This window comes from Monodon monoceros, unplaced genomic scaffold (assembly GCF_005190385.1).
Source record: "Monodon monoceros isolate NGI ecotype Baffin Bay Population unplaced genomic scaffold, NGI_Narwhal_1 Super_Scaffold_10, whole genome shotgun sequence".
NCBI classification, from domain to species: Eukaryota; Metazoa; Chordata; class Mammalia; order Artiodactyla; family Monodontidae; genus Monodon; species Monodon monoceros.
This window is the reverse complement of record NW_021703766.1, coordinates 2,025,693-2,096,501: the sequence shown is the minus strand read 5'-3', so window position 1 is coordinate 2,096,501 and position 70,809 is coordinate 2,025,693. Positions and strand designations below refer to the sequence as shown.

Here is a 70,809-nt window from a genome sequence, read left to right as displayed (position 1 = left end):
CCAGTGATCCACCAAGAAGGGGTCCCAGTGATTTGGCCTGGAAACCCCCTGGAAGGGGTCCATGGCCAGCTCAGAATGCAAGTTGTGTTCTCCTTTCAAAAAGCCTCTGGGTCTTAATTCTGGGGGCAGTATGCTACTTGATGACAGAAAACCAGCAGCTGGAATGTGGGTGAAGGCAGAAGGAAGCCTCTAACTCCAGAAAAGCTTGCTCAGAAAGCAAGGGAGAGAAGTGGCCCTGGAGCTGAGTTGGGCTGGACCTGGCTGACCATCTCCCACCACAGTTGCTGGCCTGGAACCCAGAGCTGTGGAGGTACCAGACAGAGCCAAAGAGCAAGGACAGACACTCGAGCAGTGGTCCTTCCCCAGCACCCTCCCTCCAGGCCTGCCAGGCTGCGGCTACAAGTGCAGAATGCTCGGACAGGTGGAGAGAGCTGAGGGGGAGAGGAGGCAAGGAGAGGGAGGAGGGGTGGGAAGGAAGAGGGAGGGAGGTGAGGGAGGTGGAGAAGAAGAGGGAAGAGGGAGGAGAAGGCAGGAGAGGAGAAGGGGACAGAAGACATGGCCGGAAAGGTGACAGCGGCAGTGGGCACCCTCATCAGAAAGCAGTGCACCCCACCCTTCCCAACACCACCAGGACACCTGGCCTGGGCCTGCCCTGAGTACCACTTGCCTCCTGCGTTCTGCTGCCCTAGGCCACGGCTTCCAGAGGGCCCCCAGACATCAACGGAGACCACTGTGGGGAAAGAACCCAGCACCCTTTCCCTCATCTCTGGCTCCCTCCTTAGCCCGCCTCTCACTTTCAGGCCTCGCTGCCATGCGAGCCTCCCTCTTACCTTCTTGTGAGACCTCAGGACCTGGGGCACCCAGTAGGGCATCACAGCCTCATCCCTAGGCATCGGGAGGCGGCCCCCAAAGTGGTGGCATGGGCAGGGGCATGCCTTGGTGGTTTGGGGGACATAAAACCAGACCATCTTTTGGATCTAACAGAGGAAGGGAAGAGAAGGTCCAAAGCGGGGTAGAGCCACGCCCCAGACAACCTCAGCCTCGCGGACAGGGCCCTGGAGAGCGCCTCTCCTATGCCCCGCCCACAGCACACCCCGACAGCCCAGCTGAGGGAGCAGGTCCCCATTCCATGATATTCCCAGGAGTGGCTGGCACCCTCACGACCCACCACCTGCACCTCTGCCGTGGGGCATCTGTGTGGTACTGTGGCGGGACACATGGGTGGGAGTTGGGAGGCCTGGCTCTGTCCTGAGGCTGGCAGCCTCCAGGAACAACCCTTGGGCACAACGTTTAGCCTCTCTGAGCCTCAGCATTCTCGGCTAGAGAGAGGGCTCTGCCAGAATCTTGACAACATTGGTCAGAGTCTAAAATGGATAGTCTTTGGTCCAGCAATTGCACTCCTGGGACTGTATCCCAGGAGGACACATGAGCATTTGCTCAAGAACACTCAGTACAGCACTGGCTGTAGTGACCAAATAGCCTGAATGCCTATAATAAGGGACAATAAATAATGGACATGGGAACAGACGGAATGGGTGGCCTTTGGAAAGAATGAGGCAGACCTGTCTGCCCTGACACAGAATGAGCATAGAGACACGATATTAAGTGGGAAATGCAGCACCGTATGCTACCATTTACATTTTTTTAAAAAGGTGGGGGGGGGGCTTCCCTGGTGGCGCAGTGGTTGAGAATCTGCCTGCCAATGCAGGGGATACGGGTTTGAGCCCCGGTCTGGGAAGATCCCACATGCCGTGAAGCAACTAAGCCCGTGCGCCACAACTACTGAGCCTGCGCTCTAGAGCCCACGAGCCACAACTACTGAAGCCCACGTGCCACAACTACTGAAGCCCACGTGCCACAACTACTGAAGCCGGCGCGCCTAGAGCCCGTGCTCCACAACAAGAGAAGCCACCGCAATGAGAAGCCCGTGCACCGCAAGAAAGAGTAGCCCCTGCTCGCCGCAACTAGAGAAAGCACGTGTGCAGCAACAAAGACCCAATGCAGCCAAAAATAAATGAATAAAATATAAATAAATTAAAAAGAAACCAATTTTGCTCATGGGGCAAAGCGGCCAGGCCCCAGGGATCAGCGAGTCCCACTTTGCCAGCAAAGAGTCTTGGTTGTGGGGTTGGGGGGGAGTCAACCGGGGCTTCTGAGAATGTTTTATACCTGAGAAGAAAGAGAGAGTGGGAGAGTAAGCCTTTGGAAGACTCCGAAAGACTCAATTTCTGCCATGTGTAACACAGTGTAAAACAGACCCGTGGCCACCATCTAAAAACACTAGAAATGACAGCACAAACACTCTGAGTGGAAGGATGAAGAGAATCTGGGTCCCTGAAGACATCATAAAGCCAAAAAACCAATCCTAGAAGAATCCTCTCTCTACCAAAGACCCTGGTTGAACCCACTGTGGGTCAGTTTTCTGTTTCTTGCACCTAACACTTCCCTGCTGATGGAACAGGAGCCTGAGGAGCAAGCGGAAAGGGGACTGGATATCCAGGCAGGGGCAAGGTCAAGAAGGACCCCAAGAGTTGTGTCAGGGAGTTTGGTCCATATTCTGAGGGAAATGGGTCTCCACGGGGGAGTGACAGGACCAGATATATGGTTTTAAAAGCTCACCAGCTACAGATCAGAAAATGGACAGTCAGAGTTAGAAAGGATGTAGGCAAGGAGACCAGCTGGGAGGCTGGGCAGTCACCCTGGTGAGATGTGCTGGGCACCTTGACTTCTATATTCCTTCCACCCTTACCCCTGACACCCAGCAACAAAACTCAGTGGGGAGAGTGCTGGAATCTGAGCCAGAGACCTAGATTCTAATCCCTGATCTGCTATGGACTGAGTGGGTGATCTTGGACAAGCCCCCGTCCCTCTCTGGACCTCAGTTTGCCCATCTGCTAAAGGGAGATGATAATACTTATTCTGCCCAACTTTCAAATGATACAATGACCAACAGGAGGGACTGAGGCTATCACCTCTGCCTAGAACAATATGACTTAGTCATCTTGATACACTGACCCCTTTGAGAGTCTATTAAAAAAACAAGAAACAAGAGATTCCACATTCTACAATCACTACAGAGCCTACTGATGTTAAAAGGGCAATAAGGAAATATTATGAACAATAAATTCAACAACACTGATATAAAGGACAAAGTCCTTGAAAGGTATAAACTACTAAAGCTCACTCATGAAGAAACAGATAAACTAAATAGCTCTGTATCTATGACAGAAATTACATTTGTAGTTGAAAACCTCCCCACAAAGGAAGCTATAGGCCCACGTGGCTTCACCAGCAAATTCTACCAAACACACAATGAAGAAATAATACCAATTCTACAGAAAGTCTTCCTGAAAATGAAAGAATACTTCCCAACTGATTCTACGATGCCAGGATTAATACATCATAATTAAATGGGTTTGAAAGGTTGGTTTAACTTTTGAAAACCGATCAATATAATTCATCACATTAACAAACCCTTAAAGGAAAACTATAAAATGACTTCAGTAGACACAGGCAAAATCCAACGCTCATTTCTGTAAAAGCTCTCAGCAAACTAGCAATAGAAGGGAACTTCCTCAGCCTGATAAAGGGCATCCAAACTTACAGCTAACATCATACTTAATGGTGAAAACTCAAACATATCCTCTAAGATCAGGGGAAAAAAAGGATGTCTGTCTTCCCCACTCCACTTCAATAGTTTACTAGAAGTTCTATCGTGTATCAGACAAGAAAAATAAATAAAAGGCATACAGATTGGAAAGGAAGAAATAAAACCATCTCAATCTGGAAATAACATAATCATCCCTGCAGAAATTCTGATGGAATCTACAAAAACAGCTACCAGAATGAGTTTAACAATATTGTGGGATACAAGATCAAAATACAAAAATAAATGGTATTTCTAAATATTAGCAATGAGCAAACATAAACTGACTTTTAAGAACAATGTCATCAAAAATATGAAATACTTATAAATAAAACTGACAAAAGGTGTGCAAGACCTGTACACTAAGAACTGCAGAATACTGCTGAGAAATATTAAAGAAACCTAAATAAATATAGAAATTACCATGTTCATGGATCAGAAGACTCAGTATGGCTAAGAAGACAATTTCTTCAAATTGATCTACAGACAATCCCAATCAAAATCCCAGTAGGACATTTTTGTAAAAAATTGACAAACTGATTCTAAAATTCAAGTGGAAATGCCAAGAGCCTACAATAACCAACTGTGAAAAAGAAAAACAATGTTGGAGAGCTAACACTACCTGATTTCCAGACTTTTTATAATTATAAAGCCACAGTAATCAAGTTAGTGTAGTACTGGTATGAGGATAGACAATCAGATCAGCAAACAGAATACCGCAACAGAAACAGACCCACGTGTATATGGACAATTGGTTTTTGACAAAGGTGTAAAGGCAAGTCAGTGGAGAAAGGATGAGCTTTATGATATGTGGTATTAGAACAACTGGACATCCACGTACAAAAAATGAACTTCAGTCCATACCTCATGCCATATACAAAAACTGACTTAAAATGGACCACAGACCTAAATATAAACAGTAAACTATAAAAATTCGAGAAGAAGGCGTAGAAGAAACCTTTCTGACCTTGGGTTGGCAAAGCTTTCTTAGAAATGCATAGAAAGCATGATCCATTGTTGTGCTGGGGACAGGCATGCCTAAACAAGATCCAGGAAAGATTAAATTGATAAATTGGACTTCATCAAAATTTAAAACTTCTGCCCTTTGAAAGATAGTGATAAGAGGATTAAAAGACAAGCCAAAGACGTGGAAAAAACACTTGCATATTAAATATCTGGTAAAGAACTTGTATTCAGATATATAAAAAACTCTCAAAACTCACTAATCTAAAAAAAGCAACCCAAGTTTTTTAAAGGGTCAAAAAAGACATATCAAGTAAGATATGCAGATGGCAAAAATATATGACGAGATGCTCAACATCATGAGCCATTGTGGAAATACAAGTTAAAACCTCAATGAGAGGGATTCCCTGGTGGTCCAGTGGTGGGGACTCCACGTTTTCACTGCCAAGGGTATGGGTTCAATCCCTGCTCGGGGAACTGAGACCCCGCAAGCTGTGCGGCCAAAAAAAAAAAAAACAACACACACACACAATAAGATACACACCTATTAAGATGGCCAAAATTTAACACTGACCAAACCAAGCGTTAGTGAAGATGTGAAGGAACCGGAACTTTATACATTGTTGGAGAGACTGTGAAATGGTACAACCACTTTGGAAAACAGTTGACAGTTTCTTAAAAAGTTAAACAGATACCTACCATATGATGCAGCAATGCCTTTCCTAGGTACTTGCCCAAGAAAAATGAAGGCATGTTCACACAAAGACTTGTACACAAATGTTCACAGCAGTTTTATTTGTTGGACAAAACAGAAAAGGCTGGGAATGATCCACACACCCTTCACTGGATGAACGGATAAACTGTGGTCTATCCGTATAACGATACTACTCAGCAGTAAAAAGTAATGACCTACCAATGCACAACCACGTGGATGAATCTGAAAAACAACTATGCTGAGTAAAAGAAGCCAGACAAAAAGAGTACATACTAGATGATTCCATTTATATAGTGTGAGTTGGTGGACAGTGGTGAGCATAGCTGCCTTCCATTTATATAACATTCAAGGAAATGCAAATGAATCTCTAGTGACAGAAACAGACCCACGGTAGCCTGAGGACCGCGGGGCAGAGAGGGTTGAGTGGAATTTCAAAAGGGCACAAGGAAACCTTTTAGGGTTGCGTACATGTACCGCACTACTCCATTTTATACAAGCGACTTGAGCACCCTGGATTTTGATATCCACAGGGGTCCTGTAACCAATCCCCTTTGAATGCCTAGAGATGACTGTACATCGTCACAATTGTAGTGGTGGTTTCACAGATGTGTGCATATGTCACGATTTATCAAACACTACATTTTACGTATGTGCCATTTATCATATGCCAACCGTATCTCCATAAATCTGAACCCCTGATTCAAGTCACCTACCTGCTTTCGGGGTCTCAAGGACAGAGGGACCCAGTAAGGCAGCACCGCCTCAGCCCTGCGCACCGGCAGGCGGCCCCCAAATTTGGCCTGGCACTCACAGCAGATGGGCTCTCGGTGAACAGAGCTGGGGACAGGGCACATCTGAACAAGAGGCAGAAAAAAGAGAATTGAATGTGATGCTGCATTAGTGATGTGAGTCAAGGTACTCTCTGAAATAGTAAATCCATGCTCAGAGGGAGCAAGGTTAAGACAGGGCATCCAGGGGCAGGCGCAGGGACAGGAGCCTCAGCTCCCGAAGCTCACAAAGAGGCAGGCTATCTCGGCCTGCCCTGAGGCCCTCCAAAGTCACTTAGAGGAGGACCACCAGAGCCGGCAGACCAGGTATGCTGGGATGTGCGACCACTTACAGCCACATTACCATGAGCAAGTCTTGGATTTCCCCCCTAAAAACGGGGAAGTACAACCAACCCTAGCAGGGGTTGGGGGGGAATGATTGCTCTTTTTGTGGTAATCCATGTCAATCTGCACACAGTGCTTTATGTTTGTAAAGGCTTCCACAGCCATCCCATGTGACCCCACCACACCCACAGGCAGGAGCAGAGGAAAAGTCATCCTCTCCAGGGGCAGATGGAGCTGATGCCCAGAGCAGACACTTTAAGGGGCAACATTGGTTCTCCCAGGCCTCCTGAATCCCTGTCATGAAGAATTGAGCGGTGGGGGAGGCAGTGGGTGACCCTACATAGAGATTTGGGGGCTTGCATGGTCCCTGAAACCACGGACTCCCCTGTCTGACACACCCTCTCATGAGATGCTGCTTCTGGACCCACATTCTCTGCTCTCCCCACCCCACAGGGGCGTGTCAGAGTTGGGGCAAAGTAGTTGAGATTTGCTTTCCTTACCGAATGATCTATGGGACACACTTCTTCCCCAAAAGTTTGAAATGTGCTTCTTTCCCTAGAAAAGAACAGGAAGGCTTAGAAAGTTCTGGGCTTTGTGTAAATTGGGAGCAGGAGTACTAGGGTGAGGGCCTGGGCCAGCTTGGCTCATACCATTAAACCCCAAGAGTGGAAGGGGTTATCATTCTGAGCCCACGAGGGTGCAGGGGGTGATAACAGAAGCAGGTATGTGCACAGTCACATGCTAAGGTCTGGGGGTTCCCAGATGTCAAGCTATTGTGGAATCCTGCATTCCCAAACCTATGTGCTTCAGGCACACTAGAGCTAAACCCGTGCTAGGCCCTTTGGGAAAGACAGGAACATTCCAACCTGGTGAGAATTTTCCAGGACGTGGAGCTGCCAACCACAACACATGTGATGCTTTAACAGACACCCTGAGCATGCTTGGAATACTGAAGGAAAATATCGTCAAAGCTCTACATCTAAGGAAATTCCTTGCAGTATAAAAACCTGGGTGCTTTGTCTCTGGATGACAAAGCATTTGGGGCTGCATAGACTCTGTTACTCTTCCCATTCTCCCCAAAACAAGTTGCTAGAATGTCGGCCACTGTATGGAGAGTGTCCAGTGGGCATAAAACCAACACGAAGCAAAGACCAGCTTCCCTGAGAGCGAGGTATGACATAGAAATGGTAAAAGTGAGCTCATCATCATAGTCACCACTACCGCTATCTCACTACAGCAACAGCTTCAGGTCATTAAGCTCAACTGCCCCAGCTGATCCCTGACAACACGGGATGTGGGATGCTGCCCTGCACAGCACCCAAGCCCCCAAACGCTCATGACAGCATTGCTGTTTCCTTGTGGGGGCCACAACCCCAGCCAAGAAGGTGAAGCCAGCTAGTTTCAGAGGCTGGCTCAGAATTGTATTATATCCCAAGTCAACCCAATGAAACCCATTCTGGAACTTTGTTAAAATTACTGGGAAAGGGAATGTCCTTTTCTGTTGAGGCCGTAAGCCTCCGGACGTCTTGGTGGTCATTTTGCCTCTAGGAGGGGAAGAAAGCAAAGCCGAAGATGGAGACAAACAGTCCTTGACCACCGTCCTTGAGCATCTGGACACATCCATTCCTGACGACTTGCTCCTGACATCCTCAGGTGAAACATTGACTTGCCCTTCTGGGCTTACATGATGTAGGTATGGCGTCTGTCCTGCCTACCTGGTACAAGCTTCTATGGGACAGGGTGATTTGGGGGTGCTGGGCTTCCCCGGGTGACTCGGGGTCCGGCTACCCTCAGGTGACTCGGGGTCCGGCTACCCTCAGGTGACTCGGGGTCTGGCTTCCCTCAGGTGACTCGGGGCCCGGCTTCCCCGGGTGACTCGGGGTCCGGGGTCCCCAGGTGACTCGGGGTCCGGCTTCCCTCACGTGACTCGGGGTCCGGCTTCCCCAGGTGACTCGGGGTCCGGCTTCCCTCAGGTGACTCGGGGTCCGGCTTTCCCAGGTGACTCGGGGTCCGGGTTCCCCAGGTGACTCGGGGGTCCGGGTTCCCCAGGTGACTCGGGGTCCAGGTTCCCTCAGGTGACTCGGGGGTCCGGGTTCCCTCAGGTGACTCGGGGGTCCGGGTTCCCTCAGGTGACTCGGGGGTCCGGGTTCCCCAGGTGACTCGGAGTCCGGCTTTCCCAGGTGACTCGGGGTCCGGGTTCCCTCAGGTGACTCGGGGTTCGGCTTCCCCAGGTGACTCGGGGTCCGGGTTCCCTCAGGTGACTCGGGTGCCTGGCCCCCAGGTGTGGAGTGGTGGCCCAGAGTTTAGGACTGAGGGGGCACTTGCCTGTCATGACGCGCTCGGGGTGAGTGCGCGCTGACAGACCGAACGGACACCCGAGGGCTCCCGGAAGTGCCCGCCGCGACTCTAAGTCTTGGTGAGGGGGGTGACGAAGCTCATGATGACGGCGGTGACGAAAGAAGGGACTGGCCCAGGCGTGTCACTCCTCCCTCAAACCGTCCTCCTCTCTGCGCCCTGTCCCTCCCCGGGGCCTCCTCCGACCCCCAAGGCTCCTCCTCTTCCGCCCCCCCGCCCCTCAGAGGCCAGGCTCTTCCGGCGACGGCCCTCTGCGCACGCCGCTGACTGGCCCTCGTTCAGCCAATCAGACGCTACCTTCTAGGCACTTACCTGGCAGCTGATTGGGCCCTGGCGCCACGGGCCTCGGGGTCAGCAGGGCGGGGTCGGCGGGGCGGGGCGGGGTCGGCGGGGCGGGGCGGGGTCGGCGGGGCGGGGCGGGGGTCGGCGGGGCGGGGCGGGGCTCCGCTCGGGGACGGAGCGGAGGTCGGGCAGGCGCGGTTGACCGCGTGTCGGTTGTGGCCCCGGCCTGGCCTGGATGGGCGTCGGCCCCGGAAGAACCACTCCCTCACTCCCGGGAATGCCCACTCACCATTTCCGAAGGACGGGCCTGCGGGGCCGCGGGGCACACTAGCCGGGGTCTCTGTCCCCTGGAAGGAGAGAAAGAGGTGGGACCCCCCCCCCCCGAGGCCGCAGGGGCGCGGTGCCGGCCCAGGGCTTATTCCGGATACCGGGGAGCATCTCGGTAGGAGTGTGTCCCACGCAGGACCCGGGACGTACTTGTAGTTGAAGTCGTTGTTTTTCTGACATTCAGATTTAACCGGGCGCCCCGCAAGTCACTGGCTGAATCGGGCTCAAATTGTGGCTTTAGAGAATATGTGTTTCTTAAGCAACCTGGGGGTTCGAAGGCCGTGGAATTCAAAACAACTGACATCCAGAGATGCCGTGCGGTTCTGAACGCTCGGCCCGTTTCTCTACCCGTTGATCTCTCCTTCCTCCCCCTCGCACGTGTGCGCTCTGGGCAGTTTCTGAAATGAAGACACGATGCTTGTCTTCACATTTTAGTAAAATTGAATGTTTTCTGCCTCTCTGTGATCTTTATCACAAGATCAGATTTGTATTTCTTGGAAGCATGGGAGTTCCCTGCTGACCTAGTGGTTAGGATTCCGAGCTTTCAATGCCTTGGCCCGGCTTCAATCCCTGATCGGGGAACTGAGATCCAGCGAGCCACACCGTGGGGCAAAAAAAAAAAAAAGTATTTCTTGGAAACAGACTTCTCAGTGTTTGTTTTTCTTTTTTTCTTTTTTTTTTCGGGGGGGGGCACATCTCCACGTGCTGCGTTCTAGCCATGGACAAACAGGAGTTCCCAGGCACTGCTCAGGATTCTTGGCTCCTTTATTAAACTGGTAAGTTCATGAAGTGTAAACAGGGCTGAGCTTCCAGCCAGTACCCCCACGCAGGCTCTCCGGGCCAACACCGATGCTGACAGGGCAGCACCCCACCATTAGCTGCTAATTATTTCAGACACCCCCCCCCCACCGCATGTGTGTCTATAAATAATGTCACCACTGGTCTCTTAATAGCTAATGACAAAATTATCCAGGAATCTCACCATTAGCCTAGCATTTTATTTATGGCTGTCTTGTCTCTGCCAGCCTTGGAGGGCCCTTGGCTTCCTTGCATTCTCCTCCTAAGCCCACTGGAACATTGTGGTAGCATAGAAGACAGGTTTGTGCCCCCCTAGAAACTCTGGCCCTCACCCCTGGGACTTGCCATCTCATGTCAAGAGTGACTCATCACCGTCCCCATCCCCACCAAAAATAGTTAAAAGGACTTACGGTACCAAGTTTGTAGAGGATGTGGCAGCTGGAACCCTCATACATTACTCACAAAATGGATATAACCATATAGGCAAACTGTTGGGCAGTATTTACAAAGCCTAAACGTGTGAATACCCTATGGCCAAGCAGTTCCCCGCGCCCCCCACCCCGCGTATACACCCAAGAGAGTGAGAGCTTATGTCCACTAGAGGACACAGACAAAAACACACACACACAGTGCTGGCTCGTCCAGCAGCTGGAGGACAGCCACTTCCCACTCTCACTCGTGTCTATATCTGTGTCTTCGAGAACGTTCCTTAAAAAGTATGTATTGGGGCTTCCCTGGTGGCGCAGTGGTTGAGAGTCCGCCTGCCAATGCAGGGGACACGGGTTTGTGCCCCGGTCCCGGGAGGATCCCACATGCCACGGAGCGGCTGGGCCCGTGAGCCATGACCACTGAGCCTGCACGTCCGGAGCCTGTGCTCTGCAACGGGAGAGGCCACGACAGTGAGAGGCCCACAAACCGCAAAAAAAAAAGCACGTATTACTGGTAACCCAGAAAAGAACCAAAAAGTTGTGCTTTTGTTTTGAGGTTGGCTTATTTCAAGATAGCCTTGCCTAACTGACCTGTGACAGGCATAGGAGTTCCACAAACCTAAATCCTACAGATTAACTGAAATCATGATTTTCAAATAAAATCTAAATAGGAACTGTAATTCTTAAGTTCTCACGTCTCATGACTTTTTGGGTCTCTCTGACGTTGAGCACTCAAGTGTCTTCCCAGCCCAAGCCGCACAGCGGTTTTGGTCAAGATCACACCAGGTGCCATTGTCGTCATGGCCCTGGACACAGGACTCACTTTTTACCCGGATGGGGGCCCTGCATGATGTGACAGGTTCCCACCGGTGGACAGCATGATGTCAACTCTAATGCCCCAAACCTTACCCTTTCCTCGTAGGACCATAGGCTTCATCGTCACCCTCACTGACCGAGACACCTAGACTTCTCTCTTCGGTGGCTGTGACATCAGCGTCTCGGCTTCCCTTCCCTTCTTCACTGCAAGCTCCTGCAATCTGCTGGGGGACACAGGACCACTGTCATCCTCCTCCTCACTGTTGTCAGAGCGCTATGAAACGGCACAGCCGAGCCAGGCCACCAGGCTAGGAGAGCCTGTTCGTTTTCAAGTGCCTCTGTCACTGTCTCACCCCCACCTCCGAGGTACCAAGGGCCCCGTCCTAGTGCCTTCCCCGAGATCACTGAAGTGTCCTCTAGGAGAGGCCTCGGCACCATGTTTCCTGCACCCATGGCGCCCCATGGGAGCTTGCCTTCCAATAGAACTGTGGAACGCTGGGAACAGGAGAGACATTCTATGGCAGTGGGGCCATCCACCTGGGCTCACACACGCACACAGACCCACACAAATGCATACAGTACATATAAACTGTATCTGTGGCGTTAAATTGTCATGGGGAGTATTAGGGGAAAAAAATGTCTAAAAAGGCTCCTTGGAGGGAGATGATAATGAATAAAAGGCTGAGAAACTGCTGATGAAAGAAACCAGACTAAAAAAGCTACATACTATGCAATTCAGTTTGACATTCTAAAAAAGGCAAAACTAGGGATGGAGAAGAGATGAGTGGTTTCGGAGTGGGGCACTGGCTATGAAAGGGCAGCACCAGGGATTCTGAGGAAGATGGAACATTCTGGATCTCGACTGTGGTGCCTGTTCACAGCTCTATGTGTTGGTCAACTTAAAGAAATTTACTTACGCTTAAAATTGACATAATTTATATCTTAAAAAACCTAACCACGAAATAAAAAAGGACAGTCCAGTGATTCCCACTACAGTGCCAAGAACAGCTATGTGTTTAAAATCATGTTCCTTGAGGTATTTTCTCTGGAATCCTCTTCCCAAAAGATTTTGGAAAAGGAGATATTTGTGCAACATCAGAATCCTTTGGGGCGTTTGCAAAACTCGACTGCTCAACCCCTCTCCCCAGAGATCACAGTTCAGCATGCCAGGGCTGGGCAGGCATCTCCCTCCTGCTGAGGACCTGGTGGCGCTGAGCTTCACGCCTACCCACCCTTCGGGAAGCCAAGCCACCAGCTCGAGTGGCAGGCAGTGTTGGTGTTGACACAACAGCCGTTGCCCACTCCTGCCCACCAGGAGCCGGGGAAATGTGCCGAGGACGGGGCCGGTACCAAGGAGGAGCCCACGGCGCTGGAGCTTTGCAGACACCCCGTTCCTGGGCCCCTGCTGAGGTTCTGGGAGTGACGTCCTCCTGGGTAGAGAGGGAGATAGGTGAGGACACAGCACCTCGCCCACCATCTGGGCCCTGCAGGCCAGGTACCACATGACCACCTGCACCAGCTTCCATCTCAGCCTTGACCCCTCATTGCACTGGAGACAGATCATCACCTGATACAGCACCCAAGAGTCAAGGGGAGGCTACCTGAGCCCATTTGGGGGATGTTCTGTGACCTGTGCAGGACTGAGACCCTGCCACCCGTTCACTGCTGTGTCCCCAACACTTGGCACCCTGTTTGGGGCATGGAGGTGCAGGTACATACCCAGTGGTTCTCCACGAGGTGACAGTCCCCAGGGGACTATGGCCGCATCTGGAGACATTTTTGGTTGTCATAGTGGGGGAGGCCAGGGATGCAGCTCAGCCACTACAGCAAGCAGGGTGGCCCAGCACAGAATCACCTGGCCCCAAACGTGGAGACCTCATGACTGGTGGAGAAGCCCCGCCCCAAGCAAGCCGCCGGGCTTGGGGACTGAGAAGCTCTAGGGGCCTAGGCAGCAGCGGGGCTGGTTTTCCCTAAAAGATCTTGTGTCTGGGGCTCGGCCTAGGCTGAGGGTGCGTGTGCGTGCCACGAGAGCAGGACCGTCGGGTGGACCTCAGGTCTGCTTCTCAGGTCCGCCTCTAGGGCCCCTCGTGGGTGTCCTGGGTGACCGGCTGCCTCCTTCCGAGTCCGCTCCCGGAGAAGCACCTGTTCATCCCAGGGCGGGGCAGAGCTGCCAGCCCTCCCCTCCCCAAGTTTCCTGAAAGGCGGCCTTCCATCACGCATGGATTTTCAAGTCAAAGTGGGGGGAAAGGTCTGAAAACTTTTCCCAAGTGGCGTATCTTTCTTTGTTTTCACCTTGCTGGCTGGGGTCACACAGCGTGCAGCGACTCTACGTGCCCACTAGAGGGCGGGCTACAAAGGGACCCGGTCACAGGGACGCCGGGCCGGAGGGGAGCACACTCCCCAGGGCCATCAATGCAGCCTCCCGCCTCGGGGAAGGGCGAGCACGGTGCCTGCAGGGATGGGGGTGATGCGACGCCCCGGATGGGGCAGGGGACCTAGCCCCAACCCTTCTCAGGGCTCCAGGCCCAGCTGGATGGGAACATGAGGTACTTTTACTTCCTACATAAAACATTTGAATTTTTCACAAGAATATTACTTTTGTAAACAGGTTAAAATAATACATAAATGAGCTCCTCAGCTGTATGCCCAGCCGCTGAGCACATGCCCTGCCCTATCTATCCTGCCCTTCTGTTCTCAGACACAGCAACTTCCTTAGACTTCAGACTAAGAAAACCCACTTCGGCCCTGCCCTCAGGGCTGCCTTGCTGGGGAGGGGGACACATGTCCGCTGGGTCAAAGGGAGGGATCCAGGGACCCACGGTTGTCTGGGTTCCCCGGGGGTCACTCACCACTCCGTTCCATAACTGGGAAAATCAAAATTTTGTCAAAATCAAGTGTGAAAAGCGCAGGCCCCTGGGGAGGCCCCCACCCGTGCCCCAGTCCCCTCCCTCGACCCGCAGCCCCCTCCCACGATCGTCCCCTGTCCACATCCATAGGCCATGTTGCTTAGGGCTCCAGCCTCCATCTGAACCACATCCCGAAAGGAACAAATTACAAAGCACACAAGATTTCAGAAGCTGCTTTATGGAGAAACAACCCCGCGTGGTTGTCGTGTCCGGGTCACAAGCCGGGTCCCGGCCCTGCCCCAGCCGCACCTGGCAAGCCCAAGCGGATGCCTGAGAGCGACCACAACTCTTTCCATCTCCACTGTTGTCTTTCTCACTCACAGGGGGGGGTTTCAAGATTACACAGGATGAAAGTTTTTCTTCTCCAAGCGGACTGTATGATCTCAAACAACAACCAAAAGTACTGAATTAAGCTAAAAAAGCAAAATGTTCTGATCCCTTCACGTGCTCTGGCTGGTCTCCCGGCGAGCACAGAAAGGACCCAGAAGAGAGGCTGCCTTTCTGTCCGAGCCTCAGGTGCCACTGCTGGTCACCTTGGCCCCATGGAAGGCTGGCCTGCAGGCCACCCAGCTGTAAACAACACCGCTCCGTATGGTTCCCATGCACAGCATCAGGCAAACTGATGGCATTGTGGCTTTCTTCTGTCTCTAAATTGTTCTGAGAACATACAAATTACACTTCAGATCTTCTCCCAAAAGTAAAGACAGAGAAGTTGGCCTACGTTAACACTGGGATGGACCACGAATTGGGTCATCTTATCCTCAAGGCAGGTGAGGGTTGTATGAGAACATTCCCGTAGGCATTCTTGAAAGTATCCAAAAGAACATGGCTAGAGTCAGTCAGGTGCTCCCAGTCTACACTCGAGACACCGTGGTCACAAGGAACTTAGGAAATTCCCCGGATGACAAAGGGCTGAGCAGGTTTCTGATCCTCTTCAGCTCAGCTCACAAGCACTGAAGTGTCCTCACAGCAGCAGCTGTGCAACCTGGGCAACCCGCACACTGCAACCAGCCCTGAAGGTGTCAGGCCGAGAGGGCAGCTGGCTAAGGGAGGGGTCTGGCCATCTGGAAACAACTCAGTTAGAAAGTCTGGCAGGACAACCGCACCCCTGCGCTCGTTCTGCAGGAAGCGGGAATGTAGCTAGTTAGACCGCTGTGCACTCTCCCGCCCTCCGCGTTGGCCAGGGATGCAGGCACCTGGCACTGAGCAGCCTGGTGTCGGGGCAGGAGGGGGCAAGGGGCAGAGCAGGGCGGCTGTGGCTGTGAGCACCAGCCACAGTGAGCTGGACTGTATTGGAGGAGGGGCCAGGCCCACGTCCCACGGCCAAAAAATAAGGTCATTTCCCACAGCCTCACACCAAAAAACGCTCAGCCCCAACAGAGAAAATCGCCAGTGACCCGTGTCTGAAATCTCCAATCACATCATTTCCGATCGACTAGCAGAGCGTGGAGCCCGCCCAGGTACACAGAGGTGCACCTGAGCTTCCTTCCCCAACCTCACGGCAGCAAAGTGGCAGTGAAGGCGGTGCCAACCATGGGAAACATCTAAAGACCCTGCCCCACGTGGACGCTGCCAGCCCCTAACCTGGGTCGAGTGCACCATTGGAACCTGCTTTTTCAAAAGCCCGGTTGCCTTTAGGCCTCGGACAACGACGTCAGCCTTTTTGAATCCTCGCCAACAACTTAACTGGTTGGAAGTTCCCCTCCTGAGCTGGTTGACCGTCTGCCAGGAAGGGGAGCGGCCAGTGCCGGCTTTGTGCACAGAAACGCCACTGTCCCTACACCTCACCTACTGACATCAAGAGCTGGCTGAGCACGGGTCAGACTGGGAGACCTCTGCACGACCGGCTGTGCGGATGACAAGCCCTCACCCTTCATTGCTGCTGACCTGCCTGGCGTCACCCTGGCCACTGCCAGCTAGACAGACCCCACCCACAGGCCCAGGGGCCCCGCCTGACACCAGACACAGAGGCCAACGTGAACGCGGCCAAGAGACCAGGGTTATTTTAGTCACTGTTAGTGGAAACCATGCGTAGGCCAGACACTAGAGGCAGAACAGCATTTGGTTTGAGACTGGTTTTTAATCAGAAGTGCTCATCTTCGATCTGTGTGCGCTTTGCAACGCTGGGGGCCTCAGAGGGAGACGGTCCCTTGGCTCTGGGTAAAATACGCATTTTCTTGATTTTATTTAAACAATGATGAAACCTACAGAGGAACAGCCTAGCCCAGCTGTCCTCCGTTTTCACGGTCCTCAAGGCTTTGCGGCCAGTCGTCACCGTTGGGGACGGCCATGCTTGGCACGAGAGAACAGCCACGTTGTGAGAGGGAGGGAGCGGCCTCAGGCCCTGAGGCTCAGTCCTTCCAGAGACGCGGGAGCTGGGACCACGTTCCCACCCAACCCCGGGTCCTGCTGGGAGGGGGGCCTACGTGCCTCGGAAGAGACGGCCGACAGTGCCCAGCATGCCCAGGGCAGCCCCACGGAGCCTCCGGGGAGGCCCAGCCTGCGTTTCAAGGCCATGCACAGAGCTTGCTGCTTCTGTGATTCTGGGAGCAAAGGAAGGCCAGAGTCGCCAAATGTGCTGAAGCGGGGGTGGTGGGGGGTTGTTATTTTAGAAAAGGGCTGGTCAGGGAGAACGCTATCACGAGACACAGGCCACGTTTCATGGGACACCTCAGGTTGGTCTCTACATGAAGGCACCACAAAGCTGCCCCTTCCCTGAGGCCCCCGCCCCGAGTGTGAGGGCTCAGCGCAGTCCAGCCGACAAGGACGAGCAACTGGGAAGGAACAGAGTCCGTCCACCCCGGGAAGCCACATGCCCTGGTAGGCAGGTGCAGCCTGGAGGGAGGGCTGAACAGAACTCCAGCAGGTCTGTGCACAGGCACGCGGGGCTCCGCTCTTCAGGAGACAGCAAGATCAGAGCAAGCTCACAGGGGTCCCCAAATGAAGGGGTCAACATGACACAGGGACAATGCCAGCGGAAGGGTCAGCGCCGAGGGTCTGCATGCTGGAGGCTCCCTGAGGGTCCTGGTCTCCAAAGTGCGCTCCCTACGTGCAGCGTCCAGAAAGCCTCCCCACCCCCCGCAAAGGGACGTCACGCTCACCTGGCACAACCCCTTCTGCTGCTTCGCCCCTCTCAAGAGCGGCACCTGTGTAAACCAAGCAGGAGGAACAGACGCAGGTCATCTCAGAGGGTGCCCTGTCCTGGTTCTGAGACCAGTGGCTGCAGCTCAGGGTCTGACACCAGTGAGTGCGGGGCAGGGGCAGGGCGTGAACTAAGTGAATGCCTGTCTGAACTGCTGCAGTGAAGGTCTAGGTTCTAGAGCCTGAGAGAGGCCAGGCAGGCACACCGCACCGCAGGGACCGGGGTCGGGTGATGCTTGCAGGGCCTCCGAGCTGCTGGGAGGCCTGCAGTGGCGTTCCCTAGTGACCCGTATCATTGGCCCCATTCCACTGATTTGGAAACTGAGATCAGGGTGAAATGCCTTTGTCCAAAATCCAAGCAAGTCGGTAGAGAAGTGGGTCCCAAGCCCGACTCCCTGGAGCCCTTATTCCACACACAGTGCCCCACCTGCCCAGGCTGTGTTGAAGGCACCAAGGCCCTCTGGCTCACTTCCTGCAGAGGGGATGGTGGAGCCCGCACACCTCACCCATGACCCCTTCCATCGGCTGGAGGCAACAGACTCTGTTGCGCTGTGAACCTCCCTGGAGCAGGATTTTGTTTTCCCTAGAAAATGGCCAATTTCTCCAGTTCAGTCACCTACATGCCCTGCAGCCCGTCCTCTAAGGCGGTTTGTTCTGGTTCTGTTGTTTGTTTCAGACATGCTCAGCTTTCCCATTGCTACTGGCAGATATGTGGGCGTCCACGGAAAGCGTCTGGGGAGGCCGCGCAGAGGCTCCTACGAGGAGGTGGGTGTTCCGGTCAGAGGCCGCGTCTCCTGAGCGCACATTGCTGCCCTCCCAGCCCGGGCCGCCCGCCGCAGGGCGGTGGGCCATCAGGAGGCGAGGGACTGGATGTTCTTGAGCATTTCCTCGAAGGCCTGTGGGGACGGCGCGTCCGCATTCCGGAAGGCGGCCTGGACCCTGCTGTACAGGCTGAAGGACTTCAACTCCAGCCAGATGAACCCAAAGCGATCCTCGTCGAACAGGACGAAGACCCCGGGGGTGCGCTCGGGGCTGGTGAAGCCGTGGCCGGCGATGAGGCCCGTGCCGTAGAAACTGAACAAGGACAAGAGGGAAAGCGCGGGGAGAGGGGATAAGCGGGGCCTCGAAGGCGCGTGCTGGCCCAAGCCCATCACCCGTGGTCCTGGACGTTCTGGAACATTCTCCATTCCACCTCCAGGCCACTTCCACCATCTGCCAGCAACTCTGCACAGAGGTGGGGCCCTGCGCCTTCGGGGAGGCCGGCGTTCACCCCACACAGTCGGGCTCACCCCGCCGACCACTGCTCTCTCTCTACCAGCTCACCCAACGAAAGGACGAGGGTCCCAGGCAGCCCCACCTCGTATTCTCTATCCCAAAGTACATGTCTTTATGATGCAGACCCAGGTAACAGAAATCTCAATCCCCGGGACAGTTAGGTCCACGTATGAACAACTCAAATGTAATCGATAATGATTTATTGGCATGCAACTGACATTAACCAGAAGCAGAACTTTCAAATACCCATTACAGCCAAGTTTTGAGACTCAGGCTGTAATATGTTTATTTCTTTCTTGCAAAGAACAGGTGACGAGGAGTTAGGGGCTGGCCTGAACCTCCCAATGCGTGGAATGGTGCCTGGGACGCCCACCTCTGCCCACCATGCTGAGGCTCTGCCTGGAGGGAGGGGGACAGCAGCCCTGCGCCTGAGGGCCCATGGCTCAGAGAGTTTCGGGGGGGGTGCACCAAGCTTAGATACACAGAGACGTGTGTTGCGCAGGCACTGTGGCAGTGCCAGAGAACGCATGCGCCCCTCCTGGCCGAGCCCCTGATGTTTCGCACCGGGTGGAGGACATCCCATGACACAGCCGGGGGCTGGGCCAGAGCTTCCAGGCCGGCGCTGCCAGAGGGCTCTGAGCTGGCCCTGAGATGCTGCAAGTCATCAAGTTTCCCCGGGATAACAAAGCCTTTTCCTTTATGACCTTTCAAAAATTCACACATTCACTATGTGTACATCTCCCTCCAGAAAACCCAAATTCAGCCTCTTTTATCACAACTGTATTAGCATGAAGAAAATGTAATGAATTTTTTCCATCAAGACCACGCAGACGCCTAAATTCCCTTTGAGGAGCTCGGCGTGCGCCCGCCTGCGTGCGGAAAGCCTAGGAGACCACTGCGGGCACACGAGAGGCAGCAGATGCCCAGAGGTAAGAAAGAAACCTTCACACGCGACGTGACAAAGGCAGAGAAAAGTCGGCTGTAATAATCTGCCAGGAGACCGACAGGTTCCTCCCTCAATGAACCCCCGAGGTGACTGTCCGTGAGAACTCTCTATGGCGATGCAATGTTCTAGACCTGCGCTGTCCGACACACGAACTGCTGCTGAGCACCTGGAATGTGGCCAGTGGGCCCGAGGGCCTGAATTTTCATTGTATTCTCTGTAGTTAAACTAAACAGCCCTGGAGTGCAGGGGACCGGGGCAGGGCGTGCATCTCTAAGACAGGACCGTGCAAACAGCACGCCAAGTGAGCAGCTAGCAGCAGCGGGCAGGCCCTGTCCCAGACCGGGGCCCACGGCCTCTGTGGGGAGGCTGTTAGAGCCGGGGAGAAACCACACGAAGAAATGAGGAGGCGGTGAGACCCCAGGACAGGCCTTCCCTGCAAGGCCGTCCAGGACGCCGCGAGCAGGCTTTCCAGGGGAGGCGCGGGGAGGGACGCCACGGCCTGCTTTCAGTGCTACCCGACGTCTCACCTGTCTGCCTGTCTACCTTTGACCTCAGCAGCTGTGCAGTGAGAGACGTTGGGGAGGAGGCCCCCTGCCTGGCAGCTGAGCCCCCCAGAGGGGTGAGGGGACAGGAGCCTCACAGTCTGCTCGGCCCGAGCTGGGACCCGGCCCAAGTAGGCAGAGCTTCCCCACCAGTGCAGGGCCCCCAGCGCGGGGTCGGCCCCACCCCAGGCCACCTCCCTGCCGGCCGGGCAGAGCCCCCTCCGGGAAGCCCCGTCTTGCCCGCCCCGCGGCATCCTTACCACATCCTGCAGGTCCGGGGATAGTCCTCGTTCCTCGAGCTCACGCCCACCGGCAGCACAAACGGCTGCCCCTGCCCCGACTGGGCGGGCGGCTCAGCCGCAGCCTCGGCCCCTCCATCCCCGGGCCCCTTGGCCTGCTCGGCGGGTGGCTCCGCGCAGGGCTGGGGGCTTTGCCGGCCGAGGCCCGCGGCGTCCTCGGGCCCACCTTCCTGCTGCTGCTCCTGGCGCACCTGCTCGCGCACCTCCAGGACGATGCGCGAGAGCTCGTTAAAGTCGCGGAGGCTCTCAATGTCGGGCAGGTGGATGCGGTGCCTGAGGTTGATCTCTACTGTCTGCTGACCGGCAGGGATGTTGGGGTCACCCTGCGGAGCCAGCGGGCGGCGGTCAGCAGGCTCAGAGACCGCGGCCTCCAGCCCCGGTCACACCTCCGGCCGAGGGCGCTCGCTCAGCCTTCCTACTGATTTGGCGGCAACCCCTTACAAGTCAGAAGATCCTAGAAGCCCTTACAAAGCAGCACCCAGCGCAGGCAGCCTTCCGTGAAGGACCTCTGAGGACAGGGAACAACAGCACCCACGAGTGACCCTGGGAGAGCCCGCAGGCACATCTGCACCCAAAGACCTCAGGTGGGAGCCAGCCTGCGTGACAGCTGAAGAAATGCGCGGCCTAGAGAGGTCCACGGACCCTCCCCGGTCAGACGGGGGTCAGGCCGGAAACACCAGCCCAGACTGTCTGCCTGGAACACGAAAGCTCCCCAGCATGAACCTGGGAGAACGCCCAGGCCCTCATCCACAGGGAGCCCGGCCAACGGAGCTGAGAGCAGTGCCCTGTGAGGACCAGGAAGAGGCCTGCTCTGCGCCTCCACAGAGACTCCCCCCCCACACCTGCACAGCAACAGGCGAGCACGTGGATAGCAGCCCCTAGAGCGGGTGACAGAGGGCCCGTCATCCGGGACGCCCACTCAGCTCAGAAATCCTCCCACTGCGTTCCCGAGCTGCTGAGGCCAGGACGGGCCACGGGGGCCGGAGTGCTAATGCAGAGGGTGTCCACCATGGCCACACCTCAGGGTCACCCAGGGAGCTCCTGGAGCCCCTCACCCGGCCCACCCCCATTAAATCAGAATCTCTGGGATGGGGCCCCAGCATCAGTGTCTCCTCCACCTCCCCAGGGATCCAGGGTGTGGCCAGGGCTGAGAGCCGTGTGGTAAGGCTGCCTTGGAAACATTCAGAATCGCCGGGGGACCCTGTGGAAGGCAGGCCCTGGATCAGCAGGTCTGGGTGGGGCCTGCGTTCCCAGCAAGCTCCCCGGGAAGCAGTGCCACGGTCCGGGGCCCACACTGAGCAGCCAGGGTGCAGCCCGAGTCACACTACACCACGCCGATGTGATGGAGTCCGCACAGTGCTGGGCCTGCCAGGGCAGCCCCTGGACTCACCGTGATCTTCGTGCCCCTGGCGTGCTTCCCGTGGAAGCTGAGCATGACGATCTCCAGGCCGTGGCTGCCATAGGTGCCCTTGAAGAGGCCAGGCCTGATCAGGTCGTCCGGGTGGCTGGGCGGGAGGTAGATGCGGCGGTAGGTCAGGCAGTTGCTACAGGGGGAGCGGGCAGCATGAGAGCTCGGCCACAGAGCCGCACGGGAGCAGGGGCAGGAGTACGGAGCTCATGCGCCTCCGGCCATGCTGCATAGGGCGGGCTGGGCAGGGTGGCCCAGGGCAGCCAGGGTGAGCTCCCCACTAGGGGCACCCCTCGTTCCTGAGCTATGCCCCCCCACATGTGCACAGCACACCTCACACCTTCTCCATCACCCTGGGGCAGGGACCCCTGAGACTGCAAAGGGGCTAAACAGGGGCCATGCGACAGGGTCCGGGGGCAGAGGGCACGGCAGCAGGGAGGCTAAGAGGCCCCCCAGGTGGACACGGGAAAGCAACTATGAGGCTCTAACACACAGGCCAGGCCCGTGACAGCACACAGCTGGTGGGTGATGATAGTCCAACAGACAGAAAACAGACACCGAGGTGGGCCAGGAGACAGGGAGTGTGCTCACAGTACCCTGAGAAAAAGACCATGTTCACAGTACGCAGAGAGAGGGACTGTGCACACAGCACCCACCAGGAGACCGTGTTCACAGTACCCAGAGAGGGACTGTGCACACAGCACCCACTGGGAGACCGTGTTCACAGTACCCAGAGAGGGACTGTGCACACACAGCACCCACCGGGAGACCTGTTCACAGTACCCAGAGAGGGACTGTGCACACAGCACCCACCGGGAGAGAGCCTGTGTTCACAGTACCTGAGACAGAGGCCGCTCACACCCAGCGAGGGGCTGCACTTACTCATACTGACTGGTGTAGATGAACTTCATCAGGATGAGCTCCTGCATGTGCTCGTGGAAAATATCCTCCAGCGTCCGCCCCCATTCTTCCCTCAGCCACGTGCGGAATTCCTTCGAGAGAACACAGGTCACGAAAACCGCCACAACACTAGGGCTCGGAGAGGCTGTGATGCTGAGTGCACGGGATGAAGACAGAGGCCGGGCAGGAGGGAGGGGGGCTGCTGTGTGTTTGGTCTCCCAGCTCCTGGCCTCCCTTCCTGTTGAGGCGTGGCGCCAGGGGCTCTGGTCCCCACTTCCCCCGCCCGACTTCAACAGGAAGGAAGCGCAGGGACCGTGGGGGTCCATTGGGGAGGATGGGGCCGCAGCCCATGTCGAGAGCGCCCAGGAGGCAGCTGGGCAAGCCTCACTTCTGTGCCACCCACACAGGTGGCGTCTACACTGAGCCTGGTTCTCAGGTTTCTGGGGGAGTGGGCACAGCAGACCCCCGTGCCGGCCAAGTCAGCAGAATTGCCTTCTGCAGCCACCAATGAGGAACAGGACAGGGACAGGCGGGCCAGAGAGTGTGAGCGGATTTTCCTTTTTAAAATGTGCCTTCAGGGCTTCCCTAGTGGCGCAGTGGTTGAGAGTCCACCTGCCGATGCAGGGGACGCGGGTTTGTGCCCCGGTTCGGGAGGATCCCACGTGCGGCTGGGCCGGTGAGCCATGGCCACTGAGCCTGCGCGTCCAGAGCCTGTGCTCTGCAACAGGAGAGGCCACAACAGTGAGAGGCCCGCGTACCGCAAAAAAAAAAAAAAAATGTGCCTTCACTGGGATTGACATATACACACTGCTATATATGAAATAGATAAGTAATAAGGACCTACTTGTATAGCACAGTGAACTCTACTCAATACTCTGTAATGATCTATATGGGAAAAGAATTTTAAAAAGTGTGGATATATGCATATGTATAACCGATTCACTTTGTACAGCAGGAAATAACACCACATTGTAAATCAACTATACTTCAATAAAATTTTTTTTAATAAAGTAAAATAAAATGTGCCTTCACAGTTATGTTCAGTAAGTATATTTGTAAAAAGAAAACTCTTATGAATACCTCATCCGCAAAGTCCAATAATTCATTATGGAATCGAACAATGAAGGATATTTAGTGCTTAACAGCTTCATTCTGCACGCCTGACGTAACTAATCCACAGCTCTGGGATCCTAACTCAACAGTGTTTCTAATGAATATCTAGAATTAGCTCTACAAACAGAAGCAAAAGCAATTTACAAAAAGAAAAAAAAAAGCTACAATCTGTCAATTGCTTTAATACGTTACTGCCCAAACCCTGGCAAAGAAGAGAAATTACTAGTGACGGAAATAAACAATTATTAGAACTACAAGGTCAATATATAAAATTAACTAAATTTTTGTATACTAGCAGCACAAAACTGGAAAGTAAAAAAAAACTTAAAAATCCTACTTACAACCGCCTCAAAAGCCATAGGACTTAGGAATAAACATTACAAAACGTGTGATACCTCTACTCCGAAAACCACTAGATGCTGCTGAAAGGCGGGGGAAGAGGCCTACAGAGCAGAGGCACCTGCGAACCGGGAGACTTGGTATTAGGTCAGCAACTGTCTCCAAACTGATCTACAGACTCAACATCAGGCCAATCGTAATCCCACCATGCTTTCTGTAGAAACTGACAAGCTGATTCTGGAATTCGTTCGGAACATCCACAGCAATCTTGCAAAAGAACAAGGTTGGAGGATGTACACTAGCGTGCGCTGTGACCCACTACAAGATGACAGTAACCGAGACGGTACCTGAGCAAGAGGGCAGAACTAAAGACAGAGCCTGGAGGGAGGCTAACCTAGTGGTTACGATTCCGGGCTTTGGCTGCCATGGCCTGGTTGGGGAACTGAGATGCCGCAAGCTGTGCAGCCAAAAAAAAAGAGAGAGGGAGAGAGCTTGGAAACACCAACGTGTGTCTCAGGAGCGGACTTTCGATCACAGCATCCAAGCCACCTCCCAGGGAAAGAAAGCCTTTTACACAAATGGTGCTTGAACAACTGCACAACCACAGGGAGCAAAGGAGCCCCGATCCCCACCTCACACCACACACAGGAGCCATTCAAGATGGGTCACAGACCGAAAAGTAAAGTGAAGCTACCAAACTTCTAAAAAGAAGAGAGAGAGAGAGAGAGACACTCTCTTTGCAACTGGAGGGTAAGCAAAGTTTTTTAAGACAGAAAACAATAACCACTAAGGAAAAAACTTGACAAATTAGACTTCACCCAAATCAAAATCTTCCACTTAAATGGCTTAACTCATGAAGGGTAGGCCCTTAAAAAAAAAATCAAATAGAGAAATAACAGATAAAAATGGAAGTAAAAGAATGTAGTGATTTCAGTGTTGCCATGGTACATAATCAGACTTGAGCTAAATACCATGAAGCTGGCCTGTGAACAACCATAATCTTATTTACTTTGCATGAGAAGGTCAGTCATTAAGAATACCAAGCAGACCCAATTACTCAGAACAAATATGCTTACTATGAAATTATCTTACCAGATATGTATCCACAAGGAAAAACACAGGGGCCTAGAACATATCAGACAAGACTAAGTCCACTATGGACCCAGGGCTCGTCCACCACGGCCAACACCGCCCCATCACTGCTTCACTCTGCACAGCGGCCTAGGAGCTGGGTGCTAACATCTTCCCTGTTCTACAGAGGTTTGGGGCTTGGAAAAGTCAACAGACCTTTCCAGAGCCACCCAGCTAGCAGATGGCAGAATTAAACCTAACCAAAGACCCCGCGCTAACCGGTCTCATCTCTGCCAGGGCCAATGCCAAGGCTGGCAGGAACGTGGTGAGGCAGGGGGCTCACGTGCCCTGGTGGGCTGTAAACGGGGACCAGCAAACTGACAGCACGTAAAGAGAATCTGGAATATCTTCAGGGCCTTTTACACAATTCCATTGCTGTACAATCCAAAACCACAACGTTTTTGCAGAGTTCAGGCAGTGGGTCACAGTAATAATGCCCGGCATCTCTCCTGGGCGGCTCCGACCAGCTCTGGCACTAAGTCATTCAGCGTCTTACTCAACCCTCCAGAATCACTCGGCACCGCAGGTAATCTCATGGCTCCATTTTACAGACAAGGGTTGAGGCTCCCAGAGGCTAAGTCACTGAGTCACATGGTCAGGAGGGTAACAGGGGAATATCTGACCACAAACCCCAAGTCCAACTGCAGGATGGTCACACACCTACAGTCATTACAGCGCAGCAGATGACAGATGGAATGCTGCAGTAAAAATAAAGTTTGTAGGGACTTTCCTGGTGGTCCAGTGGTTAAGATTCCACACTTCCAACGCAGGGGGCATGGGTTCAATCCCTGGTCAGGGAACTAAGATCCTGCAGGCTGCGCAGCATGGCCAAAAAAAAAAAAGTTCGTAAAGAATTCTAATGAGACTGGGAAATGTTTCTGGAATAACGGTTAAGCTAAAAAAAAACAGAAAAACTATCCAAATTAAATAGTTAGACTGCAATGACATCATGAAGGCTGAAGGAAACTTGAAGGGATGATGGAGGACAGGCACGGAGGCCGCTCCTCGTGGGGCTGTGTCAGCACTCTTTTCCCTCCCGATTCTGAGGATTTCGGATCTGATGATGACGAGGTATCATTTTAGGAATGTGGCGAGAAAGTACATAAGACAAAGGAAAGCAAAATAAAAGCCACTTGTGTGCAACTGAGGGGAGTCCAGCGCCAGAGCCTTCTGCAGGGCCGAGCAACCGCAGGTAGGGCCAGGCCACACGCCCTTCCCTACCTCTGCTCCCCCTCACAGCGCCCCCCCCACCCCCGATTTCCAGAAGCCTCAGGCTGCAGGGCCTGGACGGGCGCGGGCAGGGAGGGAAGGGCCAGGAAGAAGAGCAGGCAGCGCCTGCAGCGGGAGCCAGAGAGCAGACGCACTGCTGGGGTCTGGACGGGCGAAGGCCTGAGCTGCTCTCAAAGGCCCAGGAGATGAAGCTGCAGTTTGAGCAGCACAGGGAGGGCCCCCAGGAGGGGCACGTAAGGAGCAAGCAGGACACCCCAGTCCTGAGGGGCCAGATCCCGCCGCAGGACGTGGCCTTGGAAGGTGCACAAAGTTGGCAGAAGTCCCAGAACTGGGGACCGGGATAGGGAATGCGGTGGTTGGCAAGCCTCAGGACGCAGCTTATGCAGGGCTGGCCTTGGGTGTTGACGAAGGGATCACAGCCAGCACGGCCTGCAGGGGCTGGGGCGGGCATCTCCACAACCCTCCACGGTACCAAGGACAGCCTTCTGCCTGGAGACAGTGATAAGCAAGGCCCGTTCACCTTCCTACCCTCCTAGGCCACCAGGAGTCCTCCATTCCCTTGGGAAGCACCCTTGTGGCCCAGAATTTTAAGTGACTATCAACCATCAGAGCACAGAGCAGCCCGGAATCCAGGGCCAAGACTTTCACCTCTTCTTCAGAGCTGTCAGGACACACGGCAGTGCCCACCTCACGGCTCCTCCTCTCTCCCTGGAGCCTGAAGCCACGCTCTGGGTCTGAAAGACTCAGCTACAGAGTGAAGATGTTTCAGGCTGACACAGGAATCCATGGGAGAACCCGTCCCCCAGTCCCCCAGCTCCCCCCTTGGAGGGCAAGAGGGAGGGAGACAGGAGACAGCACAAGGAGCCAGCAAAGTGGCCCCGGGCAACTGAGATGGACAGAGTGACTGTGCCTCACACAGCAAGCCCCCCTGCCCCCATGACTCTAGGATGGATCCCTCGGCACCTCAGGCAGCCCAGCCCCTGCTCTGCCTGCAGACGTGCGGCATCTCCCCACCCCAGACCGGCAGGAGTTCCAAGTCCACTATTAAATGATTCCGAGGCCTAGAGAGAAAAGAAAGGCTCCCCAGTTCTAGAAGCCAGCAAAAGACTGCTCCTAAAGCCAAAGACAGCACAAAAAATGTTAGACCACGCCCGTTCATCAATGCAGAAGTCCTAAATAAAACAGGATCAAAGAGCATCCAGGAGCAGAGAGAACTGTACCCCACGATCAAACAAGCTCTCTTTTCACGACTTCAAAGTGGTTAGAAATCTATTAACGTAAGTCATCACATTACTAGATTAAGGGGAAAAAAAAATCACCTGATGGTTTCCACAGATGCTAAAAAAAACTGGTCAATTCAACATCATTTCTCAATTAAAACAAAGCCCTCTTAATAAAACACGAATAAACAGCTCCATCCCTAGCATAATAATGTATATCTTGACCCCAAGGCCACCTTGCTGCCTCGTGACAGGACCATGTGAACCACACCCACCACTAGACAAGGGTGCTATCCTCACCACAAGGGGTCAAGGAAGAAGGAAATGTCATTATTTGCAGATAATCAGTATTATCCTGGAAAACTCAAGGTAATCAACTCAAAGATGCTCATAAATGAAAGAGAAGGCAGTAAGATGGGTGGGTACAAAATTAATATGCAACAGCTTTTATATATAAAATCACCAGCTGAAAGATACGAGAGCCAAGAGTCCATTTACAACAGCAACAAAAGACCAGACACCTAACAACAAACGTGCACGATCTACCTGAAGAAAATCAAATTCAAATGGCAGCACAGGACAAAGATGGCATTTTGAATCGTAGAGAAAACCTGCATCACTCAGCACCAGTGCTGGGGTGACTGAGGGGTACCTGCACTACAGCCAAGGTGGGCTGAAGCTCACTCTACAGAATAAACCCACAGAACCAGCGATAAATGTGGGAAACAAACGCGTGAAAATGAAAACACGAGCGCGTCTGTAAGTATAATTTCAAAGTGGGGAAAGGATTTTAAGATGACATCAAACTAAGAAGCTATTCACGGGCTTCCCTGGTGGCGCAGTGGTTGAGAGTCCGCCTGCCGATGCAGGGGACACGGGTTCGAGCCCCGGTCCGGGAAGATCCCACATGCCGTGGAGCGGCTGGGCCCGTGAGCCATGGCTGCTGAGCCTGCACGTCCGGAGCCTGTGCTCTGCAACGGGAGAAGCCGCAACAGTGAGAGGCCCGCGTACCGCAAAAAAAAAAACAACTAAGAAGCTATTCAGGAAGGGGAACTCCCTGGCGGTCCAGTGGTTAGGAGTCTGCGCTTTCACTGCCCAGAGCCCAGGTTTGATCCCTGGTCGGGGAGCTAAGATCCCGCAAGCCACACAGTGTGGCCAAAAAAAAAGGAAAAGACAGATACAACTGCAAATATAAAAATTAAAAACTAAATTCTACAAGTGAAAACATACCTCATTTCAAACCAAAAGACAAAAGAATGAAGGAGGAAAAAATATTTGCATCTCGTATCTTGAAGGGTTCACTTCCTCACAGGATGAAAGCTCCTACAAATCAATTAGAAACATAACAACAGCAAACAGAACCAGGCAAAGGATATGAACGCAGATTTCACAGAGGAGGAACCACAGGACACTAATCTTCGCCTCAGACATAAGAGAAACGCAGAGTAACCACCGAAGTCAGGATGCCAACAAAGCATTTTATTCTCACCTTAACTTCCAGGTGTTTTTCTAGTTTCCACAAGGAGCATGTTATTACCTTCATAATGAGAAAAAATACCATTCCGTCTCCAAATTGGTGAGGCCACACACGGTAGTTGGCTCACAGGAACTTTCTCTGATCCCAGAGTGTGTATTTCCAGAAATCCATTACATGGCCCTTTTAAGGTCTCAACAGCTGAGGAGGTTCTATTCTTGGAAAATATGCTGTTGACGTGTTTCACTTAAAAGTGGACTTGGAACATCCACTGATGTGTATGTGGTTGTATGTGAGACTGTGAATGACAGTGTTATTAGGGAAGGAAGCACGTCATTACCGTCACCTTCACGTACCATGCGTTCGGGAAAACAAGGGCCTCGTTTACCCTCAACAGATTCCAAGCAGCACGTGTGTACTCTCCATCTGCGCTGTCTCCCCGCAGACCCCTGGCTACCAGGGACCCAGCAGACTCAGAAACGCTAAGAGATGCACCCGACAAATAAATGCAAGCTGCAACGAGCATCCTGTATTTAAAGGTCTGAGGTTTTCCTAAGAATGTTTCGAGATGGTGGTGTAACTAAAACTCAAAGGCGATGTGAGATTACTCGTGCAGAAAGAAAACCCGAAGACACTCACGCAGGCTCATCCACCGCATGGCTGTGAACTGGGAACCTCCACCACAGGGTTCACACCAAATAAAGCCCTCTGGTCTCCCTGCAATTCACATCCAGGAAGAGACCCCACCGCCCACGGGCCTGTTGTCAAAGGGGCGACGGAGAACCAGGTAGAGAACTATTTCTACTCGGCCCGTTCATCCTGGGGGTGGTGGGGACTCAGAACCTGGGCCCAGCACACACGCCCACAGCGCCAGCATGATCCCGGGAGGCGGCCCTCCCTTCAAACCACCCACCCTCTCAGCTGCCCCGCAGGACAGGAGGGTCCGGCCTCACCTCCTGCCTCCCACCAGACATCCTGTGGTGGTCCGTCTGGTTGCACTTGGTGGAGAACTCGTCCTTCTTCACGATCTTGAGTGTCCACAACAAGGAGAAAGGGTAACGAGTCAGCCCCTAACCCCCACCAGAGCAGGCGTGCACCAGTCCCTCCCGCACCCACGCATCCCACTCATCTACAGGACCCCAAGAGGCCACCAGATCGCGGCTGCTCTAAGAAGGAAGGTTGGAACCCCCCTGAGCGCACGCTTCCCTCCCAGGGGGCCAGGCGTCGCTGTCCCCCGGGGCGTCCGAGAGCAGCACAGAGGGGCTGGCGCTCTCCTACTGAGATAGAGAACAGGCTTGCTCCCGGGCTGGCCACCTGCCAGGCCCACATCCGAGAGCAGAACGTCTGGTTCCAAGTTGATGCCCTTGCGAAGAGGAGAAAAAGGAACAGTGAGGAATCTTGCTTGGAAGGACAATTGGCTCTAACCAGAGGCAGAATCAGGGGAGGCTCCGGCAAGTGAATCTCTGAGGAGCGACAGCGGCATAGCGCACAGAAGGGCCGGGCCAGGGCCCGCTTCCCGGTCCTGCTGGCCGGCATGGGCGTGGTGCACAGCTGGGAAGACCCTGGCAAACAGCTGGCAGCAGGCCCGGGACGAAGTGAGGAGACCCAGCCCCTTACCTGCACACGCTGCCCCGCGTGCTCACCTGGACGTGGCCATTGTGGGGCCCCCTGTGGCCGTACATGCACTCCACTGTGGCCGACTTCCTCTCCATCAGGTGGATTCGGAACAAGGGCTTGAACCGCATCGGGTCGTCCACATGAGGGTCGTGGGGAGGCAGGTACATCCAGCCAATGATGAACAAGCCATCCACCTGTGCAGAGGTCCACACACGGCTGAGGGGGAGGCGGAGGCTCAGCATCCACACCCCCCAGATCACCACGAGGACCATTCCTGTCTTCACACTCCGGTCCCGCGGGGACCCTGGGGCCCCATCTAGCGCAGCAGGACGAGCACGGCCCCGCCCACCAGTGTGTGTTAATCGAAAAGTGGTTTATGAAACATGGTGACTAAAGTTGATAACGCTGCTCTATCACTGAAATCTACTAAGAAATAGAACTCAGTGCTCTCCCCACCCCTCAAAAAAAAAATAAAAATGTGAGGTGATGGGTACGTTAATTAACTAGACGGGAGAATCCTTCCACGGTGTACTTGTACATCAAATCAGATCACCACAATGTACGTTTTATATATCTTACAGTTTTGTCAATTATACCTAAATAAAGCTGAAAAAGTAACTAAATGTTTTAATAGAAAATATAGTGGTTAGCCCCAAATCCGAGCAAACCTTTTAGAGAGAACTTCCAGCTATGAAGTGGGGGTGGGTAGGTGCCGGGAGCACAAGCTAAAAGACATAAGAAAGAAGCAGGAATGATCCAGAAAGTGCGACACCCAGTAGGGCAACTGACCAGAGGAAAACGGGAGTGCTGCTTTCCACAGAAGAGACTCAGGAGGCAAAACAAAGCAGGCAGCACGAGGGCCTGCTTAGATCCTCGTTGTGAACAAGCCAGCTGTCGAAGGCGGTTCTGAGACCGTCAGGGAGCCTCGAGCGTGGACTGGGCCTCAGGTAATCCAGGAACTACTGCCACTGCTGTGAGGCGTGGTCAGGACCTCACATGTGTGGGAACGTGCGAAACACCCACATGGTTAGAGATCCACAATGAAGTACAGACATGAACTGACACGGGCCTGGGATCTGCTTTAAAATACGGAAAAGAAAAGGCAAAGTGGCAGAGACAGACACCGTGAACCTGGCGCACTATGGCCAACCTCTGAGTCCAGGAGGTGGGCGTCTGTGGGCGTTCACCCAGCCATTCCCACTACCCTTGTATGTGTTCAAAATGGCAAATGATAAAAGTGGTGATCAGGTCAAAGGAGGGGGCAGTCTCCAGGCACGTTCTCAGTGGAGGGGAGGGGGTGGCCTCTGTAGCCCACTGGGGATGCCCCAGCAGTCGCTCCTGCCTTCCTGGCGGAGCCTGGGTCCACAGCTTCCGGCTCTAGCGACAGAGGAGAGAACTTAATCGCCAACCGTCTGAGACAAGAGCCAATTGGCGGTGTTCTGTCATAGGCTCCATTTTCCCCTAATTATCCCCAGCTTTCAGAAGCCTTTTTTTTTTTTTTTAACTCTATTGCTCACTGCCAGTAAGACAAACAATTATCACCCTCCCCGACTAAAAGAAAGGAAAGAACCTGCCCATGCTGGGAGCTGTCTGTCTTGGCCCCTGTGAGAATGTTCTAAAAGCAAGGCTTCCCCAGTGATATTAAACAGAACAAATATAAAGCAAGTTTCTTAACAGATGTTTCCACCAAATTATAAAAAATATGAAGCAATATTTATCCCTGCCCAAACCCCACCTGGTGAGCAAAATACAGAGTGACGAAGTAACCAGTCACCCCGTGGCCTACATGAACCAGGCTCGGGGGAGGCCACAATGAGGCTCCCTGGGGGCCCCAAAGGCCACAGCAAGGCAGACCCGTGAGCCGTGACACGAGCTGCGGCCGGTCCCCTGGACTTGGCTTCTGGCCTGCCAAGCGCGTGTGCAGCGCCGGCCAAAGGGCACCTGGCTGTGTTTTCCCTGCACCATCAGCGGCAGCAACATCGAGGCCAGGCCCCTGCCCAGAGCTCAGCAAGTACAACGGCCCCACTCAGGTCCCGGCTTCTGTCCCAGAGGCACCACTCGTGCCTGGCAAGAGCACCGGCGAGGGCTGCATCCTGCTAGACACCGACACCAGTTAAGCCCAAGAAAAGTCAGATCTGAGTTTCTCAAATGGACCCAAAAATGAGCAGCTATTATATGCTTCTAGGCAAGTGACCTAGAAGCATATAAAAATTAAAACCAGAAGACTCTTCTCCTGGCTACGACCAAGGAGCTTGTATCAAACAGCGCCTCCTGCTGAGACCAGCTATAAAGCCTGAATAAAGTAAAGTTAAAATGCTGCTTGTAGACCTCAGGGGGCAAGCATGAAGAGAAGGGACAGACACCTGCCATGACACCAAGCCTAGGCCACTTGGTCCCCGGGTGGAGCGGGCCTGGCGTGGGCTTTCTGTCTAGGGCCAGCCTCCGAGGGCCCCACATGGCCTCCTTTTCTTTTAGCCTGCAGACCCGATTTAGGGCAACGAACCAGTGCACAAACCAACACTGGAGTGCCCCGGGGGTGTGAAGGCCGATGGCCCTGAGTGTCCAAGAGGCAGGGACCGGGGAAGGCATCCCGTCACCACGAAGTTCGTGGGTGTGGCAGAAGCCAAGAGCTACTTAAAATGAATCTCTGCTCGCTAGGAAAATAAAACCTGGCCCAATGAGTCTTTGCGAACAACTGGCCTGCCCCTTGGAGGGAGGACGCAGTCCCGTCCGCAAGAACCCAGGCCCGGCGCTCTGGGACTTACCACCACGTTCAGCAGTCCTCCATACGGCCCGATATCTGGCTGCCACAGTCCCAAAATGTGTCTGTATCGGTGAAGCACTACAGGGAGAGAGAGAGGACAGGACTTCATCAGAGCCAGCTGATCTTCACTTTACAGTCAATAATCGGAGGAAAGGGCGTGAGGAAGAGGAGGGACGTGTGAAGAAATCCCTCACGGAGGCTCGTAACAGAGCCTTGCAAACAAATGTGGATTCAAGCAAATATTACAAGTGTCTAAATCATTCTAAGAGAGAAAATGTAACAGACAACTGGGTCATTTTGAAACCCAGCCTCTGCGTATCAGCTCCAATGACAAGGAACTGCTGCTTCGAAGGACGTGCAGTGGGCGCCCCTGTGAAGCAATGAACCGCCCCTCCCGTCAGTCTACACAGCGGAGGAGACGTGGGACTCTTTACCAGGGGCAGAGTCCAAAACATCATGGGGCTGTAGAGTAAGATTTAATTGGATCATCTGTCTTTCTTTTACACACACACACACACACACACACACATTCCCCCTTATTTCAAAAGCAGCGCGTGTATATTCACTGAGGGCAACGGGAGAAAAGGGCACCTGATGCCGACCTGAGACCCCACTGCACGGCCACGGCCAGCACAGTAAATGCCCTGGGAAGAGTCCTTCGCTTCCATTTCCTCTGCATGTGTATTTGTTGAGTGAACAGTGAACAAGTGAAAGAATGAGCAAACTGCACAAAGAAGACAACCAGCTCATGCAGGGCCCTGCCTGCCAGCTTCAGGGTCTGGGGTCTCTTTGCAGCCAGCGTGTGGTGGTAAAGTTTATATGTCAACTGGACTTGGCCATGGGGGGGCCAGACATTCGTAGTCAAACATTATTCTGGTATGTCTGTGTTCCCGGATAAGATTAACATTTAAATCTGTGGACAGAGAAAGCAGATTGCCCCCCCTAGTGTGGTGGGCCTTGTCCAATCAGTTGAAGGCCCGAGCAGAAGAAGGCTGGTGCTCCCACCAGTAAGGAGACACTCCTGCTGCCTGGCTGCAGGCTGGGATATCAGCCTTTTCTAACTTCGAACTCTAACTAAATCATGGGCTCTTCCTGAAGAGGACAAAACGGCTAACCCTCCCACAAACACAGGGGAATTTTCTCCTGCCCGACTGCGTTGAGCTGGGACATTGGTCTTTTCCAGCCTCTGGATTCGAACTGAAACATGGGCTCTTCCTGGGTCTGGAGGCTGCCGGATTTCAGACTGGAACTACACCATCAGCTCCTGTGGGTCTCCAGCCTGCTGACTGGAGATCCTGGGACTTGTCAGCCTCCATAGCTGTGCGACCTAATTCCTTATAATCATCTCTTTATACATGAAGAAATTGGTTCTGTGTCTGAAAACCCTGGCTAATACTCAGTGGGAGCCATGGACGGTCTCCAAGTGCTGGAGCTGCATCATCACAACCGACTTCAGGAAGGAAGACCAAGCAGCAGAGCCCAGAGGGACCTGAGCCCAGACAGCAGTTCTCCAGCCACCACTTGGTCTGGGGAACAGAGAAGAGGAACATGAGGCCAGAACCATCCCAAGCCTGCAGGGCATGCTGACCGGCTGGTGGGAAAATACCAGCCGTTCCCTAGGTTTCAGCCTAAAGACACACTTCTCTAAATGAGCCTCGATGGTCTACATGGCGCCTGCCACTCATGCCGTGTGCAATCCTCTGAGTCGGTTTACAAGACACACATTAAAGTCAGTGGTTATTTTATGGCCATACCCTGATGGGTTTTGTGTTTGTTAAACAAGCAATAATAAGCAGGGTCAGGAGCCATAAACAAATACTGAACTCAGACAGTGCAACACACACTCAGGTGTTTAGGGGTGAAATTGACTGATGGCTGCCAGTTATCTTGAAATGCATCGCAAAACAGGATGGATGGAGGGACAGGTGTGTGGGAGTGAAGTGGAGCAGGGTGCTATGGAATCGGGTAAATGGGTGTTCACTGTATAATTCTTTCTACTTTTCTGTGTGTTTTAAAAATTTCACGATAAAATAGTGGATAAAAAATTAAATGGGCCCATATAGCATGGTCTTCTCTTGTCTCCCCTCCCCTCATCTCCCAACTTGACTGCTGACAACGTCTGGTTCTTTCCAAGATCAATCAATCTGATCTCGAAGCCCCTGGAAAGACTGTTCAAAGAATACGCCCCAGACTCAGCAATTCCCAAAGGGGAGCTCCTTGTTTTGCTTTAAAAGCAACATCTCTTTGAAATAAAAGTTCAGCCTCCCATGTGTGCTTAGAGCAGCAACTGTCTCTGGATTTTAAGCTCTGTGCCCATTAGAAGACTCAGGTGTGCCCCTCGCCCCCGCTGACACGACGCTGGCTCGCCCAGCCTGGGCCCACCCAGGACAATCCGAGGGGAGGTCAGAGACCAACGTCGTCATGTGGACCGTGAGGCACGGGGTTTCCTCAGGCCACGTGACACCTGTGTTCTATAACGTGTTCTTTAAGAAGTCTCAGAGTTAGTCTGGCAGAAGTGACCTGAAAGACTCAGCAAGTCCAGGCAGCACTCAGACAGAAGGAGTCCACTTGAGTCACATGAAACTCTAGGTGTCAGGAGTGGGAGGGCAGCCTGTCCCCACGGCGACCTTGTGTGCCCGGGGGCCTGCTGGGCAGGGCAGCTCTAAGGCGTCACCACCACAGGAGGTACGGAGCACGATGAGCTCAGGCACCGGCCCCTGTGCTCTCCTCTGACCCGCACCCGGACCCTGCCTAGGGCACACAAGGGGCCTGCGGGCTTAAGACAGAATCCACAGCACCTCCTGGCCCAGGCGCTGACCACACCCCAGGGCTCCTCGCCTGGAAGAAGATTCCAGCTCAACAAGTCCTCCCGACGCTGTTTCCAAACAACCACTGACCATGCAGGAGAGTAAACGGGATTAAGTCCCAATGACACCGGCTCAGGTGCAGACGGCGGGCTTGGGACCTAGGACAGCAAGTGGACTGGGTCAGACCCTTCGGGTGCTCTCCTGTCAGAGACAGGTGTGCTGAAAGGGCCCAGCTCTCAGGAGACCACAGAAGACAGGCATTCATGGGCAAGGGGACCCAAACACCAGAGAACCACACTTAAACTCAGTCAGAATAACGACAACACTCCTGCTCTCAGCCCCACGAAGCAGGACTTGGGCCTTCCAGAATGAACACCAGCTCAGAGACTCTTCCAACCATTGATCCCCGAGGTCAGCATAGTTGTGTTCAGAAAACCATCCCTGGCTCTAACACAACCCTCCTATTCCCCAAAATAGGAACAACAGTCCAAGATGGCTAAGGGGCGGCTCAGCTCAGGAGCTAACAGGAAAAGAGTCCTAGGCAGGGTTCTCATCTGCCAACAGGAAGGGTCACTTAACAAGCCAAGTGGGAAACTCCGATACACTGGAAAACACCCAGCCCAAAAGATCCAGCTCTCCTTGCACAGCATGCTCTGATACTGAGCAGTCGCTTCCCTGCTGTCCTACCAGCAGCTGTCATTGCCCCCCACACTCGGGACAGCGGCCCACCACCCAGCAAGGCCATAACATCATTCCTGAATCACCACATCTGTCGCTGCAGAACTGAGGTTTCTTGCCCAAAGGCAAATCATACATGCAACTAATGGTATCTCCCGCCACCTGCTAGAAGCTTTTGGTAATTAGAATAAAATCAGAGGAGGGAACACTTCCAAACTCATTCTACGAGGCCGGCATTACCCTGATACTAAAACCAGACACAGACAGCACGATAAAACAAAATTACAGGCCAATATTCCTGATGAACATAGATGCAAAAATCCTCAACAAAATATCGTCAAACCAAAATGGATCATAAACCATGACCAAGTGGGATTTATCCCAGGGATGCAAGGATGGTGCAACATCCACTAATCAATCAATGTACTACACCACATTTACAACATGAAGGCTAAAAAATCACATGACCATCTCAATACAAGCAGAAAAGGCTTCTGACAAAATTCAACATCCATTTATGATAAATGGGTATGGAGAGAATGTACCTCAACACAGTAAAGGCCATGTATGACAAACCCACAGCCAGTATCACACTCAAAATGAAAAGCTGAAATCTTTTGAAAGACAAGGATGCCCACTCTCCCCACTTTCATTCAATGTAGGATTGGAAGTCCTAGCCAGAGCAATTAGGCAAGAAAAAGAAATAAAAGGTACTCAAATTGAAAAAGAAGAAGTAAGACAGTCACTATTTGCAGATGACATGATACTATATAGAGAAAATCCTAAGGACACCACCAAAAAGCTATTAGAGCTAATACATGAACTCAGTAACATTGCAGGATACAAAATCAATACACAGAACAAAATCAGGAGAAACATTCCATAGACACGTAAGTAGCAGAGGGTCTCTCCTCTCTCAGACGTACATACCGTTGGTGCCCCACTGCCCTTTCCAGGAGCACCCTTCTGCTTTATTCTTACCAATGGTCTCCTTCCTTCCTCAGTAACCATCCTGCAATGTGCTCTTGGCTCCAGTTGGCAGACTGGGCCTTCCCCTCCAAAGACTCTACCCTGTGTTATCTGCACCTGAGGATTAAAAGTGGTCTGTCTGTCTCCTCACCAGTGGAGGGGGGCGGTTTCCACCAAATTCCTCATATCTACTCGAGCAATCTGAAGCACTGCCAAGATGCTGGGTGTGAACCTCAAAACCCAGAGCCCTACAGGTACACGACGTTATTTTTAAGTTCAAAGTGCACTCGGACAGTCACCATCGATTAGCACATACAGACACGTGTTAGACCCATCGTAAAGGCAATATACCCCCTAGGACACTCCCGACGCCTTACAGACATGGATTATCAAGACCATCAGGAAGCTACATACACACACCGAGAGCAGCTGATCTGGGCCACAAGGCTGTGGGGAGATATCATCTCTTGGGTCCAAGGGAACGTGGCCCAGAGGACTTCAGAGGACGAGGGGACACGAGGCCCCACGGCTCTAGGAAGAGCACAAGTGGATGAGGAACAGCCCCAGGGCCTTGTTCCTTACAAGCCAGTCATCACAGCACACGTCTCTGGAGCTTTGGTGAGTGTCAGAGGATGAATTCCGAGCCGCCCTCGGTTAGGACACACTAGGACGCTGGAACACAGAACACCTGGGCGTACAGAGGTTTCAAATTCAGTTGAAACTGGTTTTTTGTTCACGCACGTACGTTTTTCACTGATGTTTTAGGAGACCATCCAGGTAACAGACCAGTCCACAGAGAAAGGCAACCAATGCTGACAACTGGTTATTTTCATTATGTTTTCTAGATCTTTCAAGTTTTCTACTGTATTTTTATATCTACACTCACACCTCAATGGGACAGTAGTGCCCAATTAAAACAAGTCTGCAATACAGCTACAAGCAGCTGGGGGGCATCACGGCATGTGGCTCTCGTCGGACGTGGTCTCCGAGAAGCACGGTAGGAAATCTGGACGCAGAACTCGTCCTCATCAGGAAGCTTCTGCCCACCGCTTGGGGACAAAAAGAATGCCCCCCAAAACAACTCTAGGTGCTTCCTAGGTCCTGGCCACCCCCAGAGGTGGGTCAGAATTCCACACTAGCCCTATGGTATTAAGTTCCAGATGGGCTGTTGTTCCAGAAGAAGTCTGTGACAGCGGTGTGACATAATGGACCTCTAAGTGCTTGTCTGCTTGTATCGAAAATCCCGCGGCACCCAGTTCCCGTCAGCACAGCCAGTGTCATTGATCCGCTGTGCTCATCAATACCCGCTACGTCACCGTCTCTCCTGTGGGGCTGGAGAAGGCACCAGGGCTCACTGACTGCTAAGCAGGGAGAGCAGCGCAGTCCATGACAAAATGTTCTAGAGAGCCTACTGCTGAGATGGCAGGGAAAAGAACGGAACTTGTGTCCTCATAGCCAGCCGGCCCAGCCCCACACTTGTGGTGATCGCTCCCACACCCATCCCCCCAGGGCCTGGGTGACACACAAGGTGGGTTTGTTAGCCCAGACAAGCCCCCAAAGCATGCTGCCCACACCCAGGCAGCCCTGTCCGGACCCCAGGATAACCCCGAGTAAAATGGGGCCAGCCAAGCACATGGCAGCTAGGTGGCTGGAGTCTGATGGGGGTTAGGAGGAAATCCACAAACGACTCTATTTCCTCTACTCTGAGTAGGTTTTGTTAGAAACTGGGCACTTCTTTTTTTTTTTTTTTAAAGATCATTTTTGATATGGACCAGTTTTAAAGTCTTTATTAACTTTGTTACAATACTGCTTCCGCTTTATGTTTCGGGTTTCTTGGCCACTAGGCATGTGGGATCTTAGCTCCCTGACCAGGGATTGAACCCAAGCCCCCTGCATTGGAAGGCGAAGTCTTAACCGCTGGACTACCAAGGAAGTCCCGAAACCGTGCACCTCTAAGACCCAGGAGTGGGTCTGCCCCATGGTGGCAACACCGACATGAGGAGCACTCGGAGGGGTGGAGTAAAGAGCAGAAGGGTGTCCCTGTGCTTCTTGAAACATAAAAACAGCTTTCGGGACTTCCCTGGTGGCTCAGTGGTTAAGAATCTACCTGCCAACGCAGGGGACACACGTTTGATCCCTGGTCCGGGAAGATCCCACATGCCGTAGAGCAACTAAGCCCACGAGCCACAACAACTGAAGCCTGTGCACCCTAGAGCCTGCAGGCTGCAACTACTGAGCCCACGTGCCGCAACTACTGAAGCCGCGCACCTAGAGCCCACGCTCCACAACAAGAGAAGCCACCGCAATGAGAAGCCTGCGCACTGCAATGAAGAGTAGCCCCCGCTTGCTGCAACTAGAGAAAGCCCGCGCGCAGCAATGGAGACCCAACGCAGCCAAAAATAAGTAAATAAAATTAGTAACTTAAAGAAAAAAAAACAGCTTTCAGTGCATCTCGGCTCAACCCAATAAAAGGCAGGGACAGCGGGCTTCCCTGGTGGCGCAGTGGTTGAGAGTCCGCCTGCCGATGCAGGGGACACAGGTTCGTGCCCCGGTCTGGGAAGATCCCACATGCCGCGGAGCGGCTGGGCCCGTGAGCCATGGCCGCTGAGCCTGCGCGTCCGGAGCCTGTGCTCCGCAACGGAAGAGGCCACAGCAGTGAGAGGCCCGCGTACCGCAAAAAAAAAAAAAAAAAAAAAAGGCAGGGACAGCATTCATCACCTATGGAATGTGGCTTAGAAAATCTCCAGAGCTCAAGTAATGCCAATCGAAGGAAGAATCAGGACCTAAGTAATCAACTGTTTCTACACACTTTTGTCGTGTGTGTGTATGTACACTTTTGAATTGACAAATGCTGTGCAAACGTGACTGACTAATAAAGCCCAGATGTGAATGCTTACGTTCCATTTTGCAATAGAAAGGTGTTGAGGCTTCCACTCTGCCTTAAGAAGTGATAAATTTTAAAATGCACAGCAACATGGTGATCTTGCTTGGTACAACCCAAAAACCCAAAGCTGCTGCGGACACCCAGCCCGTCTGTGCAGCTGCCCTGGAGTCGCCGCTCAAGAGTGACCCTGGTTGTGCCAAGCCACGGAGGACGCTGCAGCAAAGTGCAAACCAGCAAACGCCAAGGAGGTCAGCTCAATCTCGGGGCCGAAGCTGCCTCGTGCTGTGAGTGAGAGGCCCTATCCATGCAGCTTCTCGGTCTTGCTCACCCACAAAAGCGGAAGCCAGCAGGAGATACGTACGGCAGGTGTAAACATCTCTGTATTCCATGTGCTCGTAATCGGGAAGAATTTTCATGAAACGGCCCGACTTCACACGAGGGTTTATACCTGAACAGACACAGCAGGGAAAGGGCTGAAGATGGTTCTGCCTTCTCGACTGTAGAAACCATTTTCACAGGACTCAACACCTGTCCCTCACCGACATCACACGCTTCCCTACATCCTCGACCCCCAGAACCAAGCGGTTGCCAAGGAGGCAGGTCTGGCCAAGAAGGAATTGTGGTGACAGGTGCTCCTGTCAGTCAGTGATCCACACCAGGAACTCATGATGGCCGGCCCGCTCGGGACCCCCTCCGGGCTCTCTCCCCATCACCCACCACAATCAGCGGGGCTCACCGAGGTGGGAGGGCAGAGGTCGCAGCTCACAGATATTTGGGGTGGCTGTGTAGGGAACCCTGTGCCCCGCTGCACACCTGGCATTGTCCTGCACGTGTGTGTTTTGTTTTTGACAAAGGACCGTGTTTGCCAGCCTCCTAACTCAATCAGACCCCTTCACCCCTGGACTGAGGTAGCTGACTCTACCATCTAAGCAGGAACTAGGGACGACTGTCTTCTACCACCTATTCCAGAAGCTAAGTGATTTTCTCCTGGATAAGGCCTTCAAAGCAAATTCACAAAAACACAGTTCCTGCACTGTGAAGAGGAAAACTGAAGCTCGCTTTGGCCGGGGCAGATCAAATGCTCAGGGGTGCTGATAACAGATAATATGAATCAGTCTCTGCATTTGGCAACCATGTTCAAGGGGTTAAGAACCAGCAGTCAAAGAAGTCTCCAGATGTCCTCCTTTGCCTCACGGTGACCTCACCGTGGCCCTTGTCCCCTCTCCCTGGCCCACCTGGACCTCCCCCTCTCTCCTACTCACCTGCCCATCCACCTGTGTCCAGACGTCCCCTCCACAGGACAGATGCCACCAAGGCCCGGGCAACCCCTCTGCCCACAGCTGAGATGAGCTCTGTGGGGGCCTTCATTCTCACACGTGTTCTCCTCTGGGTGCTTCAGCCCCCAACACCTAGCAGGTACAAGCACCTGCCTCCCTCCAGGAGTATTTTGAGGGCTTACAACTCTTAGACAGAACTCAAGTGGCTTTGAGTCGGTATCATCAAATGGCCTAACAAACTCAAAAAGCAGTGAGATGATAAGGACTTCTCATATTAGATCCTCATGGAAACAGCTGACCGTCCCCAAAGCCGGGAACCTCTCGTTTCTGTGCGCTCACAGGGACTCCTGTGGGGAGTGTGCCTCTGACTTGGACACGACGCCCATAGCGAGGGCGGCCTCCTGGATTCTCTGCTCTGGGAGACTTAAGACACGGACGCTGGGGAGCAACACTGAAGCAGAGAGTGGAGCGGAGCCCTGGGGGCACCCCCAGGATGGAGGGCGGGACGGGAGGGAAGGGGACACAACCACCTTTCCAGCCCTGGAACTCCGGGCTCTGCAGGGTTCAAAGTGGCACTGTTCTCACCACTGAGACCACAAGACAGGAAGGAGTTACATTTTCACGAGACGTGACCACTCGGGCCCCAAGACCCACTTGCCCTGGAGACACGCATTCTCTTGGGTGGGTGGGACATGAAGCAGAGGCCAGAGAAGAAACCAAAGTGCGAAGCAGCACAGGGAAGGAGGCCGGGAGGCCTTGCGCAGACCAGCCCTGCCCTGGGCGTCAGGACCAAGGACAGCGGCACGGGGGGGGGGGGGGGGGCTAGGTCGGGATGGCGTCTGAGGGTGGCTGAGGATGCAGCCCGAGCCCCTCGGCAAGCGCGGAGAAGGGGATGCGGGGAGGTGCCAGAGGTGAGGCTGGGACACACAGGGCTCCCAGAGAAGGTGGGAGGGGGCAACAGCCTCGAAGGCACAGCCAAGCGCCAACATCGAGAACCACACGTGCCCAGGGCGGCCGGGGAAGGTCCACGAAGAACTTAGAGCCTCCAACAGGAGATCTCCCCACTCGTGAGCAAATTCTAACCCAGGAACACTGGCCAATCCAACATCCCAAATGGCCACGGGATCGAGGTGGAGAGAAGTCTGATGGGATGAAGAAATCAGCCCAGATTCAGGGACCGACTGCACCCCCCCTGGGCTGTCTCCCCACAGAGCTGATGCTCCGCAGAAGTCCACACTCTACCTGTGCGGGGGATGCGGGACAAGGAGGAGAGGCGTCTCCCAGGGGGACTCTGAGAGCAGCAAATCCACTGAAAAGAGGGAACACAGCAAGCGACACCAACGAGCAAGCGCCTGACACTGGAAGGAAGCCTCCAGCACGCTGGCTCCCACCCAGCAGCCTGGCCCCCGGGAAGTCCCTCCATCCTGAATCACAGGTTTTTCCGAGCAGGAGCCCGGTCCCCAGCCTCTCGGTGTTTAAGTAAGAAGCATCATCTGGTCCAGGTGTTCAGGGCAGAGCTGGTGCAGAGTTCAAAAGAATGTGTAAGCCAGGGCTTCCCTGGTGGCGCAGTGGTTGAGAGTCCGCCTGCCGATGCAGGGGACACGGGTTCGTGCCCCGGTCCGGGAAGATCCCACATGCCGCGGAGCAGCTGGGCCCGTGAGCCATGGTCGCTGAGCCTGCGCGTCCGGAGCCTGTGCTCCGCAACGGGAGAGGCCGCAACAGTGAGAGGCCCGCATACCACAAATAAAATAAAGAATGTGTAAGCCAAAATCTACCAAGATGGTTTTAAGATGAACACTTAAGGTCCTTTTCAGAGAGGTCAACAGGTCAACCTCAGGCCAAAGAGGAGTGGGCCATCATGATCCTTCTTTCCCCGTCCTTTACTACCCAGCCCCGAGTGTTAACAACACACGCCACACCCCGCTGGGCAGGGACAGGCGGGCTGCTCCCCGCGGGACGGTGTGCCCACTGCCCCTGGGTGATGTCAGTGCCAACGGACACCCTCACAGCCTCACGCAAAGGGCCCTGAGGAAGGGCCAGCAGAGAGGTGCTTGGGGTCGGGGGCTCTAGGCATCACGGAGCATTGCTGGCGACTCTGGAAAGCAAAGGGGCGGGGACAAGAAATGGGGGCGCTGGGAGACTCAACGTGCCTGCAGGAAACAAGCCAAGGAAGGGCCGGGGCTGGTGCGGTCAGGGTGGCGGGGAGGGGCCCTGGCAGCTGTCACGGCTGCATGTCACAGTTGCTCCTGGTGTCCACGTCTCCAACCAGGCTGCGGGCCTGGGATCTAGAGAGACGGGCACCTCCAAGCACACCAGAGTCGTTTCCAGGGCGGCCACGTTCCCCAGAGGAAAGACACCTTCATCCACCTGCGCTGCAAAATCAGGGTCATGATTCACTCAGAAAGGGAGAAGAGAGCCCCCGACCTTGTCAGTGCTCTTACTACCAGCGCTGTCTCTACAATGTCAAAACTGAACTTAAAGCGTATCTGAGAACAGACCTGTGGGCTGAGGGCCATGGACTTTTATTTTCCGTGGCTGATGTCTCTGAGCACCTGCTTCTGGAACAAGTTAACAGAAGATGGTGACAGATTAACTTACACTTCGCGTAGACGTCTCGACAAGACACGCCCGTGATCTCCAGCTTCCGCAAGTTTTCACAAACGCCGTACTCTGCAACAAGAAACGTTTGCTGGAAATTACAGTCAAGAAGTCATAAAGCAGCAGAAATATTAATAGACAGACGTGCAGGTGGGGGTGGAGCAGGCACGCCTCAGCCTTGACCTTGTCTTCTCAGCCTGACCCTTCTTTCACTGTGGAGATTTCATGGCCCTTCTCCACATTCAGTCAACACCCTCACTCACCAACGAAGCCACTACTCTATTTTTAGGCAACTCCACTCCGCATGAAATAGCAACCTGCCATGTCTATTCTGATAAGCTCTAGAAACCTAATCGCTCAAACTCACAACCAGACACCCTGGTTTATGACCACGGTGTGGCAGAAACTCAGAGTCTGGAGACGATGCAAGTTCCCATGGAAATGAGACCATCACAGGGTTCCACGAAGGCCCCCCTAACCCCCTCCTGATTCTGTGAAACGAAGACACAGCTGGGGCTGCCCAGGACGGCCTTGAAGCAAATCCCTGACACCCACCTCCACGGCCAGCGCTCTGCCCCACCTCCGGGAGAGAAACCCAGGCGTGGAGAGGTTGGTGACTCAGCAGTCCTTCCAGAAGGGGGACTGCAGTCTGGCCAGCAAAAGGCTGTCCACCTCATCACATCACAGACCCCACCCCGGCCCCGAGGCCTGGTCTTTTCAGTGGAATGGATGGTGACACTAGCCCAATGCTTCTGTGAGGATTTTGACCACATCCAAGCCAAGCTCAAGATGCAGACGGTGGAGAAACCAGTTGGGGCAAGGCGGTTAGCACCTGGCAAACCTCCCCGAGATGGGCCTGCCCGATGGTGCTGCTTCCCCTGCTTCCACTGCTGACGAGCAGACCATGGCCTTGCCCGTCACCAGACAAAAACACACGTTTTATCCTCCTGCCAGGAAGAATGTGGACTCCACTCTGGAGTGTTATGCAAGTTACAAGAACTTGTCAGGAACTAGATAACAAAATGTGCTTGTTTGTGACCTTGGACGGGGTGACACCTGCATGTCACATGAGTCACCAGCAACTGAGAGGCCCTGGTTTGTCAAAATCCTTGCAGACCATGCCAGGGACCAGCTGGAAGGGCCACTCCCGCCCTTGTTGGCGACCAAGCTGCAGCTGGTCTACCGGTGCTCTTGAGAAGAGCTCTGCTCCACAACGAGCTGTCTTCATGATTCCCCGTCTGCTCTGGGATGTCCACCACAGCCAGGTGGCCCTCCTGACGACCACAGTGGCTGTCACCACCTCGTGTGCTCTCCATAAACAGTGTCCTTCCCTCACACCAACCAGGCACTCCAAAACCGTCACCGCACAAGACTGGTGCCTCGGTTTGTTTCCTATGTGATGCTAAAGGACAGGTCCTCTCCCGGTTCCAGCAGTGACCAGCGCACGGGATAGATGAGATGCACCTCTTGCTGCCTTGTTGACGAGACAGTTTGGGAGCCGGGGTACGGGTGGGGCGCGGGGTAGTCTTCTCTGAACTGCGCGCTTTTGTGATACATGTGGACACTCTGCCGGTGAGATGCAGGGCACAGACCCAAGGCGCATCCGAGTGTGCCCCGGCGGCCTGCAGCACACCGAAGCAGCAGTGTTGCCCCACAGCATCTGCCGACCCAGCGGGTGATGTTCGCGCCTGAGCCCAGCGATCCTCCGACCTGCGAGAGACAACGCACCTCATCCCAGCACCCGCTCAGACTTCCAAGCGATTCTAAGGTTTTTAGCCAGGATGACCAAATTGTCAAGAATCTCTGCACATCGTGTCAAGAGAAGGTGCTGATAATATCACACAAGAGATGACCCTGCACGAGCAGACAAACCATCCACAGGAACACCACTAGCAATCAAAAGAAAAGCAAAAGCATGATGCAGTGCTCATAAATACAGCAATGCTTAGTGGGTTTTTCTTAATGTTCCCAAAAGATACTAAATTCACCGAAGCAGAACAATGTCATTCTGACCCAACTGCTCCTTCAAGAAATGTTCAGTATTTTTCAGATGATGGAAAAATCTTTTTTTCTTTAAACAGTGGCTCGGAACAATTCCACATACTCTGACTGTTCCATAAACCTTCCCATAAGTCATCAGGGAAAGTGCCCTTAAAATAGCATTAAGGCCAGTGTACATGCAGAACCACGGATCCTTCCCCCTAGAAAAACTCACCAGTGTTAACGCCATCCTACCCAAGACCAGCATTAACGCCGTCCTACCCAAGATGGTTAAAGTTAGCACAGCAAACCGTGCTGCCCACAGCTGCTTTCTAAGTGCCAAATTTGGGTTGCAGGCTGCCGATTCAAATACTTTCCTTGCTAATCTATGACATAAAGTAGCTTGTGAAAGTCTGTTTTCAAAGTGTCTACTCCAAAAATGGCAGCAAGTAAAAAGAAAGTTGGGAAGGGGGAGAAAAGTGGGTCAGCTGGACTTGAGGAAATTTAAATTAACCATGGAATTACCATATGATACAGCTATATCCTATTTCTGGGTACGTACCCAAAAGAGATGAAAGCAGAGACTCAGAGATGTTTGTACACCCATGTTTATAGCAGCACTACTCACGATAGCCAAGAAGGGGAAGCAACCCAAGCGCCCATCGATGGATGATGGGCAAGCAAAACAGGGTCCATCCACACGATGGAATATTATTCAGCCTTAAAAAGGAAGGAGAGTCTGACACCTGCTATAGCCTGGCCGAACCTTGAGGACGCTGTGCTGAGTGAGATAAGCAGTCACAAAAGGACAATATTGTATGACTCCACTTATATGACGTCCCTATAGAATAGCCAAATTTCACAGAGACAGAAAGTAGAATGGTGAGTGCAGGGGCTGAGAAAGGGAAAACGGGGACTCAGTGTCAGCTGGATGAGACGGAAAGGTTCTGGAGACGATGGGGGTGACGGCTGCACAACAGTGTGAACGCACTCAACACCACTAAACTGTAGCTTAAAAATGGTTAAAGTGCCCAATTTTATTTTGTGTATATGTTCCCACAATAAAAAAATTAAGTTGCCACTTCAAATACTCCAATCAGAAAATTTCCAGAAAGCTATTGAACAAATGTTTTGCCAAGACGGAAAAAGAGCCCAGGAATCTGGGCCAAGTCGACACTGAAGCTCCGTCCTCTGGTGACCTGACTGCCAGGGGCGCACTTCCTGTCCAGTGAGGTCAGTACTGTGTGACGGTCATTACCGAAAACCCCTGCACCCAGAGCATGTGTCTGAATGTGCAGGAAGTCTATTCAGTCTCTGCGGGTGGGAATGGGTGAGAAGAGTTTTCTCTCTCCCTCTTTTCCACTCTCTTGCCCCTACAGGAGAACCTAAGGAACACATGCTGCTTCCTGAGGCTCCTTCCCTCGAAGAGATTAACAGAGATTAACGGAGGCAGTACCTGTGCCAGCCGTGGCTGAGATGTGCACGCTCTCTGCATCGGAATGGAACATGACAAAGTTAACATCATAATTCTATGCACTGCACCAGCCTTGGTACCTGCAATTAGAGGGAACTTAGCCCCATGCTCCCCATAAATGCCACTTATAAGGGTCCCTGCCACGTTGGAAGGGCACAGCACTAAGACAGTCTCTGAAGCAAGCTGGTGGGCACACAAGATAAGGCTGGAAAGGGGGTGGTCTCCTGGTCCTGCCAGAGCTGGGAGTCCACAGGAAACGCAGAAGCACTAAAGAGTCTCAGGTAGAAAAGCAGCCTGGACTGGATAACCTGTGGGTGGAGCCAGTGGAGACACACCTGGAGACGCAGGTGGGGGGGGTCCCGTGAGGAGGCCACTGCACCACCAGGTAAGTCAGAGGTGGCAGGAAAGGATGGGGGAACCCAGCTGTGGCCCCCGGCAGGCAGGAGAGAGTGGGAGAAGGAAGAGTGGAGGAGCGCTGCGGGCTTGTTTCCCACCTGCTGTAAACTCACACAGTTTTCCAAATAAAACCAAAAGGCAGTATTGATTGCAAATTTAGCGCATTTCTGTTTGCACTAAATTAGGGGATAATTATATCCCTTAATAAAATATGGTTAAAACTTTACTTCCGAGAGACTTCCCTGGTGGTCCAGCAGTAAAGAATACGCCTTCCAACGTAGGGGACTCGGGTTTGATACCTGGTGGGGGAACTAAGATCCCACATGTCACGGGACAACTAAGCCCACGCACCACAACAACTGAGCTCGCGCACCTCGATGAGAGAGCCCGCAGGCCGCAAACTAGAGAGCCCACGCGCCCTGGAGCCTGCGCACCACAACTAGAGAGAGAAAACCTGCACGCCACAACTAGAGAGAAGCCCTCACGCCGCAAGGAAGAGCCAGCGCCAAAGTGAAAGATCCTGCGTGTCGCAACTAAGACCCAACGGAGCCGAAAAAATAAATAAATAAGGAAAATAAATAAATAAAACCTTTACTTCTGAGGCTGATAAAGGAGGCAGAGGCAGGGGAGGGAGCTGGTGGGGAGGGGGCTCCGCCAGGCTCAGGGGTGTCAGGCAACTGGCCCCCAGGCTTCCTGACACAACTGTTCCGAGGACACCCCTGCGACAGCACAGTGCCGCTTCCAAACCCCTGTGTGTCCCCCAGCTCGCTGCTTTCCTTAGCTGTTACTATAACTGCATGAAATGCCTTTTTTTTTTTTTTTTTTGATAATGTAGCAGATCTGGAAAAACACTGTGCAGCCAGCTCATCTTAGGATGGGAAGAATGTAAAAACCAAAACCTGGATACAGCCCATAGGCATCTCCTATTCAACACCTAGAATATTCGGGATGCTAACCAATAGTTCCCAAGAACAGCTGACAGCGCCTACATACTCCACGCGACTTCTTCCCAACCAGCTCCACCCCTGCAAAGATGAACAGTCTTGGTGCCAACAGCAGCCTCGAGAAGCCTCGCCCTGCCAGCCAGAGGACGCTGACCCTGTCCAGCTCCACGACAGGTATCCCTGGCCAAGGGAGCCCCACTCCAGCTGAAGCCCACCTGTCATGCCCGGACACTTCTTCCTGGTGCACACACACCTGCTCGGTCTCGCCAGCCACTCGTGAGACCAGGAGGTAAGCAGAGTCTGACTCTGCCATCACCTCGCCCCGGACCCCTTCTCAGATTTCAGACACTTCCCGACTCTCCACTAATACTCCTCATACAGGCTTGGCTACTCTGGGTTTCCTCCCCTGTCCATCACCACTGGGCGGACAGTGAGGGTGTCACTGGCAAAGGATGCTGACTCATGAGTTAAAACCCAGGCCGCCTCCTGACCGGTCCTGGCTTTCTCACAGGACACCTGTTCCTCCAAGACGCCCTTGTATTTGCACACTCTTTCCAGCCAGAAAGACAAACCAAGATCCTCAAATGCATTATGTAATCACTTTGGAAACACAGGGAAACAGTGAAAACGGCCCATCAGTTCTTCCTGGCAAGGCAACCATATCTGCCCCATTAAGCAAGGCCAAGGGGAAATCTTCACTCGGTGCTTTCTGGGGGCCAGGTCCACTTTCCAGCTCGCTTTTGTAAGGTTAGCAATGTCCCTCAAGAGGCACCGTTTTCCTTTACCCTTTCCTACTTCGCTAACTGGACGGATGAGGTTTCTCTGTGAAGCAGCACATGAGATTGGACTTCCAAAAATACAGAGACTGTAGTCCTGACAAGAGCAAAGCGGAAGAAAAGGATAAATGTCCCCCTACGATTCTGAGATCCTGCTGTACGTCCAGGAGAAGAAAAGGATAAAAGTCCCCCTACGATTCTGAGATCCTGCTGTACGTCCAGGAGGGGGCCTGCTTTCCTCTTCTCACGGCTGAGGCAGGTACGCTTCTCCTACCTCAACACCGCCCACCCCAGCCCCAAAACAGGAAGGCTCAACAAGAATCATAAAATATGCCCAAAGCCGACTTCAAAGCCGACAACTTGCCCATTTCACCTCTTCCCGAGACGACCCTTCCAATTTCAGCCATGTTTAACAAAAGCCGCATTTCTCACATTTCACATCAGCACATCAAACAGTATAGAAAGCGTTTTCTTCTGCATGCAAATACAAAATTAAATATTGGTTTTTAACTTCCCATTTCTGTCATAAAGCTCATACATTTTGGGAAAAGGGTATTTCTAATTATGATGGAATTTAAGCCCACTTTAGACTTACAAGTGATCAAAATATTATACAAATGTTATTCCAGGTGTCATTAAAACACTTACCATCAAGGGGAGAAATGGACAAATTATATATTATAAATTCAAAACCTCACTCTATGTCTCAATATTTAAGAGGTTGGTGTAGAAGGGAAAATACACGTGGGAGCACTTCCTTTGCATTTCCTTTGCTTTTAAATGCTTCTTTTGTTATTATTTGAATGTTCTGATTTAGAACCATGGTCTGAATTTTCTAAACACCTTAGCCTCAGGTAGACCGGCCAGCATTTCAAAATTCACCAACTAAACAGTGAAGTGTTAACCAAAAAAAGCCTCCTCTGGGTCAAAGACAAAGAACGAACTCGGCTTCTACGCTATGCTCTGAGAAATGATGGCTTACTTATAGCCCCACATGCCAGTAACTGCAGGAGGCCTGAAGCCAAAGGAGGGATGCATCAAAACATTGCTGGGCTCCTGACGCCGCGCCCACACTGCCGGCTGGGGTTGCTCTGGTTTGGTTTCCTGTAAGAGGGGAAATAGCGCCTATGTGGTGTATCTGCCCCCAAAACAGGAACACAGATTGGGCTTCTCAGTAGCAACTTTCTTCCACCCGCCCCCAGAAATACCACCTGAAAATAGTTAATCAAATAGCTCCAACAGGCAGGAGGCTCAGAAGACCAAATTCTACAAAAACAACTGATTATTATTGTTGACTTATTATTGCTAGGACACTGAAAATTGTGATTCTCATCAAGCGCTATAAAGCCTTCTCATTTTAAGTTTGTAGCGTCCCTACGCCCCCGCCCCGCCCCTGAGTCATCCTCTCATTTTATGAAGAGCCACTGACATGCTCACCCTGCCCGTGCCCTGGAAGTCCATCACAGCCCAAAACGCTCTGAAACAGTAAAACACAGGTGCGTGGCACCCTCCTCCCTGTGCCCCTTTCTGTGGCTTGTCTTCTCCTCTGGGAAACCCAATTATCAAAATACAGAAAGCAAACGTGTAAACACTGAGTAGTAAACGTGCAGACTCACTAACGTCTCACTCACCTTCCCAAGACACTAACAAATGGAAGCACCATCGTGCCGTGTCAGGGCCGGACCTGGAGCTTCTGGGCCAGGAAGCCTGCTGGGCGAGGACCACCCACCTCCTGCTCACCAAGGCTGAGGGCACTGGTTTTTGCCTCTGTGGACATGACTTTGGCCTTAACACCCACCATAACCAAATGTCTAGTTCAGGATGGAAGAAGTCTGGGGCTCAGGGAAATAAGATCAGACTTGTCTCACACGCGACTATTCTTATACATATTCCAGTCATAATTAGACTAACCCTACGAGATGCCTATGAATTACGCACGGAACTGCCAACCATCCAATGTTGGACCCAGATGAGCTGGAAATGAAAGCTACCAGAATGAACCAGTGAAACTGAAGACCTTCATAACCTCGGGACAACAATGATTACTTAAACCCAAAGTTAAAAGTGCGTAGCTTTGATTAACGCTGTAGCTTTTGCAGAAGTCACTTTGACTAATGCAGTAACTTTTGCAAAAGTCACTGTAAATGAAGTTAAAAAGCAAAGGGTTATTGACTATGAGAAAATGTTTTGCGTATATTAAACAGAAATCGACCCAGATTAAATAAATAAAACCCGCAAATCAATAAGAAAAAATAACGATAGAGAAAAGGGGCGAAGATTAAGGATACGCGAATAAGAGAAATCCAAATTGCCTATAATTTTATTTCTTAAATGTGCATCTTCATGAGTTATCAGCCGTCTGCAAATTAAAATGAGATGCTGTTTCTCACCCAGATTGACACAGATTTTTAGAAATGAATCATTCAAACCAGAAAGAATTTAGAGGACACTGGATTAAATGAGATAACTTAAAGAACCCAGACCACAAAGACAGCTACTTTGTAAATAAACACAGAGCGTTCCTGTCACTTTCGGTGACTTGCCTGTGCACACCCTCGTGACAGGTGTGCAAAGAGGAAAATACAACTATGTTATATTTGGAGTGAAGAATCACTCCAAAAAAATAACTGGTCAGTATCTAGTAAAACTGCAAATCTCACAGCCCACTGCCCCGGCAACACCACTTCTGGATATATTCCTTAGAGAAATTTACAAATTTATCTGCGTCTGAAGACACGTAAGAGCTTCTTTGCTGTAACACTGTGTACACTGTATGAAAAAAATTAAAATGAGCAAAGGAACACATGTGGCCTCTTCAAATTATGAACCACCACATAGTGTTCAAGAAGACTGAACCAGACTTAAATATATTAACATGGACAGAATTTAAAAACACAATTTGACAGGGGGAAAAGGCAGATGCACAATACTTATGGTATGATATATTTCTTAAAATTAAAGTACCATAAAACAATGTTACACATTGGGGATGTTACAGGAATATGTATATACAAGTAAACTCAACCCACAATAGTGGTTGCTTCTTGGGAGTGGGAAGGACAGGGGTGATCAGGAGGGACTTAAATGCTGCCTGAGAGGTTTTCTTTTAAAAAAAGGTAGAGAATTCAAAAGCAAATATGACAGAAGACTTAACTGTTATTTACTGGGGATGACTAGGAATATGCCTGTTTTACCATGTTTGTTTTTCATTTTTTTAATTTCTCAAAGTGAAAATTCTCCTAGCTGCTAAGCCACCTTGGTGAAGAAGAGACCTTGATCCTACCATCACAGTGTCTGCTGTCCCAGAAAAGCTGAACTGAGAAGCACAGAAGGAGGCAAAGAAGGACTGAAGAGTCCTTCCCTGTCTGCCCCCCAAAGTCTTTCCACATCTTCGTGAGGGCTTTTTATGCTTCCACTAGCAATTCTAAGAATTTGCCCTGAGCTGTACCTCCAGTTAATTTTACTATGTGGCATACCTTTGAGTTTTCTGATTATACAGAAGTCTTCCGTTACTCTCTCTTGCTACATACCTTACAGTTTCCCCAGAGACAACACCCGGAGACCACCACACAGGTTTGGCTGACTGATGGAGAAACTCCACAGAGCACAAAGGAACATCTGTGATGAACCTGGGTCTCACAGGTGTACAAAATGCAAAACAAAGCAAATGAAAAGGTGGAACTCTCTTTGCCTCTATTTTAAAATGTCAAAAGAAACTCACTTGCCAAATAGATGACAAAAGGTTAATACTGCTAATATTCAAAGAAAAGAGAATGAAAAGAAATGAAGACAGTCTAAGAGACCTCTGGGACAACATTAAACGCACCAACATTCGCTTTATTCAGTCCCAAAAGGAGTACAGACAGAGAAAAGACCTGAGAAAATATTTGAAGAGATTATAGACGAAAACTTCCCTAACATGGGAAAGGAAATAGCCACCCAAGTCCAGGAAGCACAGAGAGTTCCAGGCAGGATAAATCCAAGGAGAAACACACCAAGACACATAGTAATCAAATTGACAAAAATTAAAGACAAAGAAAAATTATTAAAAACAACAAGGGAAAAACAACAAATAACATACAAGGGAACTCCCATAAGGTGAACAACTGCTTTCTCAGCAGAAGCTCTACAAGCCAGAAGGGAGTGGCACGATATATTAAAAGTGATGAAACAGAAGAAACTACAACCAAGATTACTCTACCCAGCAAGCTTTACAGACAAGCAAAAGCTAAAAGAATTCAGCACCACCAAACCAGCTCTACAACAAATGCTAAAGGAACTTCTCTAAGTGGGAAACAAGAGAAGAAAAGTGACTTCCCTGGTGGCACAGTGGTTAAGAATCCACCTGCCAATGCAGGGGACACGGGTTCGAGCCCTGGTCTAGGAAGATCCCACATGCCGTGGAGCAGCTAAGCCCATGCACCACAACTACTGAGCCTGCGCCCTAGAGCCCGTGAGCCACAACTACTGAGCCCACACGCTACAATTACTGAAGCCCGTGTGCCTAGAGCCCATGCTCTGCAACAACAGAAGCCACCACATTGAGAAGCCCACACACCACAACTAGAGAAAGCCCGCACCCAGCAACAAAGACCCAATGCAGCCAAAAATAAATAAATAAATAAATAAAATTTTTTAATGTAAAAAAAAGAGAGAGAGAGAAGAAAAGGACCTACAAAAACAAACCCAAGGGTTTCCCTGGTGGCGCAGTGGTAGAGAGTCCGCCTGCCAATGCAGGGGACACGGGTTCGTGCCCCGGTCTGAGTCTGTGCTGCAACAGGAGAGGTCACAACAGTGAGAGGCCCACGTACCGCAAAAAAAAAAAAAAAAAAATTAAGAAAATGGTAATAGTAACATACATATCGATAATTACCTTAAATGCGAATGGATTAAATGCTCCAACCAAAAGACACAGGCTCACTGAATGGATACAAAAACAAGACCCATATATATGCTGTCTACAAGAGACTCACTTCACACCTAGGGACGCATACAGACTGAAAGTGAGGGGATGGAAAAAGATATTCCAAGCAAATGGAAATCAAAAGAAAACTAGAGTAGCAATACTCATATAAAATAAAATAGACTTTAAAATAAAGAAAGTTACAAGAGACAAGGAAGGACGCTACATAATGATCAAGGGATCAATCCAAGAAGAAGATATAACAATTATAAATATATATGCACCCAACAAAGGAGCACCTCAATACATAAGGCAAATGCTAACAGCTATAAAGAGGAAATCTACAGTAATACAATAATAGTGGGGGACTTTAACACCTCACTTACACCAATGGACAGATCATCCAGACAGAAAAGTAGGGCTTCCCTGGTGGCGCAGTGGTTGAGAGTCCGCCTGCCGATGCAGGGGACACGGGTTCGTGCCCCGGTCCGGGAGGATCCCACGTGCCGCGGAGCGGCTGGGCCCGTGAGCCATGGCCGCTGAGCCTGCGCGTCCGGAGCCTGTGCTCCGCAACGGGAGAGGCCACAACTGTGAGAGGCCCGCATACCGCAAAAACAAAAACAAAAACAAAAACAGACAGAAAATTAATTAGGAAGCACAAGCTTTAAATGACACAATAGGCCAGACAGATTTAATTGATATTTATAGCACATTCCATCTGAAAACAGCAGATTACACTTTCTTCTCAAGTGCACATGGAACATTCTCCAGGATAGATCACATCTTGGGTCACAAATCAAGCCTCAGTGAATTTAAGAAAATTTAAATCATATCGAGCATCTTTTCTGACCACAATGCTATGAGATTAGAAATAAATTACAGGGAAAAAAATGTAAAAAACACAAACACATGGAGGCTAAACAATACATTACTAAATAACCAAGAGATCACTGAAGAAATCAAAGAGGAAATCAAAAAATACCTCGAGACAAATGACAATGAAAGCATGATGATCCAAAACCTATGGGATACAGCAAAAGCAGTTCTAAGAGGGAAGTTTATAGCAATACAATCATACCTCAAGAAACAAGAAAAATCTCAAATAAACAATCTAACCTCACACCTAAAGGGACTAGAGAAAGAAGAACAAACAAAACCCAAAGTTAGTAGAAGGAAAGAAATCATAAAGATCAGAGCAGAAATAAATGAAATAGAAACAAAGAAAGCAATAGCAAAGGTCAATAAAACTAAAAGCTGGTTCTTTAAGAAGATAAACAAAATTGATAAACCTTCAGTCAGAGTCATTAAGAAAAAGAGGGAGAGGACTCAAATCAATAAAATTAGAAATGAAAAAGGAGAAGTTACAACGGACACCACAGAAATACAAAGCATCATAAGAGACTACTACAGGCAACTCTATGCCAATAAAATGGACAACCTGGGACAAATGGGCAAATTCTTAGAAAGGTATGACCTTCCAAGACTGAACCAGGAAGAAATAGAAAATATGAAGAGACAAATCACAAGTAATGAAATTGAAACTGTGATTAAAAATCTTCCAACAAACAAAAGTCCAGGACCAGATGGCTTCACAGGTGAATTCTATCAAATATTTAGAGAAGAGCTAACACCCATCCTTCTCAAACTCTTCCAAACAACTGCAGAGGAAGGAACGCTCCCACACTCATTCTACGAGGCCACCTGATGCCAAAACCAGACAAAGATACTACAAAAAACAAAATTACAGACCAACATCGCTGATGAGTACAGATGCAAAAATCCTCAACAAGATACTAGCAAACAGAATCCAACAGCACATTAAAAGGATCATACACCATGATCAAGTGGGATTTATCCCAGAGATGCAAGGATTCTTCAATATATGCAAATCAATCAATGTGATACACCACATCAACAAACTGAAAAATAAAAACCATATGATCGGGCTTCCCGAGTGGCGCAGTAGTTAAGACTCCGCCTGCCAATGCAAAGGACATAGGCTCGAGCCCTGGTCCAGGAAGATCCCACATGCCGCGGAGCAACTAGGCCCGTGCACCACGACTACTGAGCCTGTGCTCTAGAGCCCGCAAGCCACAACTACTGAGCCCGCGCGCCGTAGAGACCGTGCTCCGCAACAAGAGAAGCCACCGCCATGAGAAGCCCACGCACCGCAATGAAGGGTAGCCCCCGCTCACCGCAACTAGAGAAAGCCCGCACACAGCACCAAAGACCCAAAGCAGCCCAAAATAAATAAACAAAATAAATAAATTAAAAAACAAACAAACAAACAAAAAACCCATATGATCATCTCAACAGATGCAGCAAAATCTTTTGACAAAATTCAACACCCATTTATGATAAAAACTCTCCAGTAAGTGGGGATAGAGGGAACTTACCTCAACAGAAAAAAAAAAAAAAATACTGCTAATATTCAACAAGCTCTTACTAATTTGTAAGACAAAATAAACTCCCTAAGAAAAAAAGAGACCAAAAAACCCAAAACAAAACACAAACATGGAATTCACAAGAGGTGAAATTAAAATGGCCAAGAAGCATCATAACCATTTAGGGGGTGAGGGCTTCATCTGCATCATCCCATTTAACCCTCAAAGTCACCCTATGGGAGCAGCACTTGCCAATAACACTTGGGAAGGTGAAGCAGCATCTCCAGGATCTCTGAGCAGATAAACAGATTACAAATAAATCAGTCTTGACCGCTGAGCCTTATGGCAGAAAGAAGATGACTGACTGATCCCCTGCCGGGAAGGTTATCTGGAAAGCGGCCTTCTCATGCAGTCTTCCTGGGGGTGCAAATGCCAACAGCTGGGCAATAAGTATCTAAGGTGTTATCATCGTGCACACCCCACTGCCCACAGCCCCACTTTGGGAAGTACACTCCAAGAAGATAATCTCAGAAGTTCTAAAAGGTACATGTAAGTCCCATGTTAAGTCCCATGAACTCCTATAAAAGGCACAAAGGCACTCTTGACAGCACTGTTTACAAAAAGAAAAAAACTGCAAACTTAAAAGTCTATCAGTAAGGGACTAGTCTGTGGCATACATAGACAGTGGAACACTATGAAGCTTTTTTTATGCTAAATTTTTCCAAAATTTTAAGAATGGCTTATCTTTGATTGCAGGGGTCCCGGAAGATATTTTACTTTCTTCCCTTTGTTGTCCTTCGCTGTTTGATTTTTTTTTCTTACCTATTGTTTTTACCAAAACATGAGAGCTTACTGAACATCAGAGATCCATCAACGTTCAAATTAACAGAGACTTGAACTATGGATTAGGTAAAGCTTTCTTCCTGGGATTTGTTACAAAACTACTCACTATCCTCACTTCGGCCACCACCATCCCTGAGGGGGGGCATCAGCCCCCTGCAGCACTGCCCGGCTCCACCCACCGCTCCACAGACCAGGTCCTCGCCCTCAGGAGACACTCCAAACCCTCGGGCTCCCCTAACTATTCAAGTTCACCCTTACCGTTCCCGTCAGCTCCGCCCCCAAGGACTGGGGACCAAGGACAGACGTCAGCTTGCTCCCCGGCCTAAACTCAGCCCCAGCTCGCGTCACTGCCCTCGGCGTCCTGGCCCCCGCAGCTGGGGGACCCCTCGCCCCTCTCTGATCACCCCATGCAGGCAGAACCCGGTCCGCCGCCCACCCGGAACTCCACCGCGCCCGGAACCCGCGGTCCCGAGTCTGTGGTAGGGCCCCCCGGGGTCACAGCACGCCCCGGCTGCCGGGGCCCTCCTGGAGCACCGTTCCGAGGCAGGTGCCCTTCCAGAGCCCGTGGTGACCCCGCCCAGAGCTTCCCCCGGCCAAGCCCCCTCAACCAGGCCCCGCCCCGACGCACTTACCCTCCCGGCAGCGCCGCCTCCAGATGGTGTCGGTGTGCAGGATGCGCCGGAACTTGGTGCAGACCTGGGCCAGGCTGGGCAGGTCGGTGCCGGGCAGCGAAGCGAAGATCTCCACAAGCAGCTCGGGCGGCAGCTCCAGCAGCGAGCAGCGCGGAGGCGACGAGGGGCCCGCGCTCCGGCCGCCCCCCGCCCCGGCCAGCGCCGCCGCGCCCGCCTCGATGCGCTCTTCCTCGGGGTCCGTGTCCGGCTCGCTGTCGGCCGCTGCCGCCTCGGCCGGGCCCCGGCGCTGCTGGCGGCGCCGGCATCCCCGCGACGGGCCCACGCCGCAGAGGCGAGCGCACACCGCCATGCCGGCGACTGACGGCCGCCGCGCCGTCGCCGCCACCGGTGCGCACGCGCCGCCAGGGAGCCGAGCCCCGCCCCACCCCGCAAGAGAGCCTATCCCCGCCCCGGTGAGAGTCTAACCCCGCCCCCTGGAGAGCCGAGCCCCGCCCTCCGGAGGATCCGAGCCCCTGCCCCAGGAAAGCAAGACACGCCCCTGGGATTCGAGCCACACCCCTCCCGACTGTCAAGCCACGCCCCGAATGCATAGGCGACCTCGCGGTCTAGGGCTTGGCCCCGCCCATCAGGGGGAACCTGCAAAGACCTGGGCCGAACTCGAATGCCTCCCGCCTACCCCCGCCCTCCCGTGTCATTGAGACCGTCTCCCCGCGGCCCCGCGGCCCCACGACCCCACGACCCCCGGGAGGACCGGCGCCTGGGCAGCAAATGGCGCGCTGTCGGGTGTGAGGGCTGAACTTACCACCTCCCGAGTATGTGGCTGACGCACTCTTCCCGAGATCAGCCCCGAACACCCTACGGGGCACCTCCCCCCAACCCAGAATGCCCCAGGAAGGCCCGAAGGGCCCCCGCAAAACCCCCCAGGAAGGCCCAAAGTTGCCCCCCAAGAACCCCCCCGAGCACCCTTCCATGAAGAATCCTCCAGGAAAGCCCAGAGGACACTGCTCCGAGGACCTCCCAGGAAGGCCTGGAGGAGCCCACCAGAACTCCCCAGAGGACACCAAGAACCTCGCGCTAGGTGTGTAGTCAGTCTGATCTTGCTGTGCCCTAGTTACCTTATTTATTGGGTTCTGGAGGCTGACAGGGGCCTAGGGCGGGGGTGGAGAATGTGCAGACCTTCTCCTGACAGTGGCTTCACCTTAAGGAGCACTGATAACAAGAAACTGTCCAGAGAGGAGGGCCAAGGGTATGGATGTGATTACAAGATTACAGGATTATAGGAGCCTCTGCCTGGGTGGGCCCAAATCCTTTCTGGTCAAGACTGACTTCAACGCCCTGAAGTGCTGGAGAGCCCTTCAGGAGCCCAAAAGGAAGACTAACCAGAGCCCACAAGGAAGTTAAGAATCCACAGCCCACCCCAGTGTTTCTGGTCAGTGTTTCTATTTCTACTCAAATAGAAAATAGTGACCGCGCCAGTTCCCTGGGCCCAGCCTCCACAAGGTCCTGGCTATTCACTACCTCCCTAAGGAGGTCTCCAAGCAGAAGAGAGGGCTGCCTACCCCACTCCACAGAATCCCATAAACAAGGAAGTTCATCTTCTGACAGAAGTAACCATTCTGTACTTCAAACCTTGACCATCTCAACTCCAGGCAATTGAAAAACAACATGTAGGGACTTCCCTGGTGGCGCAGTGGTTAAGAATCCGCCTGCCAATGCAGGGGACACGGGTTCGATCCCTGGTCCGCGAAGACCCCACGTGCCACGGAGCAGCTAAGCCCGTGCCCCACAACTACTGAACCTGCGCTCTAGAGCCCGCGAGCCACAACTACTGAGCCCACGTGCCACAACTACTGAATCCCGCACGCCTAGAGCCCGTGCTCCACAACAAGAGAAGCCACCCAATGAGACGCCCGCACACTGCAACGAAGAGTAGCCCCAGCTCGCCGCAACTAGAGAAAAGTCCGCGCGCAACAATGAAGACCCAACACAGCCAAAAATAAAAATAAATAAATTTTCCAAAAAAAAAAGACTCCGCACTCAAAAAAAAAAAAAAAGAAAAACATGTAACTGCCCTCCCTGTATCTCAACGGTTTTTCAAACTGTCCTCCACCCTGTTATCAGAACCCTCTTCCTGCAAATAGCAACACATAAACAAAAGCATACTCATCACTTCACTCACCTATTTAGAAATATTTAACGGCCCCATTGACTTCTTATGACATCACACAAAGTACCTCACAATCCTGTCCTAACCTCCCAGTCTGGCATCATCTCCTGTGTCTCTACTGAAACTCACCGTGTCTGCCCCTTGTTCAAGCTGTCTCCTCTGCCAGGAGAACCCTCTCCCCAGTCTATGCCAGTAAACAGCCACCCCTTCTCAGAATGTCCCTTTATTACAGCACCATCATTTGTTTTGTTACAAACATTTGCTTCCTTTAGTAGCAGCCTTACTAGATGTATCTCCTGTCACATGATAGACCTGCTAACACACATCATGTAATCAGCAAATGTGTATTGACTAAATGTTCAATGAAAAAGGAACAAATGATAAACTGGCTAGAAGGCTAAAAAGTGAGGAACGTGAACCGGATTTAGAGAAGACTAGTGGATTTATCACCTGAACCATCCAAGCTAGCAAACAGAAATGCATTAACTAATGTAATAAATATTTATAGAATGCCTGACTAACCTACATGGTATGTTCTCTGTGGACCCATAGATTGTAAAGCATGAACTTTGCTGTTGTATATTTCAATCAGTTTGTTTTCTTAAATCTATCTACTCCCTACTAAGTCCTATTAATAAAATACAGTATTCACCAATTAATAAAATACAGTATTCTCCTATTAATAAAATACAGTATTCTCAGGTCCTATTAATAAAATACAGTATTAATAAAATACAGTTTAGAGTACATTAAAATGTACAAAAATTTCCATCTTTAGAAGAATGGTTAACGTATGTTCATAATTTGAATAATGCATAATTCAGTGAAAAGATACCTCTAAATCTATATATTCTTGACAGCAGGAACAACAGAGCGCTGTGTACAATAACCCACAAAGGTGTGAAAGGATGGAATTTGTGCTGACCATCAGAACAGAAAGAAAAGGATGGCCGTGAGAGCTTGGGTAATCCATATCGGTGGAGAGGGACCAGAGGCAAAGAGTTAGGCTGTAGCAGAGAACTATTACACATTGAACCCTGAAAGCTTTGTGTCCTTGAAACTTTTACAATCCCTTATATAGAACTGTATCCCTTACAAAGAACGCTAAGGAGGATACATTCATAAATGAGAAAAACCTAGATAGAAGAGGCCCTTTTTATGGAAAATTTTAAAAATTCTATACAATTTTAAGGCTTACTTTTTATTTCCAGTTATTACAAAATTTTGGCTCTATTCCCCATGTTGTATAATACATCCTTGAGCCTGTCTGACACCCAAAAATTTGTGCCTTCCTCTCTCCCGCTCCTATATTGCCCCCCCCAGCGGTAACCACTAGTTTGTTCTCTGTATCTGTGAGTCTGCTTCTCTTTTGTTATGTTCACTAGTTTGTTGTATTTTTAATTTAATTATTTTTTTTCAAGAAAGCAAAGTGAGGATTTACTAAGCGAAAGTACCATCTCAGTGGGAGAGTGGGCAGACTCAGGTGAGTAGCTGCCTAGTTTGTTGTATTTTTTACTTATACCACGTATAAGTGATATCATACAGTATTTGTCTTTGTCTGGCTTATTTCACTTAGCATAATGCCCTCCAATCCATCCATGTTGCTGCAAATGGAAAAATTTTGCTCTTTTTTATGGCTGAGTAGTATTCCATTGTGTGTGTGTGTGTGTGTGTGTGTGTGTGTGTGTGTGTGTATACATATATATACATATATATATATATCACATCTTTATCCATTCATCTCTTGATGGGCATTTAGGTTGCTTCCATATCTTGGCAATTGTAAATAATGCTGCTATGAACATTGGGGTGCATATATCTTTTCGAATTAGTGGGGTTTTTTCAGACATATATTCAGGAGTGGAGCTGCTGAGTCATACGGTAGTTTTTTTTTAATTTTTTGAGAAACCTCCATACTGTCCTCCACAGCGGCTGCACCAAGAGATCATTTGTTTTAACAGTATGTCGGGAATATAAGAATGAAGTCTTTGTTAGTGAGAACTGATAACAACTAAGGAAATTAGTAGAGTACAGGACGAGGCATTTCTCAATTGGTTGCCTCAAAAGTAGTCGTTCTTTCAGGTTGCCCCTGAAAGTAGTAGTTCTTGAACTTAAGAAAACCCTGTTAACTTTCCCCATGCTGGTTCTCAGAATCCAGATGTGAAAAAATGGCATCTTGCCCACTGCTCAGAAGAAACAGTCAAGGTGAATGGAAAGAAGGGAAAATATTCAAAGGCTAAACAAGAGGTTTGAGGTGCGAAATAAGAGTCTCAATGATTACATCCTTTAGTCCCAGCATGGGCAAAAAGCTGGAAAAATAGCAATCCTTCAGAATTTGTTTGGAATTAAACAAGCAAAAAACTACAACAGAGAAAAAAACCCTGTGGAATGCCTGCCAGCTCCATTAGTTGTTACACACTCACTTAAGAGACAATGTTAGGTTTTAGGAGTGATTTGAGATCACTTTCCTGCATGCACCAGTGTGCTGGTTTCTGAAGTTGTACACCAGAGCCAGAGCGTCCTGGGAGAGGAAGCACTTCCACATGGTGCCTTTCTCGCTTCGGACAATCCCTCCTGGACCTGGTGAAGACCCTCCTAAGGACTGCAAGCTGTGGAGCATCAACTGCAAAACCCTCCTGGCTGAGTCCTTTCTGAGAACAGCGGGAACACTGCTCTTGAGCAATACTTGTTTGTTTACTTTAGCTAAAGAGCAGAGATGACACAAGACTGATTGGACCACTGGCCAATAGTGGCCCAGACAGCAAGGAGGGTGGAATATCTTTCCCAATCAGAAAGAAGAGAGGCAGGACAGGCCGGGCAGGCCTGAAGAGCTGAACTAACTCTCAGTGTGACTTGCCCTCCATACTGAGTGTGGCAAAATAACCCTAACGTGTTCTGCGCCGCCAGTTAATGTTTCACGCTTTGTGTTTGTTTTTTTTTCATGCCTCGTTTAACAGATTCTTAGAAATAGCGAGACAGCATGATTTACAGCATGTTACTTCACTAATGCTGGGACATCATATTCAATTTCTAGCTGTTACCTTATAGAAAGAGATAGGGCAAGAGTTACTTAAAACTGACACTGCTTGGCTTTCTAGAATGATTATTTAATAGCTTAAGAGTACCATGAGATTTCTGGAGAAAACACTGAATAAATTCACATGACAGATGCGGTCTTTTCTACTGTATGTGGATTATTTCAAAGAAGAGTAATATTTGTTAATCGTTTAAAAATAAACCGTACTATTCTTATATTAACTAGCTTAAAATAGATCATGATATTAATTTACCACCCTGAATATCATTTACTACGTCGGACATATATTAAACTGCAATCCGGGGGGAGATTTCCCTGGTGGTCCAGTGGTTAAGACTCTGCAGTTCCACTGCAGGGGGCACGGGTTCCATCCCTGGTCGGGGAACTAAGATCCCTCATGCCACATGGCACAGCCAAAACTAAACAAAAACAAAACTGCAATCTGGGGGCACATGAAATTTTTCACATACACTCAAGCACACTTGTTTTCAAATTTTACATGAAGTTATGGTACTTCTTGGTTGATATTATTTGCATATGACTAAATTAGTAAACTAAATATAATTTATATTTTATTTCAATATGTTGTTCTTACATGCTCATGAGACACCTTTACACACCAACTGCTCTGGATGATTTTTCTGAGACACCTATAGGGAAGTGTGGTTTTAGATTCAAGTAGAAAGTGGAGATAATAGCATAGCAATCACTGTAAATGTGCACTTCAGTACTTGAAAATCACAAAGAGTAATCCTGTCCCATCTCTATCACAGCCCTTGAGGTAATCCCTGGGGCAGTGAACCCAAGGCCTGAGGTTATTTGGTAAAGCTTTATGGATGCCTAAGGGACTGGGAAAATACGAAACTCTCCTTCCCCTCCCCCCAGCTCCAGATGCCTGATATCGATTTTTTTTTTCCACTCCTCTTGCATTTGGAACAGTTGTCCAGCAAGGGAACAAAAAGTCCATTTCTTACAAACTACCAATTAAGCCAAAAAAGCACTCACCAGTCAATACTCAATATCATAAAAACCCAGAAAAGAAAGCAATACACAGTCCACGCTCTCATTTAAGACTACGAAACCGATCATCCTGTGTCTGGCAGAGGGTAGGTACACTTACTGGATTTCCCCGCGCCCCCCTAATCTTCACAGAATAAATCAAAAACAACCAAGATAGTACACTTGGACCTTAAAACCTTCCTTTGGAACATTGGAAAGCAGACAGAATGTTTAAGTCATCTTTATTAACTGTACACTATTAGAGATTTTTCAAGGTAAAGAACTGTGACAGAAAGAGGAGGAAAAAAAAAAACCTGGAAAAGTGACATATGCACAAATGCACTTTTCTTTTGTAAATAGCGGCACAGTAGAGCTACAACTAACATCACTGTTCTGACAGCTAATTATAGAAGATACTTGGCTACTCTGTAGAGAAAGAAATTCCAGGTGCATTGGAACCCATTTGAGAAATATATTTTAGTAGGTTTTGTACGTTTGTATAATAACTGTATATTAGCACAATCCAATTACTTTATGAAACAGACATTTTAAGAAAGGCTTTTACAAACTCAAAAAGGGGAAAATACTTTCAAAGTATGAAATACTAAACAGCAAAAACAGCCAAAGAATCACGTGCTGTTCATTCAGATACCTGTTTATCAGATGTTTGAGTTGGGCAATAACTGATTTGATAACTAAACGTTGCGTAGTATCTATATTCTACCAGGCTCCTTTCATTTGCTCCTCAGAAAGCACTTGGAGTTCTAAAACAGTATTGCCCTCTTACACACGAGTCGGAGACTGAGAAAAATGGTTACGTATTCAAGGTAGCTCAGCTAGTTAGTGTTTTAAAGACTGAGCGGTGTGAACACCGGTAAGACTCCGTATCTGAGACCAGCAGAGATGAATGAAAGGCAGTGAACCCTGCCTGCCCAGGTGTGGGCAGGCCCGCGCCCTGTCAGCGAAGGTGATGCCCAGGGCTCATTCGACCACCTGAGTTACCTGAGGTCGGATGCTGAGCTCAGGGCACGGACTTTCTCCAGGGCCGGACTTTACCGACCATAACCTGAAATAACACAGTTGCGGTTATTTTCCTAGTTGGGACAATGCGTGCCGGAAGTTACCAGTGGACAGTTTCCTTAAAAAAGAAGAGAGAACTGAGACGTACTTGACGTGGAAGCCAACGAAAACAAAGACACAAAAAGCCGCCGGCGGAAAAGCACCAGCAGCCCCAAAGGAGGCAGGGGCACAACACCCCTTTATTTTCAGGTGCAAACATCACCAGGCATCAGAACCGGCACCGGGAACAGGAGCGAGGCCGAGCCGCGGAAGCTCGGCCGCAGGGGCAGCACCGTGCGTGTCTCCGCGGCGCGTTTCCGCGGGTCACAGGCCGATCCAGCGCTCGCGCTCCCCACGCGGGCCGCCGACCGCCCCCACTCCCGCCAGCCCTGACCCCTCCCCGGGCGCGGCGCTCGTCCTGCTTCCGCCACGCCCGCCATGGCGACGGCGGCGGCCCGCTCCTGGCCCCGCCTCCCGGGACGCCGCGCAGGTCACCTGACGCGGCTGCGGGCTGAGAAGACACAAGAGCCGTCGCTGTCGCCACAGCCGGAACCGTCTTAGCCACCGCCTGGAGCCGCCGGGACTCTCCACTTCGCCGACCCCGTCCAGCCTGCCGCGCCATGCCGTCGGAGAAAACCTTCAAACAGCGCCGAACCTTCGGTGGGTGCCGCGGGTCCGGCCGCTGACGGAGGGCCGGGGGCCTGAGGGGCCGAGGCGGTGGGGCCGGCCCTGGCGGAGGAGCTCCAGAGAGGGCGGACGGGCCGAGGTGCCGAGGGCTGAGGGGCTGAGCCAGGCTGAGGCGGGGGCTGCGGGAGGGCCGGGCCCGGGCGGCCGAAGGGCCGAGGCGGGGGCCTGACTGGCCGAGGGCTGCCGGGCCCAGGGGACTGCGGGCCCGAGGGGCCGGAGTGCGGGGGCCGAGGGGCCGAGGGCGCACTGGCGCGGAGCTGCTGAATCACCTTTTGGCCCCGGGAGGCCGGGCGGGTTGTGGGCTCGGGGCCCGTCAGCCCTCCAGCCCTGGGGTGTTAGGTCCCCACGACGAGACGACCGCGAGCCGCGCAGGGGGTGCCCTCCTTGTAGGGGAGGCTGGCCCGGGCGTCGGGCTGGGACAGGTTCTCGGAAGTGGTGGCAGCGGGGGTGCAAGGCAGTCGTCTTCTGGTGCGTCGTCCGGGTCACACCTGGTCCCTTTACACGTCAGGCCCTCCGTGGAGACGAGTGACTCCGAGGCCGCGCCTCCTCACGCCTGCCCCTTCCCCTGCAGCCCCGCGTGGCCGGCACGTCTTGGTCCTATTTGTGGCACAAGAGCTAGGGTGGGTGGCTCTTCTAACCGGCGTGCGACAGCATTCTTTGACAGCAGCGGCGAATCCGTTCTCTCCCAGTTCAGGCTAGAATCCCCAGTTAGCTTGCTGGCATTTGGTTGAAACTGGAGGTGACACCATCACAGTATTTACTCCTCCACAAAACCCATGGGAAGGAAGTGATTGGTGCTCCCTTTAAGCAAGACGGTTCTGCAGTAACGACGTGGCCTCCTTGCATATCGCTGTGTAGGGCTTGTTTATCCCAGCCCTGGAAGGCCAGGTGGAGTAGGGCGGCACCAGCGTTCCTTCCTGCTCTAATCTTTAGGAGCTTGATCAGTAAGTATCGCTTTCGTCTACTTTTGTCTAGTTTCCTGGAGTCTAGAAAGAGCCGAGCATTCACTTGAGCTAGGATATGGTTTTGTAGATCTCGTTGTTGATAATTGTTTCTTGTGCCTTGGAAGCTCCAGTAGATGAAATTCACCGTTGACCTGTGGAGCATATCCTTTCAGCCTCTTGAAGCGGTTGGTTAGCAAAACTTAGACGTGTCTTTTTTTTTTTTTTTAAAGAAATTTTCTCTTTAGTGACTTTCATGAACTCAAGTTGATACTCATGAATATTGCTTACTTTTTATGCAGCCATGAGAACAGCATTTAGAGCAGATTTGCCGTTGTATCTGGCTTCTGTCCTTACAGACTCTGGCATTGAAAGCTAACTGGGGACATTTGTATGGGAAAGATGCCCATTTTCTCATGACCAATACTATAGTTACTTTCTTTTTGCTTAGAGTATTTTTAGGTTATCTAGAAAAATCACTCAAGAAGAGCAGGTGGTAAGAGTAGGAAAGGTGAGGAATAACTAGAATAAAAGTGAGAATAAATGAGAATAAAATAGCGAATTAGAAGGAATTCCCCTGGTGCCTGTGGCCTTGAGGGTAGACCAGCAGGTATGCTTCATTTTTTTCTCCATTAGTGTATTTGTGGAGTTTCCTCTTTGTTCACCTTTACTCCCACTCCTCCTTTTTTTCTCCCTGGTCTCCTGACTCTGATTCTTTTTTTTCTACTTTTATTGAGAAATGACATTCATCACTGTATAAATTTAAGGTATTCAGCATGATGGCTTGGTTTACATATATTGTGAAATGATTACCGTAATAGGTTCAGCTAACATGCATCTTCTCATAGATAAAATAAAAAAGGAAAATTTTCTCCTTGTGAAGAGAACTCCTAGGATTACCCCCGTCCCCCCCCCTTTTCTAAAAAAGGCTCTTTAATAGTCATTTTGCAGGGCTTCCCTGGTGGCGCAGTGGTTAAGAATCCGCCTGCCAATTCAGGGGACACAGGTTCGAGCCCTGGTCCAGGAAGATCCCACATGTCGCGGAGCAGCTAAGCCCGTGTGCCACAACTACTGAGGCTGCGCTCTAGAGCCTGTGACCCACAACTACTAAGGCCCGCGTGCCTAGACCCTGTGTCCGCAACAAGAAGCCACCACAGTGAGAAGCCCGCACACCTCAACAAAGAGTAGCCCCTGCTCGCCGCAACTAGAGAAAGCCCACGCACGGCAATGAAGACCCAACACAGCCAAATAAATAAATAAAAATAATTTTTAAAAAAATAGTCATTTTGCAGAAAAATATCACATCATTTAATGGCTACTGCCTTTCCTTGCTACTGATTATGGTAATCAGCACTGACAATTTTCAGAGATTTGTAACACAGTAAATGAGGGAAATAAGTTGTTTGGAGATACCTTTATTTTTCTTTTTTTTTTTTTTTTTTTGTGGTATGTGGGCCTCTCACTGTTGTGGCCTCTCTCGTTGCGGAGCACAGGCTCCGGACGCGCAGGCTCAGTGGCCATGGCTCACGGGCCCAGCCGCTCCGCGGCATGTGGGATCTTCCTGGACTGCGGCACGAACCCACGTCCCCTGCATTGGCAGGCGGACTCTCAACCACTGCGCCACCAGGGAAGCCCTGGAGATACCTTTTTTTATAGACACTAAGACCAGCCCCAGTTAGCTTGAACAGTACTGTTCCCAAGTGAGTGAGTTTAGGTTAATTAAAAATTGAGTATATCTCTGCTGTGATATATTCTACCAGGGTTAAAAGGGTTGAGATGAATCTTAGGGCTCGCCCAAAACAACCACTTACTTTTGTGGCCAAAGAAACTGGGTGGGGCCCTGAGAGGTGGAAATCATGGTCCACCTAGTGGCAGAGTCTGGACTTGTACCCTTCTGATAGGAATTCTTCTGTCCTCCAGTAGGTAGCCATCATTTCCAGTACATGAAGTGGGCCAACACTCTGAGTCAAGAGGCAATAGTGTTTCCTTACAAATGGTTTGAAAATTTTTATCAACTTCAGAAGTTGTATTTGAGCAAACATTTTTGGATTCAGTCTTCTCAAATGTCATAATCTCACTCCATTTTCTTCTAGGGTTGCCCTAGTTTGTTTAATAACAGATCTGTCTCCTAGACATCATTCTGCTGAGATTCAATGTTAAACCTAGATCTTAAGCTTCACCATCAATAACAAAAGGTCTGCATGTCTCGGAAGTTCATGTGATGGTCTAGAATAAATAGCTCCAGCTATGTAACAGGGAGACTGGAGAAGGAGATTTATGCCAACACCTAGGTAACACTCCCTGCTCTTACGCTGTGTCACTCACTGATGGGTGGGATTTTATGTTTTTTATTTATAGGCATATTGGGGAAAATATTTATGGTTCCACTTCAGTGAACTAAATCCTGGAAAATATATGTAAGCCTTACTTTAAATGCCCTAGGGAATCTATCTCAAAGCATCTTTGCAAATAAGACACCTTAGACTCCTAGTTTCTATTTTTGTAAGGCTTATAAGCGTTCTTAGAGACAGGAAGAGGAATCTGGGGAAGTATATCATCCATGTACAAGCCTGAGCCCTGGGGAATACAGACATGACTAGAGCTGGATCCCTGACTGCCAGGGGCAG

At 51.2% G+C, this 70,809-nt stretch overlaps 3 protein-coding genes across 7 annotated transcripts in view; 1 reads left to right on the top strand and 2 right to left on the bottom strand.

Moving 5' to 3' along the window:
* Positions 1–8,967, bottom strand: part of CUNH16orf95 (chromosome unknown C16orf95 homolog) — a 191,019-nt gene extending 182,052 nt beyond the window's left edge. The window contains exons 1-4 of the mRNA XM_029204943.1: positions 8,762–8,967; positions 6,937–6,991; positions 6,038–6,178; positions 831–977 (exon numbers count right to left, since the gene is read on the bottom strand). Coding sequence (XP_029060776.1) covers positions 831–977; positions 6,038–6,178 — 288 coding nt within the window. The 5' untranslated portion in view covers positions 6,937–6,991; positions 8,762–8,967. The remainder of the gene's footprint in view (positions 1–830; positions 978–6,037; positions 6,179–6,936; positions 6,992–8,761) is intronic.
* Positions 8,968–16,408: 7,441 nt separating this feature from the next.
* Positions 16,409–59,649, bottom strand: FBXO31 (F-box protein 31). 5 transcript variants are annotated; one of them, XM_029213514.1, is made up of 10 exons: positions 59,293–59,649; positions 44,961–45,032; positions 41,447–41,533; positions 33,749–33,825; positions 31,010–31,177; positions 30,320–30,394; positions 22,842–22,951; positions 21,942–22,095; positions 20,513–20,874; positions 16,409–18,563 (listed from the first exon to the last, which is right to left on the bottom strand). In XM_029213514.1, the coding sequence occupies exons 1-10, from the start codon at positions 59,639–59,641 to the stop codon at positions 18,341–18,343; spliced, it is 1,677 nt and encodes a 558-aa protein (XP_029069347.1). In that variant the 5' UTR covers positions 59,642–59,649; the 3' UTR covers positions 16,409–18,340. The 5 variants fall into 5 exon arrangements, with proteins under 5 accessions (XP_029069347.1, XP_029069344.1, XP_029069345.1 ...); XM_029213511.1 differs by having other exon boundaries at positions 42,348–45,032; positions 59,293–59,429; XM_029213512.1 differs by lacking the exon at positions 59,293–59,649 and adding an exon at positions 58,919–59,209 and having other exon boundaries at positions 42,348–45,032.
* A 7,424-nt stretch (positions 59,650–67,073) lies between these two features.
* The window catches only part of MAP1LC3B (microtubule associated protein 1 light chain 3 beta), a 12,452-nt gene continuing 8,716 nt past the window's right edge, over positions 67,074–70,809 (top strand). The window contains exon 1 of the mRNA XM_029239981.1: positions 67,074–67,214. Within this exon, the coding sequence (XP_029095814.1) occupies positions 67,175–67,214 (40 nt within the window). The 5' untranslated portion in view covers positions 67,074–67,174. The remainder of the gene's footprint in view (positions 67,215–70,809) is intronic.

What these genes read in the sequence shown, in the direction of transcription:
- FBXO31 (XM_029213514.1), bottom strand. Translation starts at nt 59,641, where the DNA reads ATGGCGGTGTGCGCTCGCCTCTGCGGCGTGGGCCCGTCGCGGGGATGC. An exon ending in CAGAGATGTTTACACCTGCC is followed by an intron (nt 33,826 to 41,446) that starts GTACGTATCTCC and finishes CTCTCCCTGTAG; the next exon opens with TGCTTCACCGATACAGACAC. An exon ending in TGTCTGGTGGGAGGCAGGAG is followed by an intron (nt 22,952 to 30,319) that starts GTGAGGCCGGAC and finishes GTTCTCTCGAAG; the next exon opens with GAATTCCGCACGTGGCTGAG.